At 49.3% G+C, this 70,380-nt stretch overlaps 3 protein-coding genes and 1 long non-coding RNA gene across 4 annotated transcripts; 3 read left to right on the top strand and 1 right to left on the bottom strand.

Annotated features, from left to right (window-relative positions):
• The first annotated feature begins 12,330 nt into the window (after window positions 1–12,330).
• Window positions 12,331–12,687, top strand: LOC126939506 (40S ribosomal protein S27-like). The gene has a single exon (XM_050764868.1). The coding sequence runs from the start codon at window positions 12,361–12,363 to the stop codon at window positions 12,613–12,615; it is 255 nt and encodes an 84-aa protein (XP_050620825.1). The 5' UTR covers window positions 12,331–12,360; the 3' UTR covers window positions 12,616–12,687.
• A 19,928-nt stretch (window positions 12,688–32,615) lies between these two features.
• Window positions 32,616–45,684, top strand: PRELP (proline and arginine rich end leucine rich repeat protein). The gene is made up of 3 exons (XM_050764113.1): window positions 32,616–32,776; window positions 41,688–42,676; window positions 45,226–45,684. Exons 2-3 carry the CDS (start codon window positions 41,704–41,706, stop codon window positions 45,399–45,401), a joined length of 1,149 nt encoding a protein of 382 aa, XP_050620070.1. The 5' UTR covers window positions 32,616–32,776; window positions 41,688–41,703; the 3' UTR covers window positions 45,402–45,684.
• On the bottom strand, window positions 36,707–58,289 carry LOC126939630 (uncharacterized). The gene is made up of 3 exons (XR_007720436.1): window positions 57,768–58,289; window positions 55,934–56,081; window positions 36,707–37,314 (listed from the first exon to the last, which is right to left on the bottom strand). It is a non-coding gene; the product is annotated as an uncharacterized LOC126939630 (long non-coding RNA).
• Window positions 54,421–68,132, top strand: OPTC (opticin). Its single transcript, XM_050764985.1, has 7 exons — window positions 54,421–54,673; window positions 55,428–55,566; window positions 57,132–57,290; window positions 58,081–58,283; window positions 62,173–62,268; window positions 62,809–63,004; window positions 67,913–68,132. Exons 1-6 carry the CDS (start codon window positions 54,443–54,445, stop codon window positions 62,977–62,979), a joined length of 999 nt encoding a protein of 332 aa, XP_050620942.1. The 5' UTR covers window positions 54,421–54,442; the 3' UTR covers window positions 62,980–63,004; window positions 67,913–68,132.
• The last annotated feature ends 2,248 nt before the right edge of the window (window positions 68,133–70,380 follow it).

Below are 70,380 nucleotides of genomic sequence, written 5' to 3'. Positions count from 1 at the left end.
CTGAGTGGGAGGAGTATCAGTTACAAGAAGAGCAGGTGGGTTGGGATAAATGTGTCGGTGTGACCATCTTAGGAAAATACAGAGTGCCACAAGGTCTCTGATGCTTTTGAGCCCATAACAAATGCTCTTTGGTCAACTTAGTATTTGCTGACACCTGGCGATGAAACTGCCATATCACAGAGGTCCTGAGATAGGAAAATAATTCAGCGTTCCAATTCTTTGCTCTGTATTTACACCCTTTGCCATGAAATTTTATAATGCCTTCCTACCTGACACTGGCCAGCAACTTGACTTGCCTTGACCAGTGGGATGTCAACAGATGTGAGTCAGGCAGAGGCCTTAAAAAGTGCTTGCATATTTCTTCCTGGACTACACTTCTGCCTGGCCATGCAAAATAAGTCCAGGATAGCTGACTTACCTATTATCCCAGCTGACCCACAAACATGTGAGCAAGGCCAGGGGAGATGAAAAGAACCACCCAACAACCTGTAGGTTTGTGTCCAAATAAACACGGTTTCAAGCCCCTGAGTTTGGGGGTTGGTCAGTTACACTGTGCTTTGAGTTGATCACTACCTGATACAGCCCTTTTTTCATGCTAACAGGGGAGGCACCTCGTGAGCTGGGAGCCAGGGATCTGTGTTTTAGTTCTGGCTCAGCATCTGTGGTGGATAGAATAATGCACCCCCATCCCCACCCCGTCCCACAAAGATGTCTACATTCTAATCCCCCAAACCTGTAAACATGTTATCTAACACAGCAAAAGAGATGTTATAGATGTGATGAAGGATCCTGAGATGGAGCGATTATCCTGGATTATCCAGGTGAGCCCAGTGTAATTGCAATGACCTTTACAAGAGGAAGGCAAGAGGGTCAAAGTCAGAGAGGAGGTGTGGTGACGGAAGCAGAGGTTGGAGTGATGCACTGAAGATGGAGGATGGGGCCATAAGCCAAGGAATGCAGCAAGTAGCCTCTAAAAGCTGGAAAAGACCAGGAAACAGCTTCTCCCCTAGAGCCTCCAGAAGAAACTCAGCTCTTTATTTCCTCGTATGACACACATTTTGGACTTCTGACCTCCAGAACTATAAGAGAATACATCTGTCTTGTTTTATGCCACTAAGCTTGTGGTAATTTGTTACAGGAGCAATAAGAAATGAATGTAGTATCTAAGGACTCTGTGACTGAGAAGCTGTCAGTGAGCACTGTGTGCCCCACTTATTCCTTCTAGAAAATGGGGATATGTGGTAAATTGAAGAGGGCCCAAAATGTTTGCTATTCCTTCTTTTGAGATCTGGGTTGGCTTTAGTGGCTTGCTTAACCAGTGGAATGTGGCACTTGTGATATTCTGGAACTTTCAAGGTGTGTAATAAGAAAGCTTGCAGCTTCCTTCCAGGTGGCTCTAAACACTCTCTGAGAGCCCTGGGCCTCTCTGTAAGAAGCCTGACTACCCTGAGACTGCCGTGCTGGAGTGTGCACTCTGGTCAGTAGTCTCTGCTGAGCCCAGCCTCCCAGCCAGCCTGCCAAGGTGCCAGACATGTGGGTGAGGCTGTCTTATACTCTCCTGATCAGCCCATCACCGGCTGAATACTGAAGTGACCTCAGGAAAAAACACATGGAACAGAAGAACCACCAAGCCAAGCCCTGCCCGAATTTCTGACCCACAAAATCTCAAGATGTAATAAAGTGGTTTGTTATTTTAAGCCACTAACTTTTGAGGTGGTATCTTATGCAGCAACACTTAGCTGGCACCGTTTATTAATACATTCTTTTCCCCTCTTATAGAATAGTTAGGAGTCTCTAGTGAACAGCTTAGGTAAAAGAACTCGGAAAGTGAAAAGTTAAATTATCTTCACACAAGAGCAAAATAACTGGTATGAAGGAGGACAGGCAATGCCCCTTAAGTAGGTGGTGTTGAGAACAAGACACTATGAAAATGAGAAAACTTAGGCTCAGAAAGAGCATGCTATAGACTGAATAGTGCCCCTTCTCCCCTCAAATTCATATGTTGAATCCCTAACTCCCAATGTGACTGTATTTGGAGATGAGGCTTTTAGGAGGTAATGAAAGTTAAATAAGGTTATAAGGGTAGGGTCCTAATCTGATGGTATCAGTGAACTCATAAGAAGAGGAAAAGAGAGAAGTGAGAAGGCGGCTGTCTGCAAGCCAGGAAGAGAGTCCTCACCAGAACTCCACTATGCTGGACCCTGATCTTGGACTTCCAGTCTCCAGAACTGTGAGAAAATAAATGACTGCTGTTTAAGCCATCTGGGCTATGATATTCTCTTTCAATAACCCCAGCTAAGTTAGATTACCTAAGGTCCCACTGGCAGTAAGCAGGCCTGGGGCCTGGGGGCAGTTTGCTTTCCTCACTCCTGGTCCATTGTTTTTTCTGCTGTCTCCACTGTCTCTGAGAAGATCCTCACTACCCCGTGTCCTCTGGGTATCCTGTTGGCAAGTTTCTTTAACTAAACTGCTGCACAAAGGACAGGACAATTGGAGAAGTCAGCCCTATTTTAAGCCAGGTCTGTCTCCCAAGCAGCTAGTTATCCTTGCTCAATCTTTCACCAAAACTTTTACCCCCTGGAGAGTCATGGAACCCCTCAGTCCCTTCAGACTCTTCAGGGAGATCTGAAGAGCAAAACTTTGAACAGGTGTCCACAGATGGACTGGACAGAGAGCCAGGCTATCACACAGGTGGAATAGCCAGGTAATAGGTTGGCTCTCTTCCTTTGTGTATCATTCCTTCCACTGGCTTCTGGAAACAGGGTAGCCTTGGCATCTTCCCTTGGAGCTGTGATTCAGGGCTCTGTCCACCCTGCTGTTTTCCTGGAAGCTGGTGCGTTCAGTCTGAAGTTTGGTGGGGTTGGATAGAGTGGAGAGTATGGTTCATCAGAAGGTTTATGAATTAGTCTAGAATTGGGTTTGGGCTGGGACACGGAGAAGGACGCACGCTCCCTCCTTTATTTAGAGGAAGTTGGTGCAGTCCCAACCTTCCAACTCACTTATTCCAACTTCCCTTTTCCACCAGCTTTTTGCAGCCATGACCTCCATGTACCTACTCCAATTTCCCTTTTCCACCAGTTTTTTGCATCCATGACCTCCATGTCTATATTTGCCAAACATAGGAACAGCATCTCCATTTTCAACAATGGAATTTTCTACCTTTTCCTAAAGATACCATCTACAATTTTAAAATATATTTTCTTCCTCCTCTCATTTCACACACTACTCCCATTATCTCCCTAGCTTTCTCTATGTTATGCATCTCTTTGCATTCTCTCTAGGAAATAGTGGAGTGTAGGTGTTAACATGTGGGCTCTGGAGTCAGATGGACCTGGGTCTAAATCCCAGCTTACTTTTTAACAGTTATACAACCTTAGTTGAGTTACTTAGCCTCTGTGTGCCTTGGCTTTCTTTTCTGAAAAATGAAACTAATAATTGTCCCTACCTCACAAGGCTGTTAAGGGAATTATAGAAGATAGACTACACCACATCAAGGGCCTGGCATATAGTAATTGCTGGAAAATGTAGACATTGCTATTTAAACTCTCATTGTCTGGCTGGGTGCGTTGGCTCACAACTGTAATCCCAGTACTTTGGGAGGCTGAGGCAGGAGGATCGCTTGAGCCTAGGAGTTTGAGACCAGCCTGGGCAACATGGTGAGACCCTGTCTCTACAAAAAAATAAAAGAAAAATTAGCCAGGTATGGTAGTGTGTGCACTTGTAGTCCCAGCTACTCAAGAGACTGAGGAGGGAGAATCGCTTGAGCCCAGGGGGTTAAGGTTGCAGTGAGCTGTGATCACACCACTGTACTCCAGCCTAGATGACAGAGGGAGCCCCTCTCTTAAAAAAGAAGAAAAAAAATAAAATAAAAGAGCCTGTGTCATTGCCTGATTAGGTCTGATCATTACACAACTGACTCCTTCTCTGTTTCTTTATCTAAAAGACAGAAAGCTGGGGAGAAAGGGAGACAGAAACGAATGCCCGGACCCAAGGTGTTTCTATTCTCCGTTCCCTCAAGGTCAGAGGTGATAGGCTAATGAGTTCAGAAATATTCCTGAATTTGACAAGAAACCCTGAGACTGGGGATGGGTAGTCATCCTCTCTGTTCTGTCCATTCTTCTGCACTAGCCTGTCTCCTGCTGGAAGAGTAGACCCTCTCCGCTTGAGGATTAGGGAAGTCCCCAGTTTCCCCTGGGGCATGAGCCAGTGTTTATGGTCCAGATGATCTGGTAATGTTCCTCCTGCAGCCAAAGCCCTCTTCTCCTTACTGAGGTGTTGAGACAGTGAACAAACAGCCAGGGCCCGCTCTTCCCCAGCAAGCATATTTTCTAAATCTGTGCACAGCCTGTCCCAGTGGGAGGCCCCTGATGGCAGAAGGTTCCATAGCTCCACCTCACAAATTAGGGAGGGTGCAGGGGGTGGTGGGACGGGACTCATCGGGGTGAGGCGGCTGTTCCAGACATCAAGGCGGCAGGGCGCTAAATACACAAAGGTCAAGGGAGCCTGTGTCTGGAGTCTCTGCTGGGCCCCCCTTACCAGCAGGCACCAGAACACGCTGCATTCATGACCCATTACACCAACAGAAGTGGCAACAACTGCAGAATTGCAAAATATTTTCCATCCCCAGTCCCTATTCTGGTAACTTCTTTCTTCATTGCTCATTCTGCCAAGTTTTCCATATTTGCCTGAGATGAATGAATGGCTAGATTCAAGGGATTTTTTTTTTTCAGTGAAATGTTTAGAAAATGACTACTGGCGCTACAATGACTTTCTTTCTCCTGGTTTGTTTGTTGGTTTGTTTGTTTTTTAAGGGAGTGGACTTGTATTTTTTTTCCCCTTCTTTTTAAAGACACCTAAGGACTCAGGTTTGTTGTACAATAACCACTTGTCTTATATATATTCCAAAAGTCCCAGGTTTTTTTAAGGCCAGTTTGTTATATCTATACATATACATGATTTTAAATGTATGGATTTTGGTTCCAATTTATGTATGCAAGAAATGTGACTTTCCTTTATTTTCTTTAAGAAATTAAATTTTTATGAACATATTCAGACTGGAAAACTAACATAACACACAAAAAAAGAAAAAAAAAAAGAAAAAATCAAAGAAAAAGTAAAATACATAGAAATTCAGTTTTTATTTTGACTTTTCAGTCTTTTAGGTTGGCAGAATCTTTGTCTTGGTCAACTCACGAATCAACCCCCTTTTCCCCAGGGTCGTGTCTAATTTATAGGGTGGGATGAGTCCAGGTCTTGGAACTCAGTGTCACCTGTTACAGAGGCATCCTCTGAGACCTCCATCGCTCTGCCTCATCCTGGCTGGTGGCCTTATCAGATGGGAAAAGATGTTCCTTGTCGCTGCCCCATGGTCCCTTCAGGTTAGTGGCTCCCCCTGTCACTTCTCTGCTACTCAGCAAAGACTCTGAAGCTTCACCACACACTGGAATAAACAGATTATGTATGAGGAAATCATCTGCTTCCTCCCATAGTGTATTACCTGCCTGGGAACTTCACGCAGCACTTCTTCTCTGAGAGCTTGTTGCCCCATGGGGCTGTCCAGATATAGAAGGCAGAGATCCCCCTGTTCTTGGATCCCTCTTCTCTCCTGGCATTTAGTCCCGCTCTGGGGCTCAGTTTGGTCCATGAATGAAGAAATAGGTGCAGGGCTCACTTCTCTAAAACTCACCAATGTCTGTGTTCTCTTGTTCTCCTTCACCCTGTACACCTGAGTTAGGAGACGTCAATCATGCAAGGGGAGGGGGCCTTACGATACTCTTCTCCCAAATCTTTTACCTAATCTATATTATCTAGTCAAGGGAATGAAAGCTGGGTGCAGTGATTTTTTTCTCTGCTAATACAACCCTGTCCTGAGGCTTTGGGAAGCATGAGCAAAAGAGGAGGGAATTCTGGTGAGGAATGTAAGTTAGCACTTCAGAAAAATTTCCTGCCCCTCCTAAAGAACCACAGCCTTTTAATATGGTGAACACATGTCCAGTGTTTTCTATAACAGTCCTCAAAAGGAATAATTTTATTCTTTTAAAGGAAGTCCTCTATTAAATCGCTAGCTAAATGTGTTTCAGCTTGCATCCTCTGGCGAGGCTTTTCATAAAGAAACATAAAAAAGTGCAAGTGGAGAGAGGTGGGAGGGCTTTGAGCCCTGCCACTGTCACTCTCATGTGGGATGCATCACGGCAAAGGGTAAGTCACCGGGTCCCGCCATGCTGACCGGAACAGGCATTTCTCAGAAACTCCCTCCAGAGGAAGGAGGAGCGTGCCTGAACTTCCTTGAGGGACAATGGAAGTGTTCCTGGGCTCCCCCGTCCTGCCAAGGCAGCTGGCCCCTCAGCCAGAGAATTGTGGAATCCTATCTGCTTCAAAGACTCTCAAATGATCGCACAAGCCTATTATACCTGAACTGGGAACAGCGACAATGACGCCTTTCACCCCTTCCTCATTTTGTCCTAGCTCATGTCATCCCCTACCCCCACGGGTAGCATCCCTGTCTTTCCCACTCTGAAATCGTTTATTAACCAGGGTTTGCTTTACCTGGTGGGGTGTTCTTAAAGCAGCCAAGGTTAGTCCTGTGTGTTTGAATCCTGATGCTCTTCTCACCCCACACACCTCTAGGTTGTCCCAGCAACTCCCATGACTTCAGCTACCACCAACTTACAGATGAGCCAGATCTCTGTCTCCAGCCTACCCTTCTCACCTAAACTCCACACTGGTACACCCACCCGCCTGCTACACATTTCCACTTGGATGTCAAATTTGAAACACCTCGGGCGGGCACCTGTAATCCCAGCAGTTTGGGAGGCCGAGACAGGCAGATCACCTGAGGTCAGGAGTCCAAGACCAGCCTGGCTAACATGGCAAAACCCTGTCTCTACTAATAATACAAACAAATAAACCAGGCATGGTGGCACATGCCTGTAATCCCAGCTATTGGGAGACTGAGGCAGGAGAATCACTTGAACCTAGGAGGCGGAGGTTGCAGTGAGATGAGATGACACCACTGCACTCCAGCCTGGGCGACAAGAGTGAAACTCTGTCTCAAAAAAAAAATTTTTTTTTGAAACACCTCAAATTCAACTTGTCCAAAAGTGAACTCGCTAATATCCCCCTTACCAGGTTCTCCTTGTAGTCCATATCTCAGTGTGTCACACTTGACAGTGGTTTCACCATCAGTGGATGGGCTTGGTTTGGGGGCAGTGTCTATGAATCTCCTGAAATCGCATGTGAGATTTTGTGTGTGTATTCATTTTCTTCCTGCATACAGGGATGGTAGCTTTGTCAGATCCTGTCTGAGAAACAAAATGATCCCTGAGCTACAGTCAAGCTCCTGTGTATTTCTCTGTTTTCTAACTTCTGGCAGTCTTTTCCCTGTCCTTCCACCCCCGCCCCTCATGAACTAATGCTCCATGGGCACTGACTGCCTCTTGCGGTTTCCAGAAATTGACACTGATTTAATGCATGCTGATCCTTCCACCTAAAAGGTGTTCCCACCCGTTTTGCATGAAACCTTCAGGCATCACCTCCTCTGGGAAGCCTACCCTGGCCCTGGCTGACCCAGGTGGAGTAGATTAGCCTCTCTCTAGAGCTCTCACATTCATATACCACCCATCAGACTAGAGGGCAGCCTCTTGTAGATTTTAATAAAATGCAGATGTTCCAGCCCTGCCTCCACCCTAGTTAATGAAAACTGTGAGGGAGTGAAGCCCCAGGGGACACTGCGGCACACCCTGCACAGAGAACTACAGTTGTAGAGATGTTCTTTGTGTTCATATTTATTTGATGCAATAGATAATGAACTCCTTGAGAATAGGGATCTTGTCTCAGTCAACCCTCTAATCCTTACGGCACTCAGGACAATGCCAAGGAATAATACTATGAGTGAACCCTGAGGCAGCGTTTTCTATGTGCCAGGCTCTCTCCTAGGAGATTTACATGTATTCGTGCGTTCAGTATCCTCACAGTTTCCCCAGGAGGTGTACTATCAGTCCCATTTATAGATGAGGAAATGTTTGATGAATGAATGAGTAAGGGAACAATACTTGCTAGAGAGCTGATTGTTTGAGGAAAATCTGAATTGGATTCATTTCATAACATGACTTTATCTTTTGAATATATTCAGATTTTTCGGTTAGTGAGTGTAACATAGGTTACTAGCTGTGTCCTAAACTATGCCTTCTTCTGCCTTCTCAGGATAAAAACTACATTTCCCAGCCTATCTTGGGGTTAGGTGTGGACATTGGAGTAAGTGGCCAACAGGATATATACAGTGGTGGTCTTTGCTACTTCTGACAACCCTTCCCTTCCTGCCAGCTGGAAAGTTGGTATGGGGATGTGCCCTCTTGGACCATGCAAACCAAGAGTCAGCTAGAAAAGAGGGGAGGATGAGGTAGAAAGCACCTTAGCACTTGCTGACTCTATGGAGCCAAACACTGTGGTGCTTTGCCATGCTTTTTATACCAGCAACAAATAAACTGCTTTGCTTAAAGCATTTGTATTTGTGGTTTCTGTCACAGCACGTGAACTTATATCCTAATGAATACAGTAGGTTTTAGTAAAAGTGTTTCATATGCCCAGGACCTTACTGGCTCTTTGGGACATAAGAGAGAGACATGCATAGGACTCTGTCCCTACCTTAGGACCTTGCATGGTGAGTGTGAAGACAAACAAATGGAGGACAGACCAAGGCAGCAGCAGAGGCTTGACTCTTCAGCTCAGACTCTACACCCCCAGAGCACAGGGCTGAGAAGTGTCTCATTCTGCTCTGACTGTATCCAGGGAGACCTTCTCAAGCGGTGCCAGAACCAGACGGGCACTGCGAGAAACCCACCCAGGAAGCCCCGGGACCGTCTAGCCTGAGCTGGCTCCTTGCCCAAAATGGGGGAAACAATGGTATAGGACAGCAGTGGAGAGGGCCAGCAGGGAGGGAAGATGGCATTCTTGTTTCCTGCTTCCTCCTCCTCCTGGCCACCAGCCCCAGGATGCAGCCTCCAGCTACTATCTGCTCTCCTGGGAGGACAGTGATCAGGAGAGCACTTTAAATAACCAGGTTGTTATTATGAAGCATAGGAGACATGGCCGGGCGCAGTGGCTCAAGCCTGTAATCCCAGCACTTTGGGAGGCCGAGATGGGCGGATCACGAGGTCAGGAGATCGAGACCATCCTGGCTAACACGGTGAGACCCCCGTCTCTACTAAAAAATACAAAAAACTAGCCGGGCGAGGTGGTGGGCGCCTGTAGTCCCAGCTACTCGGGAGGCTGAGGCAGGAGAATGGCGTAGACCCGGGAGGCGGAGCTTGCAGTGAGCTGAGATCCGGCCACTGCACTCCAGCCTGGGCGACAGAGCCAGACTCCGTCTCCAAAAAAAAAAAAAAAAATGAAGCATAGGAGGCAGGTGATCATGCCCATTCACAGTTAACACTAAGCTGAAAGAGACCACTGCCTCTTACCTCTGTCCATTTAATGGAATTAATGGATTTAATGGAAGTAATGGCGGGACCACTTGTAGACTATAGGGCAACCTCTTGTCCTTCCAATGAACATCTGGGAACTCCCAGCCAGATGTTCATTGGAAGGACAAGTGGGGTTCAGGAAACAGTGATAAAGATCAGCAGGAAGGATCCCAAACCATACCACAACCGCGGCCCCTGGGGGACTCCCACCCTCACTCTCTTTTTCAGGGACCACCTCCTCCAGAAGTCTTTCCAGAAATTGCCTGCTGTGTCTCCTCTCTGAGCTTCCCACGGCTCTCAGACATTCACACATAGCAGGCTTTCCCTTCCAGACTCCTTCTCTCTTCCTAGTCTGTGAGTCCCAGCTTCCCCAGGGAGCTGTGAGCCTCATCTATCCCAGACTGCCCATAGGAGCAGGCAACCCCCTGGGCTCAAGAGATTTAGGACATCCTGACTGTTCCACTTGCTGGTGAGTTAACAAATCCTCCTTTCCCCAGTGAAATAATCTCCCACCATCCGTGTGAATACTTTGCCCTTACTTTTATTTATTTTTTTTTTTTTCTGAGATGGAGTCTCACTCTGTCGCCCAGGCTGGAGTGCAGTGACGTGATCTTGGCACACTGCAACCTTCACCTCCCAAGTTCAAGCAGTTCTCCTGCCTCAGCTTCCTGAGTAGCTGGGATTACAGGTGCCCACCACTACACCCGGCTAATTTTTGTATTTTTAGTAGAGACAGGATTTCCTCATGTTGGCCAGGCTGATCTCAAACTCTTGACCTCAGGTGATCTGCACACTTCGGCCTCCCAAAGTGCTGGGATTACAGGTGTGAGCCACTGCGCCGCCCCTACCCTTATATTTTTATGTAGATATTAGGATTGTCTCAGCAATGTTTTCCAGAGGAAACACATTGAAAGAGCTTGGCAGGGGCCCTGACCTCTGCACCTACACTTACTGGACTCAAACCCCAGCTCTGCCACTTACAAACTATAACTTCCTAGGCAAATTCCTTGACCTTTCTTCTGTACCTCAGTGTCCTCGTCCGTAAAATGGAGATAATAACAGCCTCTATGTCAGTGAGCCTGTGTGAGGAGTGAACGAGTTCATGCATGTGTAGTGGTTGGAACAGTGCCTGCCAAACAGCAGCCACTCTTATTAATTAAATTCACTTGAGTCTCACAGAATCTCACTGGATTCTCACGACACTGGGGAGTAGGCAAAAATAACTCACGCTGGGCGCGGTGGCTCATGCCTGTAATCCCAGCACTTTGGGAGGCCCAGGCAGGCGGATCACAAGGTCAAGAATTCGAGACCAGGCTGGCCAACATGGTGAAACCCTGTTTTTACTAAAAATACAAAATTAGTTGGGCGTGGTGGCGCGCCTGTAATCTCAGCTACTCAGGAGGCTGAGGCAGGAGAATGGCTTGAACCTGGGAGACGGGAGGTTGCAGTGAGCCGAGATCACACCATTGCACGCCAGCCTGGGCGACAGAGCGAGACTGTGTCTCAAATGAATAAATAAATAAATAAATAAATAAATAAGTCTTCACAGAAGAGGAAACCAGGCTCAGAGAAATGAAGTGACTTGCCTTAGGCAACACAGCTAATAAGTAACCACGTGGTTCCTCAAAGCTGAGATTCTGAGCCCCGAAGACGTGGCATGTGGAAGCCCTGAACGCTGGCCTCCCTGCCATCCCTCCATCTCCCCCTCCCCTGGCATTCCTGTGGCCTCCCCACACATTCCTGAAGCCTTCCAATAACGGTCGGCGTTCCCGCCCCAAACCCACCGCGGGTGGGGAAGTGGTACCCACCTCACCACACTCCTGCCCGCCTGGTCTCGGGCAGCGAGCCCAGCGCGAGCCACACGGCTCCAGCGGCAGTGCGGGTGGGCACCACAAGCGGAGGGGCCACAGCCCTCATCTGCCTCTCAGGGTCCGCCTGCACAGGATCCTGTAGATTATCTTCTGGCCTCAACCTGCGGGGCTTTGCTGGCATGGCTCCTGGCCCAGGACAGCAGAGCCTTGTCAGAGAGAACACACAGACCCCACGGCACAGACCCCACTAAGACAGCGTGGCAGAGCAGACATGCCAGGAAGGGGGCTAGGTAGGGGTCCTTGGACAGGGGTCTTTGGACAGAAAGGGGTGAGCAGGTCACGGTCTGCACGGGAGCCAGATGTTACCTGAGAGGCAGAATGAGGTTGCATGGAATAGTTGGGTGGGGTCCTCAGGCAGGGCTGGCCTGTATAGAGAGACATCAGCAGCCCCTGATGTGCTGACATGAATGGACATGATGTGGAGTGTGATCCCTTCAGGGTGTTCTGGGCTTTGCAGCTCACACAGTCCCTTCACAGATGCCTCAACAGGTCTCATAACCACCTTCTGGGTTGGTATCGTTGTTATCTCTATTTACAGATGAGGAACCAAACTCAGAGGTCCTGACTTCAATTCAGAGGTCTTGCTACTTGACCTCACCATTTAGACAGACACAGGCCCAAGCCCGGGAGAGCAGGCAGGCCCCAGCACATGCAGGAAGGGAGCTGGTGGGGCGCAGGCTGGGGCAGGAGGGAAGGCGCCGCTCTGGGCTGCTGATTGTTGCCAGGTGGGAACAAAGCCTCTGGATTGTGAGGACTTTGGGTTTTTCCAGAGAAGCTGGAAATCTGGATTTTTAAAGATGAAATCTCCCATTCTTGAATGTTGACAACTAATTTAGTTTATTTTAAAATGTCTAGTGGGCTAAACAAAACACATTTTGGGGCTGGTCTGGGCTCCAGGCTGCCAGTTTGCAGATTTGGGCCTTACATTGCCTCCACGATGCCAACAAAGCCCAGATAAAGCCTTCCCCACCCCAACTGAATTTAAAAATTCAGGCTTTCCGGCAGTGACGACCTACCCACACGAGAACATGCCTCTCACAAAGGATCTCCTTCATCCCTCCCCAGAAGAGGAGAAGAGGAAACACAAGAAGAAACGCCTCGTGCAGAGCCCCAATTCCTACTTCAGGGATGTGAAATGCCCAGGATGCTATAAAATCACCACAGTCTTTAGCCATGCACAAACGGTAGTTTTGTGTGTTGGCTGCTCCACTGTCCTCTGCCAGCCTACAGGAGGAAAAGCAAGGCTAACAGAAGGATGTTCCTTTAGGAGGAAGCAGCACTAAAAGCACTCTGAATCAAGATGAGTGGGAAACCATCTCGATAAACACATTTTGGATAAAAAAAAAAAAAAAAAATTCAAATGCCCCTGGGGTGGGTCAACACGATAAGATTTATTGAGCACCTATCTCTCAGACTTGGTTTTGGTAATGTAAGATATAACCCAACAGAAACAGACAAAGCCCTGACCTCATGGAGCTGTTATTCTAATTAGAGGACATAACACAAAGGTTAATCTATAAAATATATAATGTGTTAATAATCACTGCTAGGGAGAAAATAAAGCCAAAAGGGGGTTAAGAAGTTTTGTGTGAGTATTGCAATTTCAGGTAGGGTGGCCAGAGACAGCCTTGCTGAGAAGGTGAAATGTGATAAAGCCCTGAAGGATCTTAGGAAGAACACCCAGAAAGAGGGAGTAGGGGATACTAGGTTGGTGCAAAAGTAATTGCGGGGTTTTGCCATTACTTTCAAGGGCAAAAAACTGCAATTACTTTTGCAACTAACCTAACACAAAGACCCTGAGGCCCAAAGCAGGGTGCTGGATTGGTTGAGAAACAGGAAGGGAGTGAGAGGGTCTGGGTGAATGAAGGGTGAGTAATAGGATTAATAGTCAGAGAGGTAAGAGTGGGGAGGGGGAAGCCAAAGGGCCCAGAGCCTTGGGTTTTCCTCTGAGATTGGAAGCCACTGGAGTAGCAGCATTGTTCTTGCTGCTGTGTTGAGACTGAAATGAAGAGAAGCAAGAGAGGAAGAGGGGAAATGCTTTGAGAGACTATTGCAACAATAGTAGCTGGGACTAGGGTGGTGGCTGTGAAGGTAGTGAGAAGTGATCAGAATCTGGATGTAGTTTGCAGGTAAACCCAGTGGTGTGCTGGCAAGGGTTTAACAACTGGTTCTTGGGAATGGGGGGTGGCTGACTTCTGTGATGTAAATATTCCTATCATGGCTGATTTCAAGCTACCAACAGGATGTCAATCAGCTGACGAGATTTCTAAAACTTGTAACTGTTGGCTCTTGGGAGTCAATATAGGCCAGTTTCAGCACACCGCTGAGTAGGTCTAACAGGATTTGCTGATGTGAGAGATGAGAGGAAGAGACCAAAGATGACTCCAAGATTTGGGCAATTGATAAAATGAAGTTGCCATTTATTTAGATGGGGAAGAATATAATGGGATTAGGTCTGGAGGAAAATATCAGAGATTTCAGTTTGGACATTACAAGTTTGAGAAATCCTTTATATTTTTTAACTTTAGACTTCACAAGACATTACTGTTACTGTTTTATACAGTGGATGGTCATTTGGATTACCCACACATTTGCCACTTTATTGCTTTTCATTCTTTCTTACCTCTCAGACTTTCCAACCCAGATCATTTCCCTTCTGCTCAAAGAATAGAATTTCCTTTAGTGGGAATCAGCTGGTAGCAAATACATCTCTTTTTTTTTATTGTTTTTCCACTTTATTTTTATCATCTGAAAGCATCTGTATTTCACTCTCACTGTTGAAATGTATTTTTACTGAGAAAAGAATTTTAAGTGGGCAGTTATTTTCCTTCAACATATTAAAAATTTGTTTAGGGCGGGCGCGGTGGCTCACGCCGTAATCCCAGCACTTTGGGAAGTCGAGGTGCGCAGATCAGCTGAGGTCAGGAGTTCGAGACCAGCCTGGCCAACTTGGAGAAACTCCGTCTCTACTAAAAATACAGAATTAGCCAGGCGTGGTGGCAGGTGCCTGTAATCCCAGCTACTCTGGAGATTGAGGCAGGAGAATCGCTTGAACCAGGGAGGCAGAGGTTGCAGTGAGCCTAGATTTCGCCACTGCACTCCAGCCTGGGCAACAAGAAACAAGAGTGAAACTCTGTCTCAAACAAACAAACAAACAAAAATCAAACAAAAAAATATTTTGTTTAAGATAATCTATCTTTAATATTGTTTTTGTGTTTGGATTTACGCAAGTTTCACAATAATGTGTCTGGGTGGGGATATCTGTTTATCTTTTGGAGATGAATTTGTCTCCTTAAATTTGAGACTTGTTTCTTTCATCAGTTCTGGAACATTTTCAGTTGTTATCTGTCTACACATTGCCTCTGACAATTTCTCTCTCTTGTGTTTCTGGAACCCTAATTAAACATATGTTGGTTCTTCTCATTCTGTCCTCTATGGCTCAGCTTTACGTTTCTTTTATCATTTCCATTCTATTGTCCCTCTGTGCTAAATTTTGGATAATTTCTTCTGTCTTCTAGTTTCAAATTCCCTCCAGCTGTATCTTTTGAGCTTTTGTTTGTGTTAATCGAATCTGTTATTTCTAGAAGTTTGACTTGGTATTTTTCCAAATATAAATCAAATGTTACAATTTCTTATTTACTGTAAAATTTTCAAGCATGACTTTTATTTCTCTAAGCATAGTAATCATAATTGTTTTATACTGTGTCTGATAATTATAAAACCTAATGTTATTACGGTTTAGTTTCTCTTGTCTGTTGTATCTGTGGGTTCTTATGCACGGTGTCTATTTCTGGTATGTTTGCTTATTTTTGTTTGTTTCCTGCTCATCATACTTGAAAAATAATTTGATGGAATAATTTGAAATCCAAGGAATGAGGGTGACTTTCTTCTAGAGAAACTTTTCTTTTTTTTTTTTTTTTTTGGCTTTGTTTGTTTTTCGCTTTGCCAAACACTTGTGGCCAGTGCTGATTTAAAACCACCTTAAATCAAGTGCGAGGAACTGAGGTTCCTTGGACCACAGTGATGAGAATTCTGCCTTCTTGTTGCCAGCCTGGTATAATCTGGGTTCACCTTTGCTCCAAGGGTGTTGTCCTTTGTGGTCCTTGCTCATGGAAGGGATGGATATCTCTCCACTTTCTTCAAACCCTGAGTTTTGATTTCTTTCTTTCTTTCTTTCTTTTTCTTTTCTTTTTTTTTTTTTTTTAGACAGAGTCTCGCTCTGTTGCCTAGCTGGACTGCAATGGCACGATCTCAGCTCACTGCAGCCTCCACCCCCTGGATTCAAGCAATCTTCCCACCTCAGCCTCCCGAATAGCTGGGATTACAGGCACCTGCCACCATACCTGACTAACTTTATTTTTAGTAGAGATGGGGTTTCGCCATGTTGGTTGGGCTGGTCTTGAACTCCTGAACTCAAGTGATCTGCCCACTTCAGCCTTCCAAAGTGCCAGGATTACAGGCGAGAACCACCAAGCTGGCCCAGCCTGAGCTTTGATTTCTATCTTCTTTCCCTTGCAGGCATCAAAACAAGAGTTGAGATTTACTGGGACCAGCAAATACCCTTGGGGCAAACCTTTAGTTTCCATCTCTGAGGTTTCCATTATTTCCCTTTAATTTTGTCTGGTTGGTTGTTTCTCTCTCACGAACACTTGTTAGCTCTTGTTTTTAAACAAAAAAAATTTCTTTTTATATTTATCTATCAGTTTTACTTGTTTTCAGTGGTAGACTTGGTCCAAATAACCTTGTCCACTATTACTAGAAACTGGGGAATCCCACTGAAAGGTTTTGGGTTAGGGCAAGTGACATGACATGAAATTTTTCATGGTGATGAAAATATTTTACATTTGACTGGCATATTTAAAAAACGCTTAGCATCACTGATCATCAGGAAGTGCAAAGTAAAACCACAACGAGCTATCACCTCACACCTATTAGAATGGCTGTTATCAAACACACACACACACACACACACACACAGAGACAGGAGATAACCAAAGTTGGTGAGGATGTGGAAAAAAAGGAACCCTTAGAAATGTAAATTGGTACAACCATTACAGAAAGCAGCATGGAGATTCGTTAAAAAACTTAAAAATAGAACAACCACGTGACCCAGAAATCTACTACTGATATATATCCACAGGAAAGGAAATCAGTGTAGTGGTCCCCGCTTATCCATGGGGGGACAGGGGACAAGTACTTAAGTACTTGTCATGCACTGTGGCTATCACTTCTGCAATTTGAGGTGTAACAACAAAACTAGTATGAATTTCTTTTTCCTTCTTCACAATTTCATAGATAGAAGCTGCCTTCTTATCATAGCTCTTAGCAATTTCAGCCTACAATATTTTTTCTTTTCTTACTAAGTTGAAAACGTTCACCTTTTCACTTAAAGGAAGCACTCTATGGTGTCTCTTTGGCACACTTGAATTGTCACCATCACTACTCTTGTGCTCTGGGGTCATCATTAAGTAAAATGAGGGTGACTTGGACACAGACACTGCTGTACCGAGACAGTTGATCTCATTACTGAGATGGCTCCTAAGTAACGTCTACAGTGTGGGTATGCTGGACAAAGGGAGGATTCATATCCCCAGTCGGATGAAGTGGGAGAGTGCAGGATTTCATCACGTTACTCAGAACAGCACGCAATTTAAAACTTATGAATTGTCAGTCAGGCGTGGTGGCTCACACCTGTAATCCCAGCACTTTGGGATCTGAGATGGGCAGATCACAAGGTCAGGAGTTCGAGACCAGCCTGGCCAATATGGTGAAACCCTGTTTCTACTAAAAATACAAAAATTAGCCGGGCATGGTGGTGGGCACTTGTAGTCCCAGCTACACAGGAGGCTGAGGCAGGAGAATCGCTTGAACCCAGAAGGTGGAGGTTGCAGTGAGCCGAGATCATGCCACTGCACGCCTGGGGGACAGAGCGAGACTCCATCTCAAAAAAAAAAAAAAAAAAAGTATTGTCTATTTCTGTAATTTTCCATTTAATATTTTCAGGCTGGTGTTAATGGTGTGTAACTGAAACCACAGAAAGCAGAACTTTGGATAAGAAGGGACTACTGTATGTCAAAGAGATATCTGCACTCCCATGTACACTGCAGCACTATTCACAATAGCCAATGTGGAATCAACCTAAGTATCTACTGATTGATGAACAGATAAAGCAAATGTGCTGTAAGTACACAGTGGAATATTATTTAGCCTTAAAGAAGAAGGAAACCTTGTCATTTGCATGAACATGGATGAACCTGGAGGACATTATGTTAAGTGAAACAAGACAGGCACATAAAAACAAATACCATATGGTCTCACTTATACGTGGAATCTAAAAATGTTGAACTCATAGAGGCAGAGAGCAGAATGGCAATGACCAGGGGCTAGATAGGGGTGGAAGTCTTGGGGAAATGTTGGTCAAAGGATACAAAATTTCACTGAGAGAGGAAGAGTAAGTTCAAGAGATCTATTGTACATGATGGTGACTGTAGTTAATAGCAATATATTGTGTACTAAAAGTTGGTAAGAGAATAGATTTCGTATTCTCACCACAAAAAATGAGAAGTGAGATAATTTATATGTTATTTAGCTCAATTCAGCCATTCTACAATGTGTGTGTAATTGTATATATTGTATATTGTTATTGTATATTATAATTGTATATTCACTCCAGTCTGGGTGACAGAGCAAGACTCCGTCTCAAAAAAAAAAAAAAGCGGAATTAATTCATGTTATATATATACACACATTATGTTGTATAACCTAAATATATATAATTTTTGTCAATTTAAAACATTTTTCAATACCTGATTGGGGTGGTGGTTGCGTGGGTATATATACATACATATGTGTCAAAGTTTGTCAAGCTGTATACTTCAAATGGGTACCTATTTGTAACCTGTCACTCTATGCAAATTATAATTATTAAAAATTGATTTAAAAAGTAAGAACTCTTGCTTCTGGTGAAGAATGAATTATACAGTGGCAAGAGGCCCTGCACTGGACCCTTGACGGAGAGTGTAAAGACTAGGTGGTGTTCACCATCCCAGCCACCTGTGGAGCCCAGAGTTTAATTATAGATGGTGGGAAAGCCCCTTTTTATAAATGCGGTGCTAATGAGCGTGTATAGTTATTAAGATGGGTCAGTAGGTAGCACGTGGGGTGGAGCTGTTTATCAGAATAGATCCAGGGCTAAATGGAAGTGGGTCTGGAGGAACTGAGGAGCTCGAGCTGGAGATGAATGGGATAAACCCAAGGAAGGCTTTTAGAAAAGAAAGCCTTGTCTTACAAGAAGAGAAGGAGCCAGAATGCCTTGCTCCTGCTGCTTTTGTGGGCAGACCTTGATGGAAGGGAGGGACAGCAGGAAAACATAAAGGTGAAGATGGTGGGGGCACTGGGAGGTGGGCGGCATGGCCCGGAGATCAGAGTCAGAGTTTTTTTGTTTTGTTTTGTTTTGTTTCGGGTGGCAGAGTGTGTATGAGGGCACCAGGGCAGAATCCTTGACAGAGTGGGGAGGGTGCCAACCTCACTTTTGCTGGACTAGCAGGGGTTGTGTCTCCAGGTCCCCCAATCCCCACCAGCCTGGTTCTCCAGCTTCTCTTGTGGGATCTTGGGTGCCCCTGGCCCCATGGGGCAGTGAAGAAGTATAAGACATGGGTCTTCTCCGGGTGCTAGCTGTGTAACTTTTGACAGGTTATTTAATCTGAGTCTCAGTTTCCTTTAAAATAGAAATAAAAATTAAAATGAGGTCATACATTAAGGTTCTTAATATATTGCCTGGCACATAATAGCCATTTAATGCATGGAAATTTATTAGTATTATTAATTGTGAGACAAAACTAATAATACAAGAGGAACAAATGAGAGAATAATTTAGGACAGGATATAATTAGAGATATTTTTAGGTGGCACAGACCAGACCAGCCTTCAGGCTGGAAAGCAAAGTAGGAAAGGAAATAGAAAAAAAAGTGGAGTTTGCCGGGTGCAGTAGTTCACACTTGTAATCCCAGCACATTGGGAGGCCGAAGCAGGTGGATCATAAGATTCCAGGAGTTTGAGACCAGCCTGGCCAACATGGTGAAATCCCTTCTCTACTAAAATACAAAAATTAGCCAGGTGTGGTGGTGCACACCTGTAGTCCCTGCCACTTGTGAGGCTGAAGCAGGAGAATCACTTGAAACCGGTAGGCAGAGGTTGCAGTGAGCCGAGATTGCGCCACTTCACTCCAGCCTGGGTGACAGAGCGAGACTCCGTCTCAAAAAAAAAAAAAAGTGGAGTTAATTCATGATTCATGCATTCCTTTAATATGTATTAAGGACTTACTACGGGTCCTTTCCCTGCTTCATAACACCACCAGTTGTGATATGCTTAAGCTCATTTATGTGTTTGTTTATTCCTGTATTTTCCACTGGACTGAACACCTAAGAAGGACAGGAATGATGCCTGTTTTGTTCCCAGCTATACCCTTGGAGCTTACTATAGTGCCTCCCACATAGTAGGTGCTCAATAAATATTTGTCAAATGAATGCCAGGCCTGCAGGGTGCTGGGATATACTGTAAGCCCTCATTGAGCTTTTAGTCTAAAGGGGAAGCCAGAGTAATTTAGATCACTCCTCTGAGGGTGGCTTGGGGACTCTGTGAGAGCAGAAGCTGTCAGGCAAGAGGCGTGAGTGACCAGGGAGGAAAAAGATGGGCGGTAGAGGGACCTGGCAGGGCTGGCACAGAAGCTGGCACAGGAAGGCAGCAGGGTACCCGAAGATAGGCTCAGGGGTCAAGGGAGAAAAGAAAAAGCGTGGTTTCCCTTGGTCAAATCAGGGCCCAATTCTGGGCTTAGAGGCTGGGAGGGAAACCTCTAGAGGAGAAGCTGGAGTGAGCAGGCTTTGAGCCACCTCCACGCCCACCCACCATGGGCTCAGGATGAGGGATGGGGCCTGGCTCTGGTCAACAGGCGCTGGGGTAGAGTCAAGGCAAGACCGGGGAGCGGGACTGAAGGGCTCCAGGAGGCGCCTGTAGCTCTGCGAGGGCCCTATAGAGAGAAGAGTGATGCCGGAGAAGCGGCCAGAGTGATTTAATCCCACTGCAATGTGGCAACTAATGAATTTCATATCCCCTCCCTGAGCTCAGCCACTAGAGTAGCCCAAAGACAGAGGAGAGAAGAAGCAGAGAGCAAGGAAGGAGCATAGAGTGCGCAGCTGGAGGGGAGGAAAGGGTCGGCAGATGGAGGAATAGGAGAAAAGTGGGAGGCGCAAAGAGAGGAGGGAGAAAGAAAAGCAGGGAGAGGAAAAGAGAAGAAAGAGCTGAAGAGGGAGAGAGGGAGGAGGGAGGAGGGAGGAAGGCGGAGGAGGGAGGAAGGAGGAGAGAGGGAAAGGGTCTTGGGTCCACAGTAATCAGAGTGTAACAGCCTCGGGAACCAAATTCCCCTTCGCCCACCCTCCCCCTGAGTAGAGACAGCAATGGGAGCCCATCAGAAATCTGGATTTAGAGGTCGATGGCTCCCCTTATCTCTCTGTGTCTTTCCCTTCCTCCTTCTGCCCACGCTTCCCCACACCTTCCCACCTCCCCATTTTTTCCCTCTCCAGAAAAAACAGGAGGAAGGGTGGCTGCCCGCCCAGAGGGCTACTGCATTTAGCAGGAGGCCAGCAGATGAGTAATGCTAATGGCATAATAGTGCTCAGGACAACATCTGCCCTTCACCCGCACCTGTCTCCAAGGAGTCCAAAGCTCTCCTCAAATGCAAGTTCCACTCAAGATGGAAGAGGGCTTCTCTGTCTTCCAATAAGGATCTAAATAGAAAGGAGCCTGAATTCCAGCATGAGAGAGGCAAGGTAGATGGAAGGAGGAACTTCCCAACAAGGTCATTTTAGCTTGAAGTGCTAGGCTGACCATGACTGGGGGAATGAGGCACAGTGGGGTGGAGAGACTTCATTTCTGAGGGCCTCGAAGCAAGCAGAGCCATCACTGTCCTGGGTCGCCTTTCCCCAGGCCGTGCACTGCTTCAGTAACTCCACAGCCTTTCATGAAGCCCTGGCCCATGGAGCAGACAGCTGGGGCTGCCAGCCACCTTCCAAAACATGTTTTGCCTTTTTGCCTTCATTCTGTGGCTTGGCTCAACTGGGCCTGAAAATTCCCCACACCTGGGGTGGGCCAAGATGGGATGCTCCATTGCTCGCATAACTGTTTCCAGCCCTAGAGCTCTGCTCTGTCTTAGGAATGGCCTCCTGGAATGGGACAGCTGGCCCTGAGGCCCTGAGATTAGCAAGGGGCAGCTCCCGGGGACCATGTGGGGAGGAGGCCATGGCATGGAGGGTCTGGTCCTGCTGCTGCATGGACCCTAGTCCCACCCCAGAGTGCCTGCCAAGAAAGGGCACCTAGGATGGTCTCCCCAGGCGTGGCTGGGGTGGCTGCAGTGCACTGCAGAGAGGTGACTGGATGGAAGGGGCAGCATTTGTACCCAAGAAACTACTTCCCGGGCTCACAGCCTCGGCCCGGAGCTCTCTTGGCTAAATCCACTGTTGATGACGCCAAGGCCAGCATAAACACTAGAAGGAAACACAGTGTCTCTTGGCATGGACGCCTCATGGACAATGCTCTGGATCCTCTATCATGCTATCTCACGAGCCACAGCCATAAAACGTCTTTATCCTTCACTATGTACCTTTGGGGTCAGACAGTCGTTACAGGTCCTGGTGCCCTCAGATCATCCTGTCTGCATCTGTATTGCTCATTTGAGGCTGTGAGTCAGCTTCTAGAGCAGAAGCAAGCATGCCTTGCTCCATGGAGCACTTTGACTAGCCCCCAGGCCCCTGCTACCCTCTCTGGGCACCGACCTGGGAGGGAGAACAAGGATAAAGCCAAGCATGGCCCCACTTTCCCACACCATCAACTGGGAGACTCCCTTCTTTTGGTGCTCTTGGGAAACTCCAGGTTGACCAGCGAGACACAGCCCCTCTGCCTGGGGCATACTCCACAGGTCTAAAGGCAGAGCCAGGTTTTGTGAAGCGTGGGCGTAGGGGTTCAGGGAAAATCCGTAAGTGAGTGCATGCGAGTGGAAGGCAGAGTAAGCATGGAACAGAGGGGTCTGCTCAGGTGGGCCACCTGCCAGGGAGGAATGCCAGCCTAGGAGGGATCAGGCAGTAGACAAGCAGGGAACATGGCTGGTGACATCCTGCAGTAGCAGTTCCAAGCCTGGGAGGCTGGGGAGGGAGTGCACAGACTGAGCATGTTCTTGGTATTGGTCTTTGCCTCTGGCTGGGTCCTTTGCCTGTGGTGGTGCAGGAGTCGGGAGGCTCACAGACTCAGAAGGCAGCGGGGTGGGCAGACACGTGGCTCAGCCCCTGAGCCCTGTGATTTGGCTCCGAACAAGGCCAGGGCTGTGCATGGGGGTTAGAAGGAGGGGCCTGGAGAGGCCAAGAGGGAGACCAGGCACCACTCCCCGAGCTGCAGGCCAACCAGTCATTTTTCCAGACTGGCCAAGCAGAACAAAATAAAAGAGATATACAAAGAAAGGAGGCCGAGGCTTGTAGGAGAAATGAGGGGAGTGGGCGAGGGTGGGTGTGGGTAACACCTGCTGGAAGAGATGACGATTCTGTTATTTCACTGAAAGCCACAGTCTGTACCAGGCCTCAGGAGAACACCCTTCCAACCTAGTTTGACACCAGAGCTAATGTGGGCAGGGACAGAGTCATATCATGTCTTGTTAACACACACATACACACACACTCACTAGGTCAGAGCCTGCAGATTACCATTCATTCTGAGGGCATTTATCAGGACAGCATGGACAGTGTGAATCCCGGAGTCAGGCTGCCTAAGTTCAAATCCCAGCTTCAACACTTACTGTAATACCTTGACACTTACTGACTGTATCATAACACTCTGCTTTAACTTCCTCATCTGTAAAGTGGGGATGGTAATAATAGCCCCTACTCCTGAGGTTGTTATGAGGATTAAATGAGCTGATGCCCTGTAGAGCACACGCATAGCACATAGTAAGTGCTCTGTAAGGGCTAGCTATCCTGATAATTATTATTTAATTATTTGCCAGGAGCTGGGTTTCTGCCTTGGAGACCCTTCAATCACACAGAAGGCAGATGTGGAAACAAGAAGTAACCGTGCTGTGCAGAGCTGTGGCCCAGGGTATCACAGCCAAGAGTGAGCTCGCTCTGCCTGTGGTACTGAGGAGAGCCTCACATAGGAGGTAACATTTGAGTTGGGCCTTGCAGGATGAATAGGAGTTCCCCCAAATGGAGAATAGGAGAAAGAAGGACATCTGAACACAGATTGGGCAAAGGCATAGAGGCATAAAAACCCAGGGAACCAGTCAGGTGTGGTGGCTCATGCCTGTAATCCCAGCACTTAGGAAGGCCGAAGCGGGTGGATCATCTGAGTTCAGGAGTTTGAGACCAGTCTGGCCAACATGGTGTAACCCGGTCTGTACTAAAAGTACAAAAAATAGTTAGGCATGGTGGTGCGCACCTATAATCCCAGCTACTTGGGAGGCTGAGGCAGGAGAATCGCTTGAACCTGGGAGGCAGAGGTTGCAGTGAGCCAATATCATGCCACTGCACTCCAGCCTTGGCGACAGAACGAGACTCTGTCTCACAAACAAAACAAAACAAAAAACCTAGGGAACCAGGATCCCATGAGTCTGGTTCTCTGGTTCCACAGGAACTATGAGAGGAAATTAGAATGGCAAGAAAGTCAGGTCAGGCTGCAGGGTCTCAAATGTCATGCCAAGGCATTTGAATTTGATTCTATAAATACCTGAGAGACATTGCAAAATTTTAAGCAAGGCAATTACATGATCAGGTTTGTGTTTGGGGAAATAACACACTTGTTGGGTCATGGAAAACAGATTAGAAGATGAGAAGGCTTCAGGAAAAAAATAAAAACAGGAGGATTTTGCAATTACTCAGACAAACCCACTAAGAGGAGAAAGTATTTCAGTGCTTCTGGGCTCACTGCCTGATTCCCGCTGGGGCCCGAGTGCAGGATCCTGAGCGCCTACTGTGTATCAGAACCATGTAGGTTTTGGGATTCCAAGTAGGAATCCGATTTGGCACAGGCCCACGGGATCTTGTGGATGAGGCAGACAGGAGAGCAGAGAAGGGCAAGGAAGTGGCACGGTTCCTGGGAGGGCCATCAACCGGGGGACTGCTGCAGCAAACGGAGAGACCAGGAGTCAAAGAAGAGAGTGCTGTTGGGAGAGCATCCTAGAAGGTGTAACACCTAAGGGAAGAAGGCCTTTCTTTTTTTGTTTTCTTTTCTTTTTTTTTTTTTTGAGATGGAGTCTTACTCTGTCACCTAGGCTGGAGTGCAATGGCGTGGTCTCAGCTCACTGCAACCTCCACCTCCCGGGTTTAAGCCATTCTCCCGTCTCAGCCTCCTGAGTAGCTGGGACTACAGCACATGCCACCACACCTGGCTAATTTTTGTATTTTTAGTAGAGACAGGCTTTCACTATGTTGGCCAGGCTGGTCTCGAACTCCTGACCTCGTGATCCGCCCACCTTGGCCTCCCAAAGTGCTGGGATTACAGGCGTAAGCGAAGAAGGGCTTTCTACATGGAAGGAGCAGTGGGCAAAGGCATGCAGAGGTGAAATAGCTTGGAGTACTCTGGCTGCTGTGAGACAGACACATGCTTAGAGTCTAGACTTTGAGAAACAGGGCTGGAAAGGTAAGCAGGAGACAGACTATGGAGCTTAGGCTGCATTCTACAGGTCTAATTATCAGCCAAGGGCACAGATCAGAATCACTCATGAGGACAGCCTGGAAAACGCACATATATTTGAACTAGCATCTCTAGGGCTGGGGCCTCAGGCACTTTCAGGAACACTTAGGTGAATCTAACACGTGCTGTGGGCCAAGAACAATGGTCATGGGGACAGGGAACCATGCAAGGTGACCTAGTCAGAGCTATGCCTGAGGAAGAGCCAGGTGGAGGGTGGAGGGCAGAGAGACCCATCAGGACACCATAGCAGTGGGCCAGGGTCTAGAGGAAAACAGTACCATGACAGGAGAGAGGCGGCCAGCTGTCAAGCCATGGAGGAAATAGAACTGACTGGACTTGGAGAGTCTGGGGCACGGGGAGCGGGGTGAAGAGAACAGTTGAAAGCAACTCCATCTTTTAAGAAGGAGTAACTGAAACCTAGATCAGTGGTTCTTAACAGTTTTAAGTGTAAAGATTTCTTTTCAACTTAAAAAAAAGTATGTGATGATAATGAATACGTAATAACACAAAGTTACATGAATTTAAAGATGATTTCAAATAATTTGCATTTTATTCATCACAACAGTATACATATACACAAACAAGAACATTGTAGGAAGACGACCTGGGTTCAAATCTTATCTCTGCCATTACTAGATTTGTGACCTTTGAAATGTAACTGTGCCTCAGTCTCTCACCTGTTAAATGAGTATTATAGCAGGCCCCACCTCATTGAGCCATGTGAGGACCAAAGAGCTGGTACACGCAGTGGGCTAAGAAGGGTGCTTTGCCTATAATAATTCTCAAGAGGCTTTATTATTGTTACTGTTACTCAATTTAGAGACATTGCTTGGTGCACATATGGATGTGGGATCCCCCAAGGTCATGTGTGGGGGTCCCTGGCAGGGCTGCCTTGCTCCTGCCCTCCTAGAGCTTGTGACATGGGGCATAACTGACCACACATGTCCATAGACTGGCCATCGTCACAGGATGCAGCGGGACTGTGCCTGTGTGAGGCAGTGTCATTACCCAATAATCTATTACATGGAGCAGGATGGCATTTGGAAGCTTGCTCAGCATGATACCTGGAACCTGGATATTTGATCCAGGTGCTTGTGACTTGCTGTGACTTGTGACTTTTACAACATAAAATTAAATTAGGCTGGGGTTTCAGGATGATGTGATTGGGAGACCCCAGAACCTAGGAGGACCTCACCTTGGAAGGCAAAATGCCATCACCACTCACATGAGCCTGGCTTCTGGGAGGCCTGGGGAAGCCCAGAGCAGTGCTAACTGAACAGCCCCAGGCTAGTGCTGTCTGCTAACACCAGCTGATGGTGCAGCCTTTGCACTTAGGCCTACACGCCATGTCTATAGCATTCGTGTATCAGCACCCTCCTTCCTACCAGGTGTCAACAGCCCTCTCTCGCAGGACTGCCCTGATGGTCCACAAGCTGCCAACCCCTCAACAGGATCATGACAATTCGCAGAGAGGGATTTAGGGGTTCTCCGGTCCAGCTGTGCTCACTGTGTGGCCGACAGATAAGTTGTATTTCTTCCTCTGCTGCCTGTGCCCTGTCCCTCCCTCTCACGGAAACAAGCACATCAGATCTGTGGGGAGGCAGGAAGCAGAAGCCGCCTGCATGTGCCTTTGGCTTCATTTTCCATAAGCCTAGGTTCTTGGGGGCTTCTGGGCATAGACACAGTGTCTTGGCCAGAAGAGAAGGGAACATGGAAACTTCTTTCCCCGGAAAAGAAAGGGGCCCCTGGCTTTAATATGCATGTAAAAGGGGTTGAGCTGGAGGAGAATGAGAGCCCTGAGAGAGGGAATGGGAGAGCCTGCCCCTGGCAGAGTGCCAGGCAGCCAGCATGTTTCCAGAGAGGAAATAGCCCTGCAGAAAGTTCCTGTCCCCTACATGCAGCCTAGGATGTGTCAGAGGGCTGCTCGGCCAGAAGGGGCCTCAGTGGGATGGAGGGTGCGCCCCGCAGCAGCATCAGCCAGGAGCCATGTACGTCCCCTCCCCACAGACACTCTCCATCCCTGTTAGGGCTGCCACTGAATAAACCTGCCTCAAGTTGCTGGGTGGCCCCCCACGGGTACCAAGGACTGAGGTGGAGTATTCCACTGTCCCGGTGAAATGAGCACTTGGATCCAGAAATTAGAGAAGTGAAATGATAGGATAAAACGTATTTCTGTCACTACTGAGCTGGTGGACTGCCTTGAATACCTGACACATAAAAGGAGAAAACTGAGGCTCAGGAAGGGCTGTGTAGCCCAAGGCCAACCCGTTAGCATGGAGAGGAGGCAGAGCCAGGCCTGCAACCAAGTTTGTGAGACTCCAACTCCAGCACTGCATACCTTAAAAATGAGGAGCCCTCCATCCCGGCTAACGTGGTGAAATCCCGTCTCCACTAAAAAATACAAAAAATCAACCAGTGTGGTGGCCGGCGCCTGCAATCCCAGCTACTCAGGAGGCTGAGGCAGGAGAATGGCATGAACCCAGGAGGCGGAGCTTGCAATGAACCGAGATTGTGCTACTGTACTCCAGCCTGGGCAACAGAGCAAGACTCCATTTCAAAAAAAAAAAAAAGAGGAGCCCAGGCCGGGCGAGGTGGCTCATGCCTGTAATCCTAGCACTTTGGGAGGCCAAGGCGGGAAGATCACCTGAGGTCAAGAGTTCGAGACCAAGACCAGCCTGGCCAACATGGCGAAACCCCATCTCTACTAAAAATACAAAAATTAGCCAGGTTTGGTGGTGGGTGCCTGTAATCCCAGCTACTTGAGAGGCTGAGTCAGGAGAATCACTTGAAACTGGGAGGCGGAGATTGCAGTGAGCAGAGATTGCACCATTGTACTCCAGCTTGGCGACAAGAGGGAGACTCTGTCTCAACAAAAAATAAGGCCGGGTGCGGTGGCTCGCACCTGTAATCCCAGCACTTTGGGAGGCCGAGACGGGCGGATCAGGAGGTCAGGAGATCGAGACCATCCTGGCTAACATGGTGAAACCCCATCTCTACTAAAAATACAAAAATTAGCCGGGTGCGGTGGTGGGCACCTGTAGTCCCAGCTACACGGGAGGCTGAGGCAGGAGAATGGCGTGAACCTGGGAGGCGGAGCTTGCAGTGAGTGGAGATCGTGCCACTGTACTCCTGCCTGGGCGACAGAGCGAGACTCCATCTCAAAAAAAATAAAAATTAATTAATTAATTAAGTAAGTAATTAAAGGAGCCCAAATGTTCACCAAGAGAGACTGCTCAAATAAATAAATATTGGGGGTTGGGGGCAGAGAAACAATCACCAAAAGTACCAATATGGTCATCTTCAAAATCTACCCATACCACTAAGTGAAAAAAAAGTGCGTAGCTGCTTATTTGTTACTAACATGTGCATTAAATAAATTTGTGAAGGCACAAGAAACTGGCGCACTGTCTTCTGGGGGAAACTGCGTGATGAGGGGACAGGCAAGGAAAAAGACTTTTTCCCTGTGCAAGCTCTTATACCTCTTAGATTTTCAATCAAGAGAATGTGTTACCTATTCAAAAAATAATCACCTTTTTTTAAAAAAAAGAGGGTGACAGAATCTCCTTGTTCAACCCTCTTAAATTCAATGAAACAGACCCGTACTGAGCACCCAGGGTGTGCCAAGCCGTTGGTGGGTGCTGTGGGTTATACCATGATGAACGGGATGCTGTCTCTGCCCAGCAGGGGCCCACTCACCCCAGGCAACCCAGGCCCCCCAGGCTGGAGGGTGGGACGGGCTGCCACAGGACTTACACAGCTTCTCTCCTGTTACGCATTTGCCCAGATCCCAGCCACCCTGGACTGGGAGCCTCAACTAGTACAGGGTGAGGGTCCATCTAGGGCCAGCCTCTGTGGGTCCTGATGACCACTGAGCAGTTAGAGCCAAACTCTTCAGGCCCACACTGCTCCTTCCCGGCAGAGTCTCAGGACCACCATGGGGGAGGTGGGAAGCTTGAGTACCTCCCTCCTGTACTTCTATGGAAAGAGTATTACACAATTGTGTCCTTTCTTCTCTTGCTTTAAGTACTCACTGCTCGTAACCAAGGCAGCAATTACTGTGAGGGTCAAAGAAATGGTAAGCCCCCCAGATGGATTTCAGTCTGGGTGGGAAGTGTGGGCAGGTCCCGACTTTGCAAATGCAGCTGAAACCCACCATCTTGGAGAGTCCCCTCCCTCTGCTGCCTGGCCCTCCCTGCGTTCTGTCTCCTAACCCTGCTGCCCCTAGCCCTCTCCCAGGACCAGACGGCAGTAGCAGCAGCAATGTGCGTATCTGGACTTCTCACCATAAGCCCCAGCATTCACATCGTGTGCCTGCGACTGTCCTCTGGCCCCACCAGCAAGAGATAAATACCTCCCCTGGGTTGAAGACGCACCACTGGTGTCCCCGAGACTCTAGGAGAGTAAAGGAGGCTCTTCCTGGAGGATTCACATGGTCCCAGGGTGCATGACGCCAGTGAATCACAAACTACTCCCCTACCATTGCTTTCGGTGATCCCCGTGTTATCTTGGGTGTACCCTGGGAGGGAGATGCGGCAGGGCTGTTAACTTCCAAGTACAGATGAGAAAACCAAGACTCAGGTGCTGAGGCCTGCTCATCAGGTAGCTAGAGAACAGCAGAGTTGACATCTTAATCCAGGTTTCCTAACCCCAAACCTTATACTCTCTCTTCACGCTATTGTTGGAAGAGCACCGAGAGGTCATTTGGTACAACCTCGTGTTTTATAAATGGTAAACTGAGGTCAGAGAGGGAGAGGGACATCTTCAAGGTCATACAGCATGCAGTGGGACAAGAACCTGGCCCCCTGGCTCCGAGGATGCTGACTGTGTTGAACTGGAAAGTGCTTGTCCTGCCTAAGGTGTTCAAATCCATTTTTTAAAAAAACCAGTGCTTCAAAATATACCAGTAGCGTTTGTGGGAGTGGGGAACACAGAAGAAACAAGATTGGCCATGAGTTGGTAATTGTTGAAGCTAGGTATTAGGTAATGGGGATATTAATACTATCCTGTGTAAATATGTGTACGTTTTAAAATTTCCACAAAACTTTTAAAAAATTAATGTGCTGTCAAAAACAAATTAGGTACTCAAGCTATATTAAGTCCACAAGCCACTGATTAGCAAACTCTATTCTGGACATTCCTGAATATCCTGCTGGCCATATCTAGACTTCCTTCCAATTCTCTCTGCATAGCGTGGGATGTGGGAGATAGGAGAGGGGGGAAGGGAGATAACTGGCTTGGTCAGGGCTTGGAAGTTGGCCATCCATTCCCAAGGGCATAGACTCTTGGGATTTGGATGGATCTCATACAGATGGATACAGGTGACACCCCTGCCCCTGCCCATATAGTCTACACTCCTTGTAGTCTGTCTATCCCCACCAGCACTCTACCCATCCTCCCTGCACCTCACTGTACTTTGCTCACCTCATTTTTTGAGACAGGATCTCGCTCTGTGACCCAGGCTGGAGGGCAGTGGCATAATCAGCTCATTGCAGCCTTGGTCTCCTGGCCTCCAGTAATCCTCTCACCTCAGTCTCCTAAGTAGCTGGGACTTCAGGTGCACACTACCACACCCAGCTGATTTTTAAATTATTTGTACAAACGGGGTCCCCCTATGTGGCCCAGGCTGGTCTTGAACTCCTGAGCTCAACTGACCTCCTGCCTTGGCCTCGCATAGTGCTGGGATTATAGACATGAGTCTCTGTGCCCGGCCAGTCTTTTTGTGCACTCTGTCATCTACCACCCACCATACAAAGGGAAACAAGCAAATCTGAGGTCTGATGTTCCCAGCCTGCAGAAGACGCCATATCCCATCTGCATGAGAACTGAAGCGCATGAGCAGCCTGGCAGAGCCACGGTTAATGTGAACCTGGAGAGGAGCCGTGCTGCCTTCCAGCAAGACCTCACCAGCAGGGTGTGAAGCCATGAGATCTGGGGTGGAATGGGGGTTGGAGAAAGGTCTGGGCTTTATTTTTCCTTCTTTTCTTAGGCTGATTATCATTCACCACAATCCCTTTCCTAAACCCTACTATCTTCCCAGTTTATAAAGTGCTCTCACATTTACAATATTTAACCTTCCCAACCCTATGAGGTCAATATTATCCACATTTTATAAATGAGGAAACTGAGGGTCCTCATGATCAAGTGATTCACCTAAGATCACAGAGCTTGTGAGTGGCTGAGTCCAGGGCTGCAGACCCTAATTTTAATGTTCTGTCCTCTACCCCATATTGGGGAGGGCAGGCAGGCAGTCCCCTGTCACTGGGCTCTGCAGCTCTCCATGGAACCAGTAATAGAGAAGAAAATTGCATTGCATTTTCTAAGTAGTCAGCTGGGATGGCAGGATTTTTTTTTTTTTTTTTTTTTTTTTTTTTTTTTGAGACAGAGTCGCACTCTTGTTGCCCAGGCTGGAGTGCAGCAGGACGATCTTGGCTCACTGCAAGCTCTGCCTCCCGGGTTCAGGAAATTCTCCTGCCTCAGCCTCCCTAGTAGCTGGGATTACAGGCACCTGCCACCACACCTGGCTAATTTTTTGTATTTTTAGTAGAGACAGGGTTTCACCATGTTGGCCAGGTTGGTCTCGCACTCCTGACCTCAGGTGATCTACCTGCCTCTGCCTCCCAAAGTGCTGGAATTACAGGCATGAGTCACCGTGCCCAGCCATGGCAAGAAATTTTGATGGGCATCTACTGAACTGCAAGTGTGTTGTGCTTTCTTAACTGAGGGGCATTGTTAGAGGATTGTTAGAGGTAATGGTGTTACTTGAATGGGTCTTCTGGGGTGTTGATGTGCACGGGGGAAATTTCGATTTCCCATCACTTTGTGTGATGCCCACACAGCCCCTAAATCTCACCTAAGTGTGATATAGAGAAGCTGAAAGAAGCCACTGCACTGTCCACATGAGCTAGGAACAGTGACTTTAGGTCTTACATTAAATCTTAATTCTGCCTTAACTTTGCTGTGCAACTCAGGCCAGACTTCTCCCTCTCTGGTTCTCAGAACAGCTCTGGCAGCCAAACCGAAGTTACCTCCTATGCCAGCTTGAGACTCCACTCCCTTTGCAACCTCCTGGAGAAGATAACTTAGGGAAAGACTGTCACTGCTCAGAGGAAGCATTCCAAACCCCTCACTGGTTTAGGAATTTAACACCATGGAGCAACGGCCCCAGAAGGCAAGGCAATTGTCAGGAGGAATTAAACAGGCTAGTGCTGGACCCAGCCATCCGGTCCTGGCTTACACAGAGGTTGCTTTTCATGCCTTTTCCCTCTGTTAATTTGGCTTGTTTTCCAAACATGGGTCAAACAACCCCTCTTCAGAAGTGGCAGCAGCAGAAGGAAATGTTATTAAAAATGAGTCTGTTAGTGGGAATGGTGTGTGGATGAAGTCTTTGGGAGTTTTGGCTGCCAAATAAAGACTTTATTGTCATTCCTCCTTTCCCAAGCTCCCTCCCTCTCTCCTCTCCTCTCCTCCCTCCCTCCTCCCTCCCTCGTCCCTCCTCTCCTCCCCTCCCTCCCTAAGATCTGCCCCTCCCTCCCCCTAAGCTAACCTCCCCACCCCAATAGGATCTGGTGGAAGAAAAGTGAGGCAAACACAAGCACGCACACACCACTGGGAGATCAGATCTTCTAGCTGGCTCTCTGCTGCCACAGCTCCGCCGAAGGGAGGGGGTGGAAGAGGAGGACTAAACTCAGAGCTGAGAGGAGAGGCAGGTGTGTGCAGGTAAGCCCAGTCGGGAGATGGGCAGGAGACTCGGAAGAATCTTTCATCCAGTAAGTTTCCTCCTGATCTGTCCATTTACTGATCTAGTCTCTATCCTCTTACTCCTTCCTTCCTCCCACCTCTTTCTCCTCTCAAATGAGTTCAAATTTAGTCTTCCTAATTTCTTTCCTAAGCCTCTTCCTCTTCTTTTCATCACTCTATACCCCTATATTTGCTTGCTGCAAAAGTTAAGCTTTCCTGCTACAGATGTTTGTTGTAGCACAGTGAGCCACGCTGCACAATGTGTCTCTACAGATCAGGTGTTTCCATAGAAACTGGACTCCAGCACCCATTTCTTTGCACCTTTTGTGTATTGTCACACACTGTGGAAGTCACACACATCACACGGAGGCTGCACTTTCACTACCACCACCCCACATGGCCATACAAAATGAAGACATCCTGTCCATTCACCTCTGCCCTCTGCATCTGACATGCAGAGCTAGACCACATCGTCACCAGATAGCAGCGGACACACACACACAGGCACACATGTTCCCCGCATCTTGTCTCTCGCCCTTTCACACACCTCCCCAGCTGTGAGAACAACGGCAAAGTACGTCTTCCCGTCGAGATGGCAGAGCCAGAAGAAAATCTTGCATCCCAAGTCCAGGCTGAATAGGGAGGAGATAAACAAGAGTGGGAGCTGGAAGGGTTTCTTCATTATTTAGGGCTTGACTGGGTAGGAGGGAGAGAAAAGTGGCTTTTTCCAACCTGCACAGGGTCTTCTCAGCAGCTTTGAATTTCTGTCTCACTGGTCCAAACCACTTGGCTTTTGGAAAGAAAGAAAAGCAACCCAGTTCTCAATCCTTGCAGGTCCTAATTCCCAGCTCTGCGGACAGTTCATTTTTTATTTTTTATTTTTCCTGCAGGCAGCCAGAAAAATATTTTTCTTTAAAGCCGTTCTGAAATTATTCCAACCATTCAGGTTGGCAAAAGGTCCTGTGGCAGAGGAGAAAAAAGAACAAAAAGGCGGCAGTTCCTTAAGCAGTTGGGGAGGGGAAAACTGAAGGGTGGCCCCTCTCCTGCTCCCCTGCCCATTTCTCTCCATTAATAGAGAGGGGCTGTCCCAAGGCAGGCAGGGTAGAGGGAGATCAGGGTCCCACACACAGCTGATCTTCACAATCACCTAAGGGCAGGAGAGGGAGGAGTGTGGAAGGCTTACTAAAAATACAGATGTCGGATCTCACTACAGATCTACTGAATCAAGACCCAGGAGTCGTGTTTTAATACTTCAGGAGATTCTGATGGTCCACCAGGGCTTGAGAATCAGGGGCCTGAGAGAGAGCTTTGCTGTCATTTTTAAGCTCAAGACTCTGGCAGTGTTAGCTGGGCAGAAAGACTGTGTCCTGGAAAAGGAGCTCCAGAGTGTCCCAAATAGGCCATCCCTTTTTTTGGGGAGTGGGAGTAAACAGGGTAGAGCTGTCTCCCTCTCTCCTCCTTGCAAGCACAAGCAGCCATATATACCACAGAGGAACATTCTGGTCAGAAAGTTCCCCCAAGATGGCTCCACAGAGCTTCTGTTTCCCCTCACCTGCTCATCTGCCTGCCCCAGGACCCCAGGAGCACGTGCTGGGCTCTTCCCCTGACCCTTCTAGGCCCTGCTCCTCCTGCCCAGCAGCCGCCTGTCTGGGCTCTCACAGAGGGTGGGCTGAACACTTTCTTCATTCCCCTCCACCTCCCTAGGGGGCAACCCCATTTATCAGGCATGTGAGTGAAGAATTTCAAGGCTGGAAGGGGCAAAAAGCTGGGTGCAAAAGGCTGGGAGAAGTCACGAATCACAGTGGAACTCCACGGCCTGCTGAGGAAGGCAGACTTGCACCTTCTCTGGCCAGTGTCCCCTCACCTGTTGCAGAACACATGGGTGAGAAGGTAGTGAATGACAGGAACTCTCATTTACTGCTGGTGGGAAGGCAAAATAATAAAGCCATTTTGAAAGACAAAAAAAAAAAAGACAAAAAAAAAAAAAAAAAAAAAAAAAAAAAAAAAAGACAGAACAAGCTTTCCCTAGGTGGCTGGGGGTTTCCAGAGTCTCCTCAATTAGTGTTTCTGAGACCCAAGTGTGATCTCACAAAGCCACAAAGGGGAGGAAGTTGCTCTGTGTGGAAGAGCTGGTACCCCACCCACAAGGATCCCTGCCTTTGAGCAGTGCATGGGGGCTGCCCTCTAGCCAGGCTGGAGGAAAAGAGACCCCATTGCTTTGAAATAATATCAACAAAACCTTAACATTCACAGAACACTCACTTTGCGTGTATTGACTCATTTAACTCTCAAAACAGAAAAGAATGTGTTAATATGCCCATTTTACAGAGGAGAAAAGCAATTGCTCTGCCTAAGCCTACCCAGCTAAGCATCTGAAGAACTGCAGGGTTGGGTCTCAGATCTATAACCACTCAAGGCATCAGACACACTCTTCTAGGCTTTCTTCAAGGGTTGGAGATGCTGGGGGAGCGGGGCAGAGAAGGATATGGTGGGGAGCGGGGCAGAGAAGGATATGGTGGGTGGCAGGGGCAGAGAAGGATATGGTAGGCGGCAGGCTGTCAGAGAAAAGTCGTCTCACCCTGGTTTCTTCCCCACCACTCAGAATGGAAAACTTGCTCTTCTAGACTAGTGGCCTGAGGCCAGAAAATCTTCATTCTGTTTACACTTTGCCTTGTGGTAGACACTGGGGAGACAGATGGTCTCTCCATAATAGTGTTATTTTTATTTTTAGCACTCTTTGATCTGTAGTGCATTTTAAAGCTGCTAACCACACTTGCTTCTGACAACTGGGTAAGGAATATAGGTATAGGGAAGATTCTGTTATTCCCATTTTACAGATAAGAAAACTGAGGCCCAGAACAGGGTTCATATCACTAGGTATGGTGGAGGGGTGAGAATCTTCTCTTCTAACTAGTATGCACCTAGCAGACTCTCCTCCCACTGCCCCAGGCAAGCTCATCCTTCTATCATTTCGCCTTCCTAGAAAGGGGCATCTTGAAGTCATCACGCCCCCATAAGGCTCCTTTGTTATCTCAGGACCCTATCAGCCCTAATGGGGGCCTTGAAAGGGCTTCAGGCTCACTCCTCTGCTAACTGTGCTCATAAATTGGCAAAGACTGCTTGATTCTCTCTGCTTTCAACCCCCTTCTGGACTACAGGAAGAGATAAAGAGAGCAGGATGGCTTTCGACATCTAGGTTGAGAACAGAAAGAAGGCAAAAAAGAGAGAGGGATGTTCCAATGTTCACAGGCACAGTGCTGGGTCAGAAGCAGCCCCATTCTCTACCGCAGGGTAGCTCTGGGTCAAGGCATGGAGGCTTAGGGGTGACCAATTAGACAGGAGATCTGACAAGTAAAAAGAATGCCAGCTCAGGGTGCAGAGTAACCCTGCTGCTAACCCTGCCTAGCCCTGGGAGACAAACCCAACCTCATTCCCAGCCCAACCTCAACCTCTCCATACAAAGCCAATTAGCCTTAAATAGCTGCTCCTAATGTCTTGACCAATCCATCAGGACTTCCACCCATCCCTGCTCTGAGCAGAAACATCCCACCAGTCCTGGGTTTTAACAGTAAATTAATGAGAGAGATAGGGAAGGGGGCTATCTCACTTTAAAAATCAAGGAGTCCATGGGGCGCTGTGGCTCACGCCTGTAATCCCAGCATTTTGGGAGACTGAGGTGAGCAGATCACTTGAGCTCAGGGGTTTGAGACCAGCCTGGGCAACATGGTAAAACCCCATCTCTACAAAAAAGACAAAAATTAGCCCGGTGTGGTAGTGCATGCCTGTAGTCCCGGCTACTCAGGACGCTGTGAAGGGAGGATCACCTGAGCCCAGAGAGGTTAAGGCTGCAGTGAGCTGTGATTGCACTACTGCACTCTCTAGCCTGATCAACAAAGGGAGACCCTGTATCACCAAAAAAAAAAAAAAAAAAAAAAAAAAAAAAAAAAAAAAAATCAAAGCGTCTCTCTGGATAATCTGCTCTTTATAAACAAATAAATAAGTAAGTAAGCCTCTGCCACTTGCAGATATTTTGCACTTTATAACATGCCTTCAAATGCATGATCTCGTTTGATCCTCACACAGATGAGAAGCCTGGGTTGGAGAGTCAGAGCCAGGAGTCAAGCCCAGATCCACAATAATTGGAATTGAAATTAGAATTTAAAACTCTCTTAGGGGCTGGGCACAGTGGCTCACACCTGTAATCCCAGCAATTTGAAAGGCCGAGGTGGGAGGATCACTTGAGCTTAGGAGTTCAAGACCAGCCTGGGCAAATAGTGAGACCCCCATCTCATTTTTGTTTAAAGTGAAAAAAGAAAAAAAAGAAATTAAGATTCTCTTAGGAAACGTTCTCAAACGTGGAGAGTGAGTGTTGGGTTGGGCAAAGCATAGCTTTTCTCTTCCGTTAAACAGCAGCTTTTCCAGAACCGATGGTGGAGAGCAGAACTGCATGCAGTTGGCTGTTGTAGGTGGTCAACAAACCTTCACTGATTGAGCAATGAATAGAGCCCAGTAGAAAGCTGTGGGTGGAGAGGTGCACTTGCGAAAGCATAAAAAAAATTTAAAAACACACATGGACCCATCCTAAGGAATCTTATGATTGGACAGAATTTTCTAGAAGGCAGGAGCATAGAGTGAGGCTCTGAGGCTTTGTAGGAGGGACTATGACTACCCATGGAGTCCAGGTACCCTCAGTCTGTCACATGGATTCTGGTTTTAGAGACCTAGGACATCACGGAGCCCTGCCAGAGAGAATGGCTGTGCTGTCAGCTGTGACAACTTCTCATCCTGCCTCACGGCAAAGCTCCAGCAGGAAGAGGCATCACCCCATGAGAAAAGCCTTAGAAATGAACGCTATTTCCTTAAGAGAGAAGCATCCCTGCACTTGGAATGGTTCTGATTCAGCCCTGGGGCTGAGGGAAGGGGAGGAGAGCAGGTTCAGCTTCCCCACAAAACTTGCTCGTGGGAGCGTTTCCCGGGGAACCTCCTATTGGCTCTGGGATCGGCTTGGGTAGGCCCAGAGGTTTGGAATGTAAACAGGTCAGAGGACTAGTGAAAAGATAAGTGCCCAAAGGGTCTGGTGCTGCACACGGGGATGAGGAAGGCCTGTGTTTACTATGGATGAGAAGGCATGCGTGGTTAGCCTGCTGGGTGGAGCTATGATGACCTGCCTGTTCCTCTCACCCCTGACGATGAAGACCAGGGCTGTCCTGGCACTGAGCCAAGGAAACCCCCCGCTCCCCCCCACCCCAGCACAGGTCACAGCCACGATGCCTCACTGCTTTTGCTGGAAGCCCTGGGCAAATTTGTGCCCAGTCCCTGGCATATGCTTTCAGTGACAAAGGCAATGAAGGGATAAAGGAAAACCCCCGCCAGTGCTGGGAGCCTCCTTGGGACAGGGTTTCTCATAGTATGAAAGATTTCTTGCTCATTTCTAGGCTTCTGGGAGATTAGAAAATAATTTTTTTTAATCAGGGTCACAAAAATTGAGGCTTTTAGAAACGTTTGTTTTAGAATACTTATGCTTTAACCACCCCCTTAATTTATATGCAAGATGACTGTTCTGTTTTCCAGAAAATAACAGAACTTACACAATGTTAATTCATAGTTCACCAATTACAAGTGAAGCGGGGTTCAGCCAACAAGACTCAAGCTTAAAGTTTTGCAATTAATGCCTTCTCTTTTTAATCCTTGCAATGTATCTCTGAGAATGTTACATCCTTAACAGATTAAGCCAAAAACTTAACTGCAAGATCCTTTGTGATAGGAGGCCAGGGAAAATGGCCTTCCAGACCCCCATGGAGAGGCCTGCCTTGGAAGAGACCACCTTAGAGGGAGGTGGAGAAGCAACAGAGGCTGAAGGACAGTCTCTGCCCTCCTTCCCTCCTGCCTTCCTTTTTTCCTTCCGATACTCAGTGTACTGCATAAGGGCTCACATACGCACACAGAGGATAAGTGAGTGAGTTTGCTTATGTGATGGAACTTGGACAGGTGTGTGTGTGAGAGTGTGCAGACTGGGGGGTCAAGGGTGTGTGTGTGTGTGTCCATGCGCATAACCTGCGGTGAGACACCCTCCACCCATCCATGGCTAAGCTCTTCTCTTTCCAGTTTCTTGTCACATTCAGCTTCTGAGCATCTGTCCTAGAATTTAGCAGCTGTGAGTGGCTTCTGTTGTCTTCCTTTGATCAAAGCCAGCAAGGAGCCAGGCACTGGGTCAAGCAAGAAAAGAGTCTAAGCTGACATGGGTTCAGAGGGAAGGCAGGAGAGGCAGAGTGTCTGAATCAGCACAGTGATCACAGGGTCCAGACGCAAGCTGGAGACATACTCTAGCCCACCCTATCTCAGAGAAGCTTTCATCCCCCGTGTGTCCAGACCTCGAAGCAGTGGAAGGGGCACCCCAATTCTGAGGAAGAGGCAAGGAGGGCCAGTTGAAGCAATGTGAGAATGGGGATCCTGGCTGGGGGTGTCATAGGAATGATAGCCTTGGAGAGGGGAAGGTATAGGGCATCCCCTCCAGGGACCCTTCCTAGCCTAGGCCAGGGGGATGCCCGTGGGAGCTGCCTATTTCTGTCTGCAGCCATGAGTCTGTTGTTATTTCCCCAGTTTCAGTTCAACTCAAACCACATGGCCTTATCTGGAGGGTCATCGGGGCCAATGGGAAGGAGGGCAACACCAAAACATCCTTCAGCTCCATATTTCAATGTCACTGAGGCTAGTGGGAGGTTCTTCTTGATATCCCACCTCAATACCACCAACTCCAAAGGATATGGGAGAAGCAATATCTGATCAAAAGAAAGGAAAGTGTTTTCTCCACATCTTTCAATCCCTTCCCTGTTTACTTTCCTGGGAGCCTCCACATCTGGGGAGACATTCTTGGCATATTTCCCAATGGCAAAGACGAGTGTTCTCTGAGCCAAGTGCAGGGAGTGGGGAGAGGGGTGAGGAGGCCCAGAGCATCTGTGAGCCAGGGTGGATGCAAAGGTGTTCGCAGCACTTCCCTCCCTTCCCAAGATCCCACTAGCTCTCCTCTGGAAGGGAGGAGGCCTTGGTTCTTGTCCAAGGCCTAGGTTCTTGGGTCTGCTGTTAAATAGCATCCTGGCCTTGGCAAGCCACTTCTTCCCTCTAGTCCTCAGTTTTGTAAACAGTGGGGTCTGGAGTTGATTGGTGGATGGAGCAGTTGAGGCTGAGCCAGAACCACATCTCCAGAATCCTGCCTGGCGTCTTCAGCAAGCTGGAGAACCTGCTGCTCCTGGATCTCCAGCACAACAGGCTGAGTTGATTGGTGGATTTCAAGCCATTTTTAGCAAAGAAACATGTCCCCCTCCCTCCCACACCAAATGAATGCTTTGGGTAAACCTCATTATATATAATAGGTTTTTTAAAAAGAGAGCTGCTGAGGTTGACACAGGGGTGGGTTGAGGGCACCCCAGGCCCATCTCCTCAGTCTCCTCCCCACAGGGGTGCTCCACAGAAATGAAGGCAGAGTTGGAAAACCACTATGTTATGGGATCTTTAAGGACTTTTCTGGATTTAACCAGGACTATGGTTCATAGTCCTAACTGTGGACTATGGTTCATACATCCTAACATCCCTCTCATGAAGACACTGATGATTTTCTCAGCCTGCGAATGGGAGGACTGAGGGCCACAGTGGTTAAGGATCTTCTCTGACAAGCCCCAGGACTCCTGACTCCAAGTCCAGTTTCCTTCCTTCCTTCCTTCCTTCCTTCCTTCCTTCCTTCCTTCCTTTCCCTCCTTCCTTCCTTCCTTCCTTCCTTCCTTCCTTCCTTCCTTTCTTTCCTTCCTTCCTTCCTTCCTTTTCTTTCTTTCCCTTCCTTCCTTCCTTCTCTTTCTTTCTTTCTTCCTCTCTCTTTCTTTCTTTCTCTCTTTCTTTCTTTCTTTCTTTCTTTCTTTCTTTCTTTCTTTCTTTCTTTCTTTCTTTCTTTCTTTTTCTTTCTTTCTGTCTGTCTGTCTGTCTGTCTGTCTGTCTCTCTGTCTGTCTTACTTACAGAGTTTCGCTCTTGTTGCCCAGGCTGGAGTGCATTGGTGCAATCTCGGCTCACCGCAACCTCCTCCCGGGTTCAAGAGATTCTCCTGCCTCAGCCTCCCAAGTAGCTGGGATTACAGGTGTCCACCACCACACCCTGCTAATTTTTTGTATTTAGTAGAGATGGGGTTTCTCCATGTTGGTCAGGCTGATCTTGAACTCCTGACCTCAAGTGATCCACCTGCCTTGGTCTCTCTCCCAAAGTGCTGGGATTACAGGTGTGTATACCACCACCCAAGCCCCAGCCTGGGCCCAATGTGCTTTTTTTTTTTTTTTTTTTTTTTTTTTTTTTTGAGACAGAGTCTCACTCTGTCGCCCAGGCTAGAGTGCAGCAGCGTGATCTCAGCTCATTGCAAGCTCCTCCTTCCGTGCTCATGCCATTCTCCTGCCTCAGCCTCCAGGGTAGCTGGGACTACAGGAGCCCTCCACCACACCCAGCTAATTTTTTGTATTTTTAGTAGAGATGGGGTTTCACCATGTTAGCCAGGATGGTCTCGATCTCCTGAACTCGTGATCTGCCCACCTCGGCCTCCCAAAGTGCTGGGATTACAGGCGTGAGCCACCGCGCCCGGCCCCCAGTGTGCTTTCTACCAGCATGCCCCCTGCCCTCTTCAAAGCAGGCTCAACACATCAAGTGGCTAAGCCAATGGCCAAAGAATCCAGAGCCTCAAACCCTTGTTACTCCCTCACCTGCTGGGTACAGGCAAACAAGGAGATGCTTCTACAGCTCCCCAAGCTCTGCCTGTCTTCCCTGGAGGTCTAGTTCTGCCCAATTCTGGCTTCAAAAACATGACATCTAGTTACTGAGGGCCCAAGGCTAATGACCTCCTGTGTCTTCTCCCTGCAGGTGCATCACCTAGATCATGAGGTCACCCCTCTGCTGGCTCCTCCCACTTCTCATCTTGGCCTCGGTGGCCCAAGGCCAGTCAACAAGACGACCAAGACCCGGGACTGGGCCCGGGCGCAGACCCAGGCCCAGGCCCAGGCCCACACCCAGCTTTCCTCAGCCTCATGAACCAGCAGAGCCAACAGACCTGCCTCCTCCCCTCCCTCCAGGCCCTCCATCTGTCTTCCCTGACTGTCCCCGCGAATGCTACTGCCCCCCTGATTTCCCATCTGCCCTCTACTGTGATAGCCGCAACCTGCGAAAGGTCCCTGTCATCCCGCCCCGCATCCATTACCTCTATCTCCAGAACAACTTCATCACTGAGCTCCCGCTGGAGTCCTTCCAGAATGCCACAGGCCTGCGATGGATTAACCTGGACAACAACCGAATCCGCAAGATAGACCAGAGGGTGCTGGAGAAATTGCCTGGCCTGGTGTTCCTCTACATGGAGAAGAACCAGTTGGAAGAGGTCCCCTCGGCCCTGCCCCGGAACCTGGAGCAGTTGAGGCTGAGCCAGAACCACATCTCCAGAATCCCGCCTGGCGTCTTCAGCAAGCTGGAGAACCTGCTGCTCCTGGATCTCCAGCACAACAGGCTGAGCGACGGCGTCTTCAAGCCCGACACTTTCCAGGGCCTCAAGAACCTCATGCAGCTCAACCTGGCCCACAATATCCTGAGAAAGATGCCGCCCAGGGTCCCTACCGCCATTCACCAGCTCTACCTGGACAGCAACAAGATTGAGACCATCCCTAACGGATATTTCAAGAGCTTTCCCAATCTTGCCTTCATTCGGCTTAACTACAACAAGCTGACAGACAGGGGACTCCCCAAGAACTCCTTTAACATCTCCAACCTGCTCGTGCTCCACCTGTCACACAACAGGATCAGCAGTGTGCCCGCCATCAACAACAGGCTGGAACACCTGTACCTCAACAACAACAGCATCGAGAGTGAGTGGGGTGGGCCAGGGCGGGGCCGAAGGCAAGGATGTTGGCTTGTGTAGCGCCTCCACCCTCTCTAGGGAGTCTCAGGGTGGGGTGGTATAAAAAGCATCCACTTTGGCACTGGACTTCAATTTATGGCCTTGCCACTTGCTATCTGGGCGACCTTGAAAAGATATTTGACCTCTCTGGGAAGTTTCCTCATCTGTAAAGTGAGAATGGTAATAATACCTTCTTTCACGAAGGTGATATGAAGACGTAATAGTTTAATACGGAGAAAGTGCCCAGAATACCATACCTGGAGGGACATAGGTTTTCTTCCTCTATTCTTCCTCAGCCCCAGTTCCTTGGCAACTGGATCTATAGGTAGGGTAGACATGGAATATACTCCTGGACATTATACTAAAGACAGAACAGAGACATTTAAATACCTATCCTGAAATGTCCTGGGCCGGCCCTCTGCAGAAACCTGCCCCTATGGGAGGATGCTTCTTCCCAACCCTGAGCCTGGGTTTTTATTCAGGGTACACAACTGGTAAAAATGTGGCAGTCAGGAAAAGAAGGTCTGTATGCTGGTGCTTTCTGAATCTATCGGGAAGGGTGCAATGTTTAGGTGGACTTAAGGGAGAGTTTGCCTGACTGACATTTACAGGGTCCTGAACTTGGAGTGTCAGTTGCAGCCCAGGAGAGGAGGTTGGAAGTTGCAGTTTTGCTTCAATCAAAAATTTCAACTCTGAGCAGAGCATCAGCAAAAAGTTTTAGAAGTGAAATAATATTTTCTGGTCCTTGAACAAAATCAGCCTACATTCACACAAGGGATGCAGCAGCAGAAGGAAAGAGGGATTCAGGGAGAAGAGAAGGACCCTTAGAATGATATTTGGGGATCCTTAGGTTCCAAGCCAAAGAATGAGAGGGAGATTGTTGGTGTCTCTACCGACACCAACAATGGGCGAATAGATCTGTTTGCTCATTTGGGATAATTTCAAGAAGTAGGGGAGGATTTTTTTTAATCTTACAAAAAAAAAAAGGGAAAAAGGGAAGACTGTCTAATTTTACCCTGGAGACAGTACACTAAAATAAAACACATTACCCCCAGGAAGCTATGAGGCCGAAATACAGACAGAAAGGATACCTTGATTAATAAATGGCTGATAGGTCTCTACCAGATTATGGAAGAACAGGTTGCTAGAAGATATCCCAGCCTTCTAAGGTTGAAGTGCGAGAACTCACACCTCATCCACATGGGCCCACCCCATCCAGCCTGTCTCCTGTGTCTTTCACAGACAGAATGGGCTAAGTGAGGGCCTAGGTCAGTGTGACAATTACGTTCTTCACAATGACCATAATGCTGCCACTGGTACTGTCCTCAAACAGCTTGCAAAATGCCTTTGCCAACATTCTCTCCCCTGATTACAGGGCAGGCACCACTCTTACCATTTCACAGATTGAAGAACTCAGCATCAGTGTGGCTAGGCAACAGCCAGCCCCAAGCTCATAAGAGAAAACCCCTGTGTCAGGGCCCTTCTGCTACTCCAATGGTGAAGGAGAAAGAGCAGGAAAAGGAAGAGGAAGACAATTACAATGAAGATGATGCCTACTCTTCCTCCTCCTCCATAAATAAGTGAGGCAAGGCTTAGGGAGAATAAAACAGTTCATTTAAATGCTGGCATGCCTGGTGCCACCGGCATCTAACAAGATGTGATGGAGGAAATGGAATCTCAGGCCACAGACCCTTCAGAATCAGTAGGCTCATCATGTCCCTGGGGCTCTAGAGCTCTCCCCAGACCCTCTTTCCTCTTCCTGTCATCCCTATTTCAGTTACCATCTTTTGCCCATCCTCATGTCTCACATCCAATTCAAAGGAAAACCTGCAGAGTAATTTTCACATCCATCTGCTGGCTTCAGATCTCACCTTACTCCATAGCTTCTCCACACTGTAGCCAGATTCATCTTTGTACAGCATAAACCTGAACATAGGGATCCCTAAGGACCCTTCCAGATTTAACACTCCAGGATACCATGGTTCAAGTATCCTATTAATAACATTGCTCTCATAAAGACAGTCCCATTCACTGCCATTCCTCAGACCAGAGACCAAAAGCCTCTTGGTGAAAGACTGTTTGAAAGCCTAACTACCTTCCCAGCTTACTCTCCTTAGGACACCACATTGCACTATTACTATTCCCAGATTCGCCCACAAGCAGAATTTTGGCCTCTACAACTTCATTCAAAGATTCCTGTATCAGAACACCATCCCCCAGGTCTCCACCTGTTGTAATCCTACCTATTCTTGAAGGCCCAGTTCAAAATTTACTTCCAATTCTCTAGAGTGAACTTGTAATAACAGTTGTTGATCAATTCCAACTTAATTCAATTTACAAATGAGTAAACTGAGTCTGGAGGTCAAGGCAGCTCATCTGTGATCACACATTCCCAAAGCTAGCCAGTTTCAGAGAGAAGTCTACAGTCCTTGCTCTCGGGTGTCCTCCCCCTTCCGCTTCCTCATCTTGGCCGCCAGCCTCCACTCCCTGCTGATTTCTCGTCTTCTTTTTCCGTAGAAATCAACGGAACCCAGATTTGCCCCAACAACCTAGTGGCGTTCCATGACTTCTCCTCGGACCTGGAGAACGTTCCACACCTGCGCTACCTGCGGTTGGATGGGAACTACCTGAAGCCGCCCATCCCGCTGGACCTCATGATGTGCTTCCGCCTCCTGCAGTCCGTGGTCATCTAGGCCCTACTCTGCCACCGGATCTGCTCTGACCGCACTTGAAGGCTGGGGCCCAGGGGCCTGTGCCCGCCATTCATTTTCTCTCTCTCCCTTTCTTGCTCCCAGCTTTGCCTCCCTTATCCCACCCTCGAGGCAGGGAAAAACCATCTATTCTTCTGCAGCCTCAGGAGCGAGATTTCCAAGGGCTCGGTTTGGTCCCACCCAGTTGAAAGACACCCAGTGCACACCCAAACTCCTGGCCTTCTGTGGTTTCCCTTTGTTCCAGAAACACAGATGTGTCTAAAGACTTGGTGTCCCCTTCTCTCTCCTCCCCCACCCGCCACTCCTGGGTACATCTGGGCCGTGGACTGACATCTGATCTTAGTTCTGGCCGAGCAAGCAGCCGGGAGGTAAGGTTCAGAAAGTTCCCCTGGAGACTCCTCCATCTTGGGCAGCTCTGGCTCAAAGAGGCCGAGAAACCCAGTTCTCCTGGGCCAAGGATCCCTTCTGGCAAAGCTGCTGCTCCGCCGCGCGGTTCCCTGGCACCAGACATCGCCCCGGCCCTGCTGGCCCGGGTCTCCGGGAAGGAGGAGCGAGGGAATGACAGAGGTGGGGTGCAGGGTCAGGGCTCCCGCAGGGGCCTGCATCTGGCCAGCCGGTCACAGGATGCGCAGGGGGGCCCCTCCTGTTCCAGAGTGAACATAGCACACGCTCTCCTGGCTGGGCCTCAGGGGGAACAGCCAAGGAGAAGAATGGCCCAAGGAACTAGGAAGCAGCCATGGGAGAGGGGAGGGGTTCAAGCCCGGATGGACCCGCGTGGCGTCGATGGGTCCTGAGGCCCCCTTGCCCAACCTCGGGTTTAGGGAGCAGCGTTCAGTGTTTGTGTGGGGGCGGGGGAGGGAAGAGGCAGCAGCCCCGCCCCCGCCATCTGTTCTCCATCAGTGTGCGCGGCCCAGCCTTTTCCACCCCCGGGAGGCGGCTCCTGAGAAACAGGGAGGAAGGGGCGGAGCACCTGGACAGCTCCCAGAAGCCCCTCCACGTTTGAAAGTGCGCCTCCTCCCCGGAGACAGACGCGTGGGTGCCACCTAGTGGCTGGTGGGGGTAACAGCTGGCCCCAGTCTTCCGCCTGGCCCTCTTCCTGGGGTGATTTTCCTCGGTGGAGGAGGCCCGTGGGGTGCCAACATGGAATAACCATGGGCCGTATGCATGGTGTCGCTCTCCTCTAAGGTCTAACGGGCACAAACGTCCCCAGGCTGGGCTCATTCCCATCGTGAGTGAGCCCAGGTGAGGACACAGTCGGTTCCCGTTTGTTGTATGCCCTTTACGGGTTCCTTCTCAGCTCCCTCATCTGTAAACCGAGGAGGTGGATAAGATGCTCCTGGCCTGACGCGGTGGCTCACGCCTGTAATCCCAGCACTTTGGGAGGCCGAGGCGGGCGGATTATTGCCTGAGCTCAGGAGTTCGAAACCACCCTGGGCAACATGGTGAACACCCCCCTCCCACCCCCCGCCCGTCTCTACTAAAATACAAAAAAAAATTAGCCAGGTGTAGTGGCGCGTACCTGTAATCCCAGCTACTGGGAGGCTGAGGCGGAAGAATCGCTTGAGTCCGGGGGGCGGAGGTTGCAGTGAGCCGGGATTGTGCCACTGCACTCCAGCTTGGGCGACAGAGTGAGACTCCGTCTCAAAAAAGGAAAAAAAAAAAAACCAAAGATGCTCCTCTGAGGTCCCTCCGGCGCTCATGTTCCGAGTCTGGGGCTCCACACCTTAAGTCATACTCGAATGCAGGACAAGTCCTAAGTATTTGTCCCTTCCCTTGAGTAATTTATTTTCTGTATGGACTGTCCGTCCCCTAGAGGCTTCCCCACCCTCCATGCCTGGCCCAGGTGAGCGGCTTGGCAGGTCTCCAAGTGGAACCCGGTCCAGACAGGGCTGCCTCGACTTCACCTTCCCCCCAACTTCCTCCAAGGGATGCTGCCCCTTCTCAGCCCCCTACGTGTGTATGTTGGTGGGAGGCACAGGGGATGGATGTTCTAGAAATGAGTAAGACACAGTGCCCACCCCTAAGTTAGGATGAAAAATGTTCCAGAGGTTTTTAAGAAATTGGATTAAGCTGGGTCCCTGACTTCAAGAAATTCCCATTATGCTCCTTCTCACCTTTCTCTTTTGCTAATTATGGAAAATAGGGCCCATTTCATCATAGCCTCCTTCCCCCGTGCTCCACTACAATAGCCGCATTCTTTTCTAGCTGCAGCTGGTTTCTCCAGCTTAAAGTCGATGCCTTATGGTGCGTTATGGCCGAAAGCAACTTGGTGCTTCGGCCTGGATAAGAGCCCCTTCTGCATCTTATCCACAGCTTGCAACCTCAGCCCCTTTGATGAGGCCCTCAGGGGAGAGGTCATTCCCTTGATCCTGCAAACCCAGACTCATTTAGCAGCAACACAATCACCGTCATCCCACTGCCCAATCTAGAATATGTCTGCTTTCCATTGCTCTCTGCAGCTGTAAGCCAAAGGGGATTCAAGGTAAATTGGCTTTACAGGCTCCCCTCCCCCAAACACACACACAATGGGCTGGTTTCTTTTGAGTTTAAAAAAGCCCCTTTCTCCATGCACAAGTTCATTCCCTCCATGCTGTTGTCATCGACATATACAGGTGTGTATGTAGGTGTACATGTGTATTCTGCACGTATATCTCTTCTCTCTTGAAGACCGTGTTAACTTTGTGAAATAACTTCCACATTTCAACACGCTTCACAGTAGAGGAAATAAAGTAATATGAAAAACACCCTGCTTGAACTCGACGGTATGAAAAAGAATAACACTTTAAAGTCATCTTGCCGGCTGGGCACGGTGGCTCATGCCTGTAATCCCAGCACTTTGGGAGGCCAAAGTGGGCAGATTGCCTGAGGTCAGGAGTTCAAGACCAGGCTGGCCAACATGGTGAAACCCCTTCTCTTCTCAAAATACAAAAATTGGCCGGGTGTGGTGGCGCATGCCTGTAGTCCCAGCTACTTGGGAGGCTGAGGCAGGAGAATTGCTTGAACCCAGGAGGCAGAAGTTGCAGTAAGCCGCGATTGTACCACTGCACTCCAGCCTAGGAGACAAAAGGAGACTCCATCTCAAAATAAATAAATAAAAATATAAATAAAGTCATCTTGCCACCCACCCCCACCGTTGAGCCACCATGCCAAGCCCCAAAGCCTCTTACTTGCTCTAACAAGATAAGTGGAGAAAAGATTATATTCTTAAGAAATTCCTATGAAAGCTATCCTAAAGCCTTTTCTTTCTTCTTTTCTTCATATTTTTTAATAGAGGCAGGGTCTCATTATGTTGCGCAGGCTGGTCTGAAACTCCTGGCCTCAAGTGATCCTCCCACCTTGGCCTCCCCAAAGTGCTGGGATTACAGGTGTGAGCCACTGTGCTGAGCCCCAAAGCCTTTTCTTGAAGAATTTCTCCCAAACTCACAACCCTCATGAAAAATTAATCCTCAATTCCACAAGACTGCCCAGACACAGACCAAATATCTATATATATATTCCTAAAGTCAGACCAGAAATCTAACAACTGCATTTGAAACCCAAAGCCTCAGGTCCTATCAACCCACACGTACTAAATTGTTGAGGATCTCCCAGGAGCTCTGTACCGAGGCAGACACAGAAAGACACAAAACGGTCGTCTTCCCTGCCCAAGTCAAGCTTACAGACTAACTGGGGAGATGTGGTGTACATACAAAACAGTAAAAGAGCTGTCTCGAGGGGAGAGAACATAGAGCCAAGTCATCTGGAATGGTCTACATGCCATGCGGAAGTCCACAGAAGGGTTAGAACAGGGTGTCCTCTCTTCCAAGGGAAGGTTGGTGCAAAAGTGGGGTTCCTGACCCTCCCAGCCTACACCATCTTCTTTAGAAGAGAACTGCCAGGTGACGCCCTCACTGCTCCTGCCTGGCTACTAAACATCTACTTCGGTTCACTTCACGGATGTTCAGTGGACATCGGTCACATGCCAGGTCCCCAGCTAAGCATTCAAGGATGGGTAATATACACAGCAGCACACCCCTGAGAAACTCTACCTTGGTAAAGGGAAAGAAATCCGTGAATAGATAGCTCTGTCCTAAGTGTTTGTAATAATGCTGTGTATGAACAGCAGAGAGGAGAGGGCTTTTCCCTCTACCTGAGGAAAACCAGACAGGCTCCTACCATGTGAGCTGGCTCTTAAGGGATAAATCAGGTTTTGCCAGGGGGACAAAAGAAAAAAAGACGCCACCTGGATGGGAAACAACATGAGTACAAAGGTAGGAAGGTGTGGAGTCTACCCTGTGGGGCTTGTGTGTCTGAAAAAGAAGAGAGGGTCATGTTCCGGTCATGGCGTTATGTGGCTACAAGCCCTCAGCAGGGGATATACCCCCGTCCTCCAAAACACGGGAGGGTTCCTGAACTTCCCTGCCTCTCTCTCCCTGTCCATGAAAAGGGCAACAACAGGGTTGGCTGGCCAGACTTCTGTCCATACCACCTGCCACCTCTGATTCATCAATACGCCGTGTGCCTCTCCTAATGAGAGATTAGGATTAGGACGCCTCCCCCACCTCCTGCTTCTTTTGCCAGGCTCTCAGGGAGCTGGGCTGCCTGGAACAACAGTCTGCAGGGTTAGCCATTTCCCCCCCAGGTCGCATGTATACATCCATGGACAGCCCCTTATATTCGTGAGAACAAGAGCGTGTGACCTGCAAACTTGGGAAAGCAAGAGGAGAAGTTGGGAGAGGGTCTAGGATGCGAGCCTGTGTCTGGATGTGGCTCCTGCCGGGAGTGGGGGGAGCAGGTGTGTATGTATTGGGAAGGAACGATGGTGGGGGTGGGGCAACCAAGCAGGGATGGCAGGACCGTGTGTGTCACTGGGAAAGCAGGGAGGGAGGGTGGGACCAGGCGGCAGGGAGAGTGAATGAACACTCGAATTTGCATTTCTCCCAGGAATAAATGTGTGGGGTGGGAGGGGGGAAATCGCCTAGGCTGGCTGTGGGGGCGGAGGGCCTCTGGCTGCAAAGCCCAGGCTGTGGAGAGAAGAGGGAGGCATACAGCCCGCCAAATGTGCCATCTGCCTCCTGGGTGCCCTCCAGGATCCAGGACTATCTTTCCCTCCACCCAGCAGAGCCTCTGATGGTGTCTCTCCCCAGGTGGGGGGCTGCCAGGGGTACAGGAACATGCTCTTCTCTGGTGACCAGGCTCTTGGGCCGAGGGAAGCCCCCTCTCACACCAGCTGGTGCCCAGGAACACAGCAAGCCAAATGCTGCCCTCATGGGCCAGGCTATTAGATCTGCCTCTTCACCTCGTGTGCCAGGGCAGAGATGAGTTGTGCCAAGCCATCTGCTCTGAGGGCCTGGAAACATATGGACTCAGGATTCCTGGGGAAGAAGGTGGAAATAGGGAGGGTCATATGAACTAAAGAAAACTCTCTAACCCCACAGTCAAAAAATCTAGGCATTGGTCCTGGCTCAGTGTGACCTAGGGCAAGTCATGTCACCTCTTTGGGCCTCACTTTCCTCATCTATACCACAAGGATTTGGACTAGATCTTTACGGGGGCTCACAGCTGGAATTCAGTATCTGGATGGTGGAAAGGAGTAGGGAACAAGAGAGTCACTGAGAAACCTGGGTGGACGCCGGGGCACAGGCTGGCAGAAGCTGGAGGAAGACTCTTTAACCACCCCACAGCTGCCTTCAGCAAGGACTTGCTTGGCAGCCTGCTAGAGGCACCAAGGAAAGGGGAGTGCTTCCAGATAAATGCCATTGGCCTTCTGTATCTGTGGGTTCCACATCCATGGATTCAACCTACTGCAGATTGAAAATATTCAGAAAAAAAAATTCACAACGTTCCGAAAAGGAAAACTTGAATTTACTGTGTGCCAGTACTGTGTGGAAGCCATGTGAATGGAGTGAGGTGTAAGCCTTGTGTTTGGTGCTATAGGTAATCTAGAGATGATTTAAAGTACACAGGAGGATGTGTGTAGGTTATATGCAGATTCACCATTTTATATAAAAGACCTCAGCATTTGTGGATTTGGTATCCACGGGATGTGCAGAACCAATCCCCCATGGTTACTGAGGGACGACTGTACCTCTCTGAGGGTTGGGGAGAGGATACTTCCCAGGCCCCCGAGGACTCTACACAATGTTTTCTGGTGTTTATGATCCTTTCTAGGGCCCATCTCCCAATTTCCATTTGGTTTCCTCCTAGCAGATTTAGAGAATTTCCCGTATCCTCATGAGCATCATCTGTGAACTTGAAGTTGGCATTCAAATCTTATCACATCCCCCATATACCTTCTCTTTGAACCACCCAGGCCTGCAGCTCCTGCCTCTGGTGATTTTGTTCAATTATGGTCTCTGTGCTGGCACTCTAGGTGGGGGTGAAGTGCCTCAGTTCCACCTCGTTTTATCTTTGGATTCTGGTTATGAAGTGAAGCCTCATCACTCTCTGGCTGGAGAAAGAAGCTGGAAAGACAAGCTCTATCTCTCCACATCCCCCAACTCCAGCCTTCTCTGAGGGCTCAGAATATGAGGGATGGGGACCCTTCCTTGCGGGAGATGGCACTGCCTGTTCCTCAAAGATGTGGCCTTATCAGGAGGGTGGGTGAGGAAAAGAAAGAAGGAGCTGACAGAGTAAGAAGAGAGACAGCAGGAGCTGGAGGTGGGGGGTGAAGTGGAAGGCAGGGGGAGAATTCCCTTTCTTCAAGCACAGGAATGGGGCAGAGGACCCCCTGAGGAAAGAGGAGGGGAAACAGCTGGACCTCAGAAGGAATGAGAAGTCTGATTGGTCACAGGCCTGGCCAACTCCTTGCCCTCCCCTGGGCACCACTGTCTAACCCAAGCCCCAGTTCAGACTGCCTCCACCAGAGTCCCCACCTTTCTGGAAGCTGCAGGGCTCTCCATCCAGGATCCAGAAGCATTGAAGGGGTAAGGTTCAAGGTTTGAGGCCTCTGGCCCATCGGTATGCAAATGAGGGCAAAGTGTTTGGCTGGGGCAGGGGATTGGGCAGGAAAAATGAAGAGAGTTTAGGCCTCTGGCCAAAGAAGTTGGACAAGACTTCTGAGTGGGCAGTAAACTGTCTTAGAAATTTTTTTTTAAGATTATATAATTCGTTTGGGGTGAGGTATGGGAGGTAAGGTGAAGAAATACCTCTTGCTACTGCTGGGGGCTTGCCCCCTTGCCCAGCTGAAATTAAGAAAGGCGGGGAGGTTAACTGGGTATGGTAACACATGCCTGTAGTCCCAGCTACTCAGGAGGCTGAGGCAGGATTGCCTGAGCCCAGGACGTTAGGGCTGCAGTGAGCTGTGATCATGCTGTAACACTCCAGCCTGGGCAACAGAGTGACACCTTGTCTTAAAAATAGAAAATAAAATTAAAATTAAAAATTAAAAATTAAGATTTTAAAGAAAGAAAGGGGGAGAGCCTACTAGAAACTTGTGCAGCTAGCTTTGGGGAGGGCTGTGTTAAGCCTACACTGGGGATGACTGTGGTATACACTTACGCCTGGATACAACACCACACCACATGCATTTCCTGACTGGTCTATACATATACGAATTACATGAACATGTGTACTCACATGCATATCACACACATACGCAGGCATCTGTGCACACACACAAATGCACACAGGTATCTAAGGAACTTTCCAGATGCATACACACTCACGCAATCACACACACAGATCTCTTTTTTTTTTTTTCTTTTTTTAAGCTGGAGTCTTGCTCTGTTGCCCAGGCTGGAGTGCAGTGGCACCATCTTGGCTCACTGCAACCTCTGCCTCCTGAGTTCAAGCAATTCTTCTGCCTCAGCCTCCCTAGTCGCTGGGATTACAGGCACCCACCACCACACCCGGTTCATTTTTGTATTTGTAGTAGAGATGGGGTTTCACCATGTTGACCAGACTGGTCTCGAACTCCCGACCTCAGGTGATCCACCCACCTCAGCCTTCCAAAATGCTGGGATTACAGGCATGAGCCACCGCACCCAGCCAGAACTCCTGTACCTGTAATAATCTGTTTCTAAAAAACTGCATTTACAAGTATATTTCATAAACTAACATTCTTTTTTACATTGTAGGTTGCATTGTAAGTCCAACATACAATGTAAAAAAGAATGTAATGTAATGTAAGTCCGTGTCTCCTAAAGAGACTAGATGCTCCTAGGAAGGGCTGTGCCTTATTCATTCTGTACCCACAGAGGCAAGTCCTGTGCCTGGAACTCAATAGACACCCATAAATGTTTGTTGAGCAAATGCAAGAAGAGATGATCTTTATAAAAACCCACAAGATTCAACTGGGCGTGGTGGCTCACACCTGTAATCCCAGCGCTTTGAGAGGCTAGGGCAGGTGGATCACCTGAGACCAGCCTGACCAACATGGTGAAATCCCTTCTTCACTAAAAATTCAAAAATTAGCCGGGCGTGGTGGGTGCCTGTGATCTCAGCTACTCGGGAGGCTGAGGCAGGAGATTCACTTGAACCTGGAAGGCAGAGGTTGCAGTGAGCCAAGATAGAGTCACTGCACTCCAGCCTGGGCAACAAGAACGAAACTCCACCTCAAACAAACAAACAAACAAAAAGACCCCATAAGATTCTTTGATGTTGGCATTCTCTGAATCGAGCTTAGTGACTAGCAGTCATGTTCTGAGCATGGGGTTAAGAGAGGACATCTGTGTGCATGCACCAGTGTGTGCCTGGTTTGTAGACAAGGGGACTCTTGTGAATGTGTCTGTGTTGAGATGTGTCTGCACATGCCTCTGTGAGTGAATATCAGTGTTTGGGTGAGAGTGTGAAAACATTCAAGTGGGGCAGTGGTGGGCGGGGACTGCTAGGAGATACCCCCCAAGACATAGTCCCAGCTGGTAGGGAGTTTGTGCATGTGATGAGGGCACTGAGTCTGCAAGTGTGGGAGTGGGAAGTGGGGTAAATCTTCCAGCCGTTCCCACAACCCTCTGGAGAGCCTGCCCCTCAGATCGCTGCCCTTCCTCCTGCCCACTTGCCAGGGACCTGCCGCTGAAGGGATTCTCATTCCCATCCAACTCCCCATGAGGCTCCTGGCTTTCCTGAGTCTGCTGGCCTTGGTGCTGCAGGAGTCAGCGACAGCTTCTCTCCCAAGGAAGGAGAGGAAGAGGAGAGAGGAGCAGATGCCTAGGGAAGGCGATTCCTTTGAAGTTCTGCCTCTGGGGAACAACGTCCTGAACCCAGACAACTATGGTGAAGTCATTGACCTGAGCAACTATGAGGAGCTCACTGACTATGGGGACCAGCTCCCCGAGGTGAGGGACACAGGAGACCGACTCATTCCCTGCATGACACTGGGAGTCAGAGGCCCGGGCCCTCCCACCTGCCCCATAGTATGGGTGTCTCAAGCCTCCACCTCTTTCTCTATGAGGTGGAAATTCTTATCCCTCCATAGGGATTTGTCACTTAGATGATACTAAGAAAGAGGACACAAACCTGGGACTACTCCTTCTTCAGAAGTCATACATCCCTCCCCCTGCCGTCAAGTAGGACCCAAAGCCGTGTCTCACTGGGGGAGGGGTTCACAATGTCCTCATCATATTCTCTAGGAAATAAAAGTGCCACATCCCCCGTCTCTTTTCTGAAACTGTCCTCCAGTCTGAAGTTCTTTCCTAGGCCCTCTTGGCCTTCACTGCAGCAGCATGGGGTGCAAGCCCAGAAGCCCCCACTCCATTGCTGCATGAGCCTGGTCGGTGTGGAGCAGGGGAAGAGTGCCAGCCTGGGAAATTGGGAGAGCAGGTTCCATCTCTGCCTTGACCACCGGCTGGCTCTTTAATTCTCATCCCTGTCCTCTCCGGGCCTCAGTTTCTTCATCCATAGGATGGACATGCTGGACCTGATGCTCTCTCAGGTCCCCTTTTCGCACAGTCTTTCTGCTATCCCTTCCCCCTCCTTCTCCACAGTGACTTTTTGCCAGTTTGAAATCCATCACTGAGGTTCCCAGGGTCCAAAGTTAAGTCCCTTCCAGGTAAAAGCTGGGTTACTGTGTACTCTGTGCTACATCTCCAGGTTAAGGTGACTAGCTTCGCTCCCGCAACCAGGATCAGTCCTGCCAAGAGCACTACAGCTCCAAGGACACCCTCATCAAACCCCACGATGACCAGACCTACTACAGCGGGGCCACTACTGAGTTCCCAGCCCAACCATGGTAAGTGCACAGTCACATGGTCACAATATCCCTAGGTCATAGGCCAAGCAGCTATGACCCAGCACCAGGGGTACCAAAGTGGAACGTGGTCAGTGTTGGGACGTGGAGGGTCAGGGCTACCCTTACTAGCAGAGAGAGGAGGGGAAATAGCCACAGTAAGAACAGGAAAAAAGAAATCAAAGACAGGCACTGGCTGTCCCTAATACTTTTGCCTGAATGTACAAGTTAAGTAAGAAGCAAAGAATGCAAGAACTCCCTTATGCCCTAGCAAAGCCACCCTGCCTTAATTAATAGCATGACAGGGGAAGCAGGTTGAGTGGTAATTAGATCAGAGACAATTAAAAACCTGTAGAGAAGAATAACTAACTTTGTGGCTGCCACTTGGCGTGGGAGCAAATGAAGCAGTCACACTGCTTTTCAGCTTCAAAGTCCCTCTTCAGCAGCTCCCTTTCCTTTCCCGATGCCCTCCTGGAGGCTGGAGCTGGCATTCCTGGCAGTGAGGCCTCGGCACTCTGCTGGCAGTCAGAAGTGGGCAGAGGAAGGCTGAAGTTCATTCTGGACCTGCTTGCCCCCAGCTTCCCTGTTCGCTTCTTGGGATGTTTGCCTTGGGTGGACCGGGAGTATTGGGGCATCGGTAGGAAAACCATTCAGTCAGGAATCCATGACCTCTCAGAGCTACAGTCTCAAGCTTAAAGAGGCCGTAAAGGGCCTCAGCTGAACCCTTTCACAGTCTCAGGATAAGAAAGATGCTGGGGCCCCTCTGCTCCACCCAATCCTCCTGGTCACTGCTGGCAGAGAAGAGCTCCTTAATCTTGGGGCTGTGTCACTGCCACCAGAGTTCTTCCTTGAGTTGAGCTAAACTGGTCTCTCAGTAATTTCTGTGCCTTGTGACAGCAGGTGACAGAAACCACCTGCGCTATTCAGTTGTATGATCCAATAAAGTCTCCCCAACTATTTGAGGTGGGTGACCTGGCCTAACCTCATGACCCCTGGGTACAAAGACAGGGTTATGGACAGAACAGGAGAGGGCTACTTCCCAAAGAAAAATTGGCATGCTGATGCCATAAGAAGGGGAAGTGGATGCTGAGTGGGCATTGTGCTCTCCACCTTGGTTCTATTGTGCTTCTTGGAGCCACACAGAACATATCTAATTTCTCTTCCCCAAGGCAGATGGCAAAGCCAGCAACCACTGGCCATCCCACTTAATTCTGGCTTCACTTTTTGGGACCAGAGAGGAATCCTATGGAAAAGAGACCAAGGGATGTCCTAGAAATACCCACATAGGCCCAGGAAAATGTACACAGAACTAGGGTCTGCTGAAAGTATAAATGGGTTTAGACTAGGTAATAACTGAGGATGGACGTGCCTCTCTGGGGTGGAGGACAGAGTGACAGGCTGGGAGCAGCCAACAGCACTGAGTACATGGTGCCTGTCAGTTCTGGGCAGCAACCCATAGGCTATCAAAAAGGCACAGATGGCCATGGTTCAGACACTCCCTGGGGCAAGGGCCATTGGCCCCAGAGGCTGAAGAGATCTCCCTTTGTTTTGTCTTTCACCTGGGCCAGGTCTGCCCACCTGCCTGGTCTGCGTGTGTCTTGGTTCCTCTGTGTATTGCGATGACATTGACCTAGAGGACATTCCTCCTCTTCCCCGGAGGACTGCCTACCTGTATGCCCGCTTCAACCGCATCAGCCGTATCAGGGCCGAAGACTTCGAAGGGCTGAGTATGTAATGGCCTGGGAAAAGATGAGTGGGGGCAGGCATAGGAAGCCACCCTGCCACTAGAACAGTCACCAACACTGGGTTAACTCTTTCCTGTTGGTTCTCAGTCCATCCAGCTGTCAAAGGGAAATAGCCCGAAGTCTCTAGAAGTCCCTTCCTTGAAGTGTTTAGATGGTGGAAGGGACCTATTTTTATTTGCTCTCCAAAAAGGTCTGGGAAGTTGGGAGGGGAAGGTATGATCTGCCAACATCTTCAGGATGTCCCAGCAATGACAGCTGTGTGATCAGCTGGCCTCTGGGCAGGACTGTCTTAAATCTACTCTCCATGGCACTGATGCTGTTTACAAGGTTGTTTGTGTGCTTTTTGCTTCTTTATGCCCTATGCCCTGCTTGAGACAGGAGACCTGGGCTCTGATCCCAATTCTACCACTAATTACCCAAAGCCTTTCTGGGCCTCAGCGCCCTTCTGTGTAGACTCACAAGTGGAGGTGAGGTGGATCCAGGGATTCCTGGGCCTGTTGATTCTCGCTCTCAAGAGACTTCTAAAGGATCCAAGGTGGGCTGCCACCGCACAGGACAGGATTCCAGGGAGGGGCACTGAGGCATCTGAGGGCTTTTCCAAGGAGTCCTGGTTTATGTTATTTTCTCTGGTTTGGGCTAGTGCAGGTGGAGAGCTGGTTACAATCCCCTCATCTTCAGAGGGATGGAGCAAGGTGTGGAGATAGCTCCATTCTGGGCAAGGAAAGACAGCGTGTTCTGGTTCATCTCTTTGTTCTCCCCCAACCTCTCTCAGCAAAGTTGAAGAGGATTGACCTCTCCAGCAACCTCATTTCCTCCATCGATAATGATGCCTTCCGCCTGCTACATGCCCTCCAGGACCTCATCCTCCCAGAGAACCAGCTGGAAGCTCTGCCTGTGCTGCCCAATGGCATTGAGATCCTGGATGTCCGCCAAAATCGGCTCCGGAGCTCGGGGATACAGCCTGTGGCCTTCAGGGTGAGTTGAGGCCTTAGGTCCACTATCTATCACCTCCACCACCCACCTTCACCCACCACCACCCACCTCCACCCACCAACACCCACCTCCACCTCCACCACCCACGTCCACCACCACCACCCACTTCCATCCCCACCACCCACCTCCACCACCACCACCCACCTCCATTCCCACCACCCACCTCCACCACCACCACCCACCTCCATTCCCACCACCCACCTCCATCCCCACCACCCACGTCCACCACCACCACCCACGTCCACCCCCACCACCCACCTCCATCCCCACCACCCACCTCCACCACCACCACCCACCTCCATCCCCACCACCCACCTCCACCACCACCACCCACATCCATTCCCACCACCCACCCCACCACCACCACCACCCACCTCCATCCCCACCACCCACCTCCACCACCACCACCCACCTCCATCCCCACCACCCACCTCCACCACCACCACCCACCTCCATTCCCACCACCCACCTCCACCACCACCACCCACCTCCATTCCCACCACCCACCTCCATCCCCACCACCACCCACGTTCACCACCACCACCCCCACGTCCACCCCCACCACCCACCTCCATCCCCACCACCCACGTCCACCACCACCACCCACCTCCATCCCCACCACCCACCTCCACCATCACCACCCACCTCCATCCCCACCACTCACCTCCATCCCCATCACCCACGTCCACCATCACCACCCACCTCCATCCCCACCACCCACATCCACCATCACCACCCACCTCCATCCCCACCACCCACCTCCCACCATCACCACCCACCTCCATTCCCACCACCCACCTCCATCCCCACCACCCACGTCCACCACCACCACCCACGTCCACCCCCCCACCACCCACCTCCATCCCCACCACCCACGTCCACCACCACCACCCACCTCCATCACCACACCACCCACCTCCATCCCCACCACCCACCTCCACCCCCACCACCCACCTCCATCCCCACCACTCACCTCCATCCCCATCACCCACGTCCACCATCACCACCCACCTCCATCCCCCCACCACCCACATCCACCATCACCCACCCACCTCCATCCCCACCACCCACATCCACTATCACCACCCACCTCCATCCCCACCACCCACCTCCATCCCCACCACCCACCTCCACCCCCACCACCACCCACCTCCACCACCCACCTCCATCCCCACCACCCACCTCCACCATCACCACCCACCTCCATCCCCACCACCCACCTCCATCCCCACCACCCACGTCCACCATCACCACCCACCTCCATCCCCACCACCCACGTCCACCATCACCACCCACCTCCATCCCCACCACCCACGTCCACCACCACCACCCACGTCCACCCCACCACCCACCTCCATCCCCACCACCCACCTCCACCCCCACCACCACCCACCTCCACCACCCACCTTCACCCCTACCACCACCAGCACCCACCTTCACCCCTATCACCACCACCATCCACCTCCACCACCCACCTGCACTCACACTACACACTTCCACCACCACCACCCACTGTTTTCATCCTTTTAAATTTGCTATTTATTGATTCTTTCAGTTGCAAGAAACTGATTCTGACCCAAGAAAAGGAGATCCCAAGAACCTCCATGAATGGAAATAGCACTATTAGGCCTAATGGGCCTGTTACTGGCTGAGTAACCCTAACCTGAAATCCAGAATCCAAAATGCTCCAATAAGCATTTCCTTTGAGCATCTTGTTGACATTCAGAAAGTTTTGGGTTTTGGAGCATTTTGGATTTTGGATATTCAGATTTGGGATCTCAACCTGTACTGGGAATGGGGGTTCAGAAGTCAAGGTGGACAGCTCTCTCCCTCTTTGGGGCACAAGGCCTCTTGTCTTGGCTTCTTTCTGTGCATCTGCTCAATTCACCTGTCTGCTCACCAGCGTCCTCTGCACACTCACAGGTTCTGCTCCCTGAAAACTTACACATGAGTTTGGCTTGGAATAGTGCTGATTCTGGCCCTAACTCTACATATCCTTTTATTTCCAAAACCTGCCACTAAGTGACTGATTAATCATTGTCTTTCTATGATCAAATGCTCAAGAGAGACTTTTTTGTTGTTGTTTTGAGACAGATCTCGCTCTGTCGCCCAGGCTGGAGTGCAGTGGCATGATCTCGGCTCACTGCAACCTCTGTCTCCCATGTTCAAGCAATTCTCCAGCCTCAGCCTCCTGAGTAGCTGGGTTTACAGGAGGCACCACCATGCCCAGCTAGTTTTTGTATTTTTAGTAGAGATGGGGTTTCACCATGTTGGCCAGGCTGGTCTCAAACTCCTGACCTCAGGTGATCTGCCCACCTTGGCCTCCCGAAGTGCAGGGATTGCAGGCGTGAGCCACTGCACCTGTCCAAGAGAGACTATTTGATTGGTCATTGGCTGGCCAGTTTTGATGGGAAGGGCTAGGTTATATGACACAAATATGCCCCCTGGGGCGGCCCTTTCAATAGGGCTAGGAAGAGCCCCAGGTATGTTCGCCTGTGTGCTCTCTCTCTCTGTCTGTCTGTCTCTCAAGTAGTAGAATCTTTTATGCAATCTAATTCCTATTTAGAAGCATCGAATAAACCAAATTAGACTTGTATTTTTGAAATAGGATGAGGGCACAGAGGCACACCTGCTTGCTCTCTCGCCCCGCCCTCCCCAGTGCCTTCCACCCTCTCAGCCTTCTCCTGTCTACAGTGGTCTTTGAGGGAATTTTACAGAACACAGTGTCACTACCACTGTTGTGGTGGAAGAGCACTAGACTGGGATCAGAAGCCTGCCACGTGACCTCGGGCCTCAGTCTTTCGGTCTCTAAGAACGGGATTGCATGATCCCTGAAGTTCCCCACTGCTCAGCCTCAGCAACATCCCAGCTGTCTCCATATTAGGGGCTGCCGCTTTGCCTTGACTCAGAGCTGTTTTCTCAGCCCAGGATAAGGCCTGGGCTTGGGAGCCACAGAGACCTGGGTTTGTGTGAGAGTCACCCAACCTCTCTGACCTTGTTTTCTCATCTACAAAATGAGGGTAATAATACCTGCTTGACACAGCTGCTGGAGGGTTAAATAAGATCGCATTTACAAAGAGAACAGGAGGGTTAGATATGCATAGCAGATGCTCCATAAATGGTAGCTATCATTTTTCTTTGCTCCCTGAGCCCTGCTGAAGGCTTGTCTCTTCCCAAACCCTTCTCTGATTAACACTGTCTGATTCCGAGAGCGCAGTCCCATGCACACGCTGTGTGCCTCTCTGTGCCTGCGGTTCTCATTCTAATAGTCTAGCTGTCTCCCGAGTGTCTGCTCCGTACCTGCTCCTCACCCAGAGCAAGGACGATAAACAGAGCATGGAGGATGGAAGTTAGATACCAGGGAGCAGGTCATGCCAGTGAGAGGTATGAGACTTACGCAGCTCTGGGGTCTCCTTTATTGGAGGGTTTATTGGAGACACTGATTGGGAGGTCTTGTCTAGATAATTGTCCATGGCCCCAGGTTTAGCATTTGGAGACTTGTCATTGGGGAAAGTCCCTTCTGATAGCAGAGAAGTTGAGGCAGAGCTGAAATGTCCCCTGGTCCTCCCTTCTACCCTGTCCCTGCCCCTCCCCTGCACCACCCAGTGTCATTACCAGCTGATTAATTCTTTCCTACTTCAGTGGCTGGCACCTCAATGGTAGCAGCTTTCCTCCTGCATCCAGTTGGAGTTAGTGTCTGTAAGCTCCTTAAAGACCTGGGCAACCCCTGTGGTACCCAGCACAGAGCCTGGCGCATGACTGATGCTAAGTGAGCCCCGAGTGAACAAATGTCTCTGGCCTCATAGCCATCCTCACTGCCAGGGTCCAACATGTTGGACCCACCAGCCTCCTACACTCTGTTTTCTCCCAGGCAATGGAGAAGCTGCGGTTCCTTTACCTGTCAGACAACCTGCTGGATTCCATCCCAGGGCCTTTGCCCCTGAGCCTGCGCTCTGTACACCTGCAGGTAAGGAGCCTCACCCAGAGCCAGGGTGATAAACAGCATGGAGGATGGAAGTTAGATACCATGAGCAGGTCGTGGCAGTGAGAGGCATGAGGCTTAGGCACCTGTGGGGTCTCCTTGATTGGAGGGTTTATTGGAGACAAGAATTGGGACGTCTTGTCTAAATAGTTTTCCATGACCCCAGTTTGATTTTCTCCATTTTTTATTTTAAAAACACTTTCTCTCCCTCCATCGCTTTATTTTATCTCACCCAACTGCTTTTCCTTCTTTCTTTTTCCTACCCTCTGTCTCTTTCCTTCCCTTCAGTCCTTCCCTCCTTCCTCTCTGCCCTTCTCTTCCTCTTCTTCTGTGCCCTCTCTCTCCATCCATCCCCCCTGGGGCTCCTCTTCTCACCCTTGTTGTGTGGCTTTGGCCCTAGATGCTTCAGTTTCTCCAGTTGCACCAGAGCAGGCAGAGCTGGTAGGGACAGCTGATGTGAGCCTTTGGTGCTGCTTAAGGGGCAGATCGTCTTGGTGGGGCTCAGCTGGTGTGTGTTCTTCCCAGAATAACCTGATAGAGACCATGCAGAGAGACGTCTTCTGTGATCCCGAGGAGCACAAATACACCCGCAGGCAGCTGGAAGACATCCGCCTGGACGGCAACCCCATCAACCTCAGCCTCTTCCCCAGCGCCTACTTCTGCCTGCCTCGGCTCCCCATCGGCCGCTTCGTCTAGCTCAGAGCCCTTCCACTCCTCCCAGGTAAGAGGCCTCCAAGGACCATGCAGGCATGGGCCTCCAGCCATAAAGCCCAATATCTTTCAACAGTGATCTTTAGCCCAGGCATTAATTGACCTCTTAATCCCTTGCAAAAATCACACACACGTACACGCATGCATGCACACACACACTCATGTACTGAAATGTCTTTCAGCAGCCAAATTTGCATTTCTTCATCTTCTTTCCTTGACACTTATGGCTCCTGGCTCAGAAAATAGCAATGTCTGCAGTGGAGCACTTTTCCATATTCCCCATCTCTCGTACCCACACAGAATGCCAAGAAAGCCGTGGGAGAGGAAGAGGGGGAGGAGGAAGAGAAGGAAGAAGGGGGGAAGAGGAGAAGCAGTGATATGCTGGAGCCAGCTCTTACTACTTGCAGGAACCGATTATTAAATTTTCCAGAATTTTGCAAGTCAGTTGTTAAACACAGCCATTATGAAAAATTAAATTATATAAACTCACAATTAAATATATTATATTGAAAACAAATGTAATAATTATTCAAAAATCATCATTTTTCAATTAGTTCACTATATTTCACTATTAACCATGCCCTTGAAGTTATTTCTGTCCTGGTATCTGTATGGGGGAACCTCTAGGTAATGGTGTGCTCCTCGGATCTCTTCCAGCTCCCCATTCAGTGACATCACATTGGTGGTTTAAAATTGGCCATGGTAGGGGTATTTACACTACAGAACTTGGTAAACGCTACAAATTGAGATTTCCTTTTTTGAGAGCTGACTATAAAATGTTTGCCTGCATACCACTGAGGAGAAAGAATAGCTACTTAAACCAGCTCCCTCTACCCGCACGCCATCCTACTGGGGTAGATAGGGTTTCTATAGGGCATTCCTTCATTTCGTGCTCTTCTGAAGCCAGGGCCTCCTGTTAGATTTGGAGGGAGCCATTCATAAGGATGGAGAACTGACATGAATCTTCACCCAGACGCGCTTCTTGTAGCACTTACCTACTCCCTGGCTCACTGGCCAGTCTCTGAGCATGGAGGGCTCAGCCAGCTCATTCCTGGCTACTGGGGTTTCCATCCTTCCCATTTGCTCCTGCATGTTCGACCACCAGAGGGCAGCCTTGTGCAAAGATAAATATATAAAAATAGCAATTACTCACCTTCTGCCTTTTGGATCCTGGGCAGGGGCTGCTATGCTGGGACGATGGGAAGAAGGGCAACTATCATGTAGCCAATGATTTGTTCCTTGAGTTAGAAGGGAGAGGAGATGCTACCCTTCTCCTCACCCTTATAAGGAGGTTTTGGGCAAGGGGAATGTGATGGATGGGCGCTTGGCCTCACGCCTCATGTCAAGGCATGAGAGAGGGATAAGGCAGGGAATTCACCTACTCATGCAGGAGGATCTTATGGAGCACCCACTGCTACGTGGTAATAAGATGGTGCACAACAGAAACATATTCCTTTTCCTCACAGAGCTTAGAATGTAGTGCAAAAGACAGGTGTGAAACAAGCACACTAATAACCACGCTATTCAACTCGTAAAAGTGCTATAAAGGGTATGTACAGAATGCTACAAATGCTTACAAGAGGAAGACCCAGCTTAGGGGTCCAGAAGATCTTGGAGAACTGACGTTTAAGCTGAAACCCAAAGAGTGGGAGTTAGCCAGGCAATGAGTTGCCAAGGCAACTATTCAAGGTCCCTGGTGGTCCCCGAGTCAGGAGGGGCAGGTGTTTCTTGTGGGCTACATGGAAAGGAATTCAAGTATCTGCCTCCCCCCACCTCTGTCTGGCACCTCACTGTGCACTTGGATCCTCACGGCGGTCCTGTAAGCAGCCAAGTCAGAAATTATTATTCACATTCTTCAGATGGAGACATGGAGAACTAGAGACCAGTCACTGACCCCAGCTCACACGGGTGACTCCGGGTTGGACCAGGACTCAACACACAGGCTACAGACTGCCAATGGGAAGTCTTGAAGGTGGTGGGAGGTGCCTTCATGCCATCGTGGTACCTGCCTTCACTCCTAGGGAATCTAGGATTCCAGCGCACCTAGCCCCAGGGGAGGACGCGGAAGGCAGTGAGCCGAGGGCCCCTTGCCTTTCAGAGCAGCAGAGCTGTCACTGGCCCTTCCTCTCCTTTGTCTCCTCTTTCTGTCTTCCAAGAGTATGTTACAGCGAAATCTCTCTGTGTGTGTGTGTGTGTGTGTGTGTGTGTGTCTGTGTGTGTGTGTGTGTGAGTGTTTTCTGTTTCTCTCTCTCCCTTTCTCTGTTTCATCCACCAATCCTATCCCCTTCCATATCCAATATCCCATTCCATATCCTGCTTTATTGGATTATGGCAAGGCCTAGGCATGCAACAGCTGAAAGCCTGAAGTTCTCCAAATGTAAGAGACCCTGGATTGAGGAATCCAATTTTCTTTTTTTCTTTTCTTTTTTTTTTTTTTTTTTTTTTTTGAGATGGAGTTTCACTCTTGTTGCCCAGGCTGGAGTGCAATGACGTGATCTTGGCTCACCACAACCTCCTCCTCCCGGGTTCAAGCAATTCTCCTGCCTCAGCCTCCTGAGTAGCTGGGAATACAGGCATGCACCACCATGCCTGGCTAATTTTGTATTTTAAGTAGAGACAGGGTTTCTCCATGTTGGTCAGGCTGGTCTCGAACTCCTGACCTCAGGTGATCTGCCTGGCTCAGCCTCCCAAAGTGCTGGAATTACAGGCGTGAGCCACCACTCCTGACCAAGGAATCCAATTTTTTAAAAAATCCAATTAAAAAAAAAGGTTTTCTAGAACTGGGGCTTTTGGGTACTGGAAGCCACATCATTCCTACATGCCTCTCAGTTACTCTTTGCTGAGTACAGAAAGTCACCTGGCTCCTGCTCTATTGTGGGACAGGGGATCTAACAATCCCTGGACTCCTGGAGTTTGCCAGACCTATAATAGAAGCTTTTCTGTGCATCAACTCATTTAATTCCAGCAACAACCCTAGTGAATAGGGATGCTCATCTCGACTGCACATGAAGAAACAGGCTTCTGAAAGGGGAGTGGCCCAAACCCAAACAGCGAGAGAGTGGCAGAGCTGGGATTCAATCCTGGGTCCATCCAGCCAGAGTCCGAAGTCCTGCTCTCTGCCACACTCCAGTGCAGACACCACTTTCAAGTTCCAATTAAAGGAGGCCGGCTCCAGACAGTTTCTTTCCCGAGGCCATTGTTGCTACTCCGGGAGGGGTTCCCCAAGGGCCACTGCCTCTGCAGCTGTCTCTTGGCTAATCCCCCATTTTTGGCTAGGGAAGCCCAAGGAAGAGAAAGAATGTCCTTGTTGGCTGTCTCCCTGAAGAAATTCTAAACAGAGCATCTGTCCCTCTGCACCAGGGAGGGAGGGAGGAAGGGAGAGATGGGGAGAGAGAGAGAGAGAGAAACCCCACAGCTGTTGCTTCTTGATCTTGATGTGAACAGCTAGGCCTCCTGTTTCTCGGGGACCTAAAGGGGTTAGGGTTGGGCAACTGATAGGGAAGGCAGAGAGCACCTCTTTAGCCAGAGTGAGGCCCTCCTATCCTGCAGATGGTAAAGATGGAGAGAATGACACAGGGCAGATGCAAGCCAGACCTGAGAGAGTACAAAGGAAGGGAGAGAGAGGAGGGGCTGTGGGGTCCAGCCAGGCATGGCAGGCAGCTTGAGGGCCTCACGCCAGCCGGCAGTCTAGGTTTGCATCAAATCCACCTCCTCCAACACCAAACTTTCCTAACCTGACTCATCCAGGTCTTTCGTGGCCCAGCAGCACTCATATTTGACCTTGGCAGGAGCACTTGCTCTGGGAGGCACTCTCGTGACTATTCTGCCAGCTCTGTGTGAAGGGGAGTGCCTCCCTCCTTTGGGGCACCCTGTGGCCTTCAGGAGGGTCCTGCCCTAACCCATCCTATGAGTATCAGTGGGAGAAGGTCGTGGGGAAGAGGCCAGGGCCCCTCCTCTCTGCGAGAGAAAGGATGAGTTTGCAATGACCTCCCCCGCCGACTGCCTTATTCTCAGTTCCAGGGTCCTGTTTTCCCGAAGGTTACCAGCAAGGCCCGGGGCCAGAGCAGGCTCGTGGAGAAGGGAGGGTGGGAGGGGCTGCTGGAGGGGCTGGAACTAAGTCTGTTTTAGGAGCCAAGGCCGTTTCCCCACCCTGACCTTGCCTGGGCTCCCTTCCTGCTTCCTTTTCCCTTTTTTCTCTCCCCTGGGAATAGTAATCTTTTACATTTCTGCTGTCAGTTTGCACTTCAGCAAGCTCTTTACATATGGGACCTAATTTGATAGTCCTAACAACTCTGTGAGGAAAGAATTATTATCCCTCCTTTTACTGATAGAAAATGAGAGGCTAAGTACTTTGTCCCAGAGAAAGATGACTTAACATAAACAATCTATAACAGAAAAGAAAGATGGGCATGGGGGTGGAGCTGCAGTGACAGCCAGCACTTCTTGGGAATTCTTGTCAGAGAAATGGGAAGTCCCATCTCCAGCTCCTGGAGCAGAGGATGGGTGCCCCCCACCATGACCTCTGAAATGCTTTGAAAAGCAAGGACTCGGGAGTGCATCACCCAGGCTAGAAAAATGGGGGCTGCCTATGGAACTTGAGTCCAGGGCCTGCTCCCAGCAGGATCAAGGCCTGTATCCTTAGGAAGCACATGAGGTAATGAAGGTCTCAGCCCGGGAGAACCTTGGGGCTCAAGGACACATGGCCCCCCATCTCTGTCGCACCCCCACATGCCCGTGTCTGTGTCCTCCTTCCTTCTGGCCAGGACAGAGGCAGACAGACCAGACGGGGAGGTGGCCTCAGCTCGCCCCGCCCCCTCCCTGTCTAGCTCCCTCTCAGCTTTCTCCTCCCACCTCACCTGCCCCTCCCCTCTCCCCCACACAAGACACCAGCTCAATTTTGTCTCTCCTCTCTCTCAAGGTCATCTCTTGGACCAGCGGGCATCACATTCTCCAGCAGCCGCCATTTCGCACGCCTCCCTCCTGTGGCCGCCGGCAGCGTGGACAAAAGTCTCCATGTAGAGGGAGGATGCCTGCTTCTTTCCCCACAGCTCTCACGTCTCCCTTCTCCCTGTGGGTGACAAAGAAGCCCAAGGACCACCTCCTTCCTGCCTCATTGTAATAAAATTCCCCATACTAAGGCCTTCTTGTCTTCAGCCTGGCCTGTCCAGCCCTTCCAGACACGTCCAAACCCATGGCCTGGATGTACTCGTGTACTTCCTTTCAAACGAGCCCACACAGAACACCTGCTCTCCCCTTCCTCCTCTCTGCACTCCTTCTGCCTCCTTTTTCTCTGTTCTCCTTCTGTGCCCAGGCACCAGAGCAAATAGCTTTTTGTTGCCTCCTGGCACTACCAGTCCCAGCCCTGCCCTCAGAGTTCTTTTCTCTCTCTGTCTCTCTCTTTTTAAAAGACGGGGTCTCACTAGGTTGCCTAGGCTGGTCTTGAACTCTTGGGCTCAAACATCCACCTGCCTCAGCCTCCTGAGTAACTAGGATTACAGATGTGCGCCAGTGTGCCGACTCCAGAATTCTTTTCTCTCGTGTCTAACACGCAGTTCACACACAGGAGGGAGTGGAAGTGTTTCTTGTTATGGCACCTGTAAAGGAACTGTGATGCAAGGGAGTGAGCACGGGAGTGAGAGTCTGAAGACCGAGTTTGACTACCCCATATCCTGATCACACCAGCACCTCACTCTGTCCTGGCCCCGTGGAGTTCCCTCACTCCAAATCTGTTGCTCAAAGCATATCCAAGCCCAAGGGGTGTGGTGCCTATCCCTATCTTATTACATTTCTAGTCTAAGAACAAAGACACAACCCTCTTCTACTGTTCCCAATAGCACGGACTAACATTGACAAAGAGGGATCAAATGGTAAAGGAGAAAAGGAAGGAAGTACAGGAAATACAGACACACAATCAGTCTAGTCTCACAAGTTGAGCTTTCTGAGCCCAAATCAACTATACCGTGGCTTTAAAGCTGGCTTAGCTGCAGGCCTTCCTGATCATTCTCTGGTCCACGCAGAAGAGAGAATAATCCAAGCTTTTCAAGTCCTTTCTGACCCATCCTGAAACCAAAGGTAACGACCTTTGAATTACACATTGTCCATAATCAGTGCCCCCCAAGGATCACTGGGCAGTCTTAGGAGAGGTGCTTCTCCCACAGAGAGGCCCTCTGCCTCCCAGGACAGACTCCTGGAGCCCAGCACCTGTGACAGCTGCAGCACCTCTCTTGGAGATCTAAGAAATCCCTGAAGGAGGCTGGGCACGGTGGCTCACATCTGTAATCACAGCACTTTGGGAGGCTGAGCAGGCAGATTACAAGGTCAGGAGTTCAAGACCAGCCTGACCAACATGGTGAAACGTGGTCTCTACTAAAAATACAAAAAATAGCCAGGCGTGGTGGCGTGCGCCTGTAATCCCAGCTACTCAGGTGCCTGAGGCAGGAGAATTGCTTGAACCTGGGAGGTGGAGGTTGCAGTGAGCCGAAATCATGCCATTGCACTCCGGCCTTGGCGACAGAGCAAGACTGTGTCTCAAAAAAAAAAAAAGAAGAAGAAAAAGAAAAGACATCCCTGAAGGAGCCATGCCCTGGGAGACAGGCAAGATGGCAGGTTTTAACCCTGTGGACATACAGTGGAAGATGAGCTTCTGCCTTTGGGGGAGTGTTGGGGGTGGGAGTGGGAGCATGAGAAATGGGGTGGGCAGAGAAGAGCGGGACCTCCCACAGTGCATGAGGTCTTTGGCTCTAAATAATCTTGAAACACACTAGCCCAGAAAGATGCAAACAGCCCCCATGCTGGGAATGTTCTGCAAAGTAGGAAGGTGTTAAGCAGTTACCCAGATGTTTCAAGCGAAAGCATCCTGCAGAGGAGGGGAAAAAAAAGTCGTCTTTTGGGACTGAAGTTTTCCAAATCAGCTGTGAGCTTGGGCTGTAATCACCTTGCCAACGCAGACGCTACCCCTTTGAAGAAGTCAGTCCGAAAACAGGATCCTTCTTAAAGTCAGCAGATCAGTGCATTATCCCTGCAGAGATGATAGGAAATAGAGAACGACAGGAAGCTGTCAGAAAGTCAATATTTCAAAGGATCAAAGAGTCCTCAGGGTCCTTTGGTTGATGCACCTGTATCCAGGCAGGGCTTTACCTAGTGCTGATGGTGATCTTCTCTGGTTTACGCCAGGGCCAGAGATGTGGGCTGCAGAAAGCACCTGCCACCATCTGTAGGACATCATGCTTGCCCTGTGCATTACATGCATCTTTACGTTTCATCTCCATTGTAGCCTGATGAGGTGGGTGCTGCCCCAATTTTACAGAAGGCAGACTTTGGGAAGCTGAGGCAGGCAGATCTCCTGAGGTCAAGAGTTCGAGACCAGTCTGGCCAACATGGTGAAAC

The sequence above is a fragment of the Macaca thibetana genome, chromosome 1 (assembly GCF_024542745.1).
Source record: "Macaca thibetana thibetana isolate TM-01 chromosome 1, ASM2454274v1, whole genome shotgun sequence".
Classification (NCBI taxonomy): domain Eukaryota; kingdom Metazoa; phylum Chordata; class Mammalia; order Primates; family Cercopithecidae; genus Macaca; species Macaca thibetana.
This window is presented reverse-complemented; position numbering and strand designations above follow the sequence as displayed.

Coding starts and splice junctions, on each gene's coding strand:
- OPTC (XM_050764985.1), top strand. CDS start 54,443: ATGAGGCTCCTGGCTTTCCTGAGTCTGCTGGCCTTGGTGCTGCAGGAG. Junction 54,674..55,427: donor ATGGGGACCAGCTCCCCGAG/GTGAGGGACACA, acceptor CTACATCTCCAG/GTTAAGGTGACTAGCTTCGC. Junction 57,291..58,080: donor CGAAGACTTCGAAGGGCTGA/GTATGTAATGGC, acceptor AACCTCTCTCAG/CAAAGTTGAAGAGGATTGAC.
- PRELP (XM_050764113.1), top strand. CDS start 41,704: ATGAGGTCACCCCTCTGCTGGCTCCTCCCACTTCTCATCTTGGCCTCG. Junction 42,677..45,225: donor CAACAACAACAGCATCGAGA/GTGAGTGGGGTG, acceptor CTTTTTCCGTAG/AAATCAACGGAACCCAGATT.
- LOC126939506 (XM_050764868.1), top strand. CDS start 12,361: ATGCCTCTCACAAAGGATCTCCTTCATCCCTCCCCAGAAGAGGAGAAG.